Source organism: Schistocerca serialis, chromosome 3 (genome assembly GCF_023864345.2).
Source record: "Schistocerca serialis cubense isolate TAMUIC-IGC-003099 chromosome 3, iqSchSeri2.2, whole genome shotgun sequence".
Taxonomy (NCBI): Eukaryota; Metazoa; Arthropoda; class Insecta; order Orthoptera; family Acrididae; genus Schistocerca; species Schistocerca serialis.
In genome coordinates, this window is record NC_064640.1 from 763,678,715 (window position 1) to 763,739,662 (window position 60,948).

Sequence of the window (60,948 nt, forward strand, 5' to 3'; positions counted from 1 at the left end):
TTCATTCACAAGACTCCTTTGTGCTGGGACATAAGACTCTCTACATGGCAGCGAGAACGTTTACCATTTCTGAGTTGTATGTTGAAAGCATTGTTTCCAGGAAGAGTAACACGTGATGGGTGGGGTGCCTAATTAGGACCATCAAGAAGAATTCAATAGGTATTATTCTGGGCTATTTTCGTAAACAGCTCCTGTTAGGACAAGTATTTCCATGCAGACAAGCTGAGACATCACAAAAGCTCCTACAAAAGCGACTGTTAACTATTTCTGCAGCACTTTACTATTTCCAAGAGGTAGACTTGGCTTTTATTTACATAGACATGTGACATTAGTATAACATTGAGAACCATTTAGCTGTGCCTGTGCAGGTGAGCCACTATGCAGACATCTCTCGCTTGAAACTGGATTTGCAGATCCATGTCAGTCACAGTAAACACGTGCATGTCTGGAGGCATCTCACATGTCCTGTTAGGGTTGCTAGAAACAATGCACCCTGTGCTATTCTGGGAAGCATTGCATCAGATTTCTATACTGTGACCTGTGATGTCAGTATAACATTGCCAACCTTTTAGCTGTGTCTAGAAGGGTGAGTCACTCGGCAGTTAGGTCTTCACTTGACCACAGGTAGAGAGGATTCGCGCCAGCAACAGTAAATACCTGTGCGTCGAGAGTGTGACTTGACTCTTATTTACATAGACATGTGATGTCAGTAACACACTCGAAGAATTCTAACTCTATACCCGAAAATAGACATGACTTTCACCTATTGGCTGTATGTAGTAGCTGCCTGAGAGCAATAGATCGCACTCCTGCATTCGTCTGTCTGGCGGTGGCTCGCTGTGGCATCGTCGCGTGCACGCATTGTAGCCTCTGATACATTGCAGTTGACGATAGTTCAAAAGCGTTTTTTTCGTGCAATGAGTGTTTGTACACTCCATCACTTTCGGTTGTTTAAGCGTTGTGAGCATGTTTGCAGAGCCTTTTACATGCATTATTTTTGATAATTTTCGAGTTGTTTTCGTGTCTGTAGACTTTGCAATGCATTATTTCGACAATGAGCGTGTCTGCAGAGCGTTTCACACGCACTATTTCGGTGATCTACGAGTAGTTTGCAGCTCTGTAGGGTGTTCAATGCATTATTTCGGTAGTTTACGAGTTGTTTGCTTGTCTGTATATCAGTGAACTGCATTATTTCGATAATTTACGAGTATTTTGCAGGTCTGTAGGCTATGTAGCATGATTCCAAGCACATCAAGGCGAGTGTTTTGAATCAGTGTAATAAGTAAACTATGTGAAATCCGTCCCAAAATAAATTGTTCGAAAATAAATAAAGTACACTCCATCCTCTCTCCACCAGCCCAGCACAGGCTGAGTGCTTTCCCCACCATTTCCCCGCCTCCCCCCCCCCAGACCGCCATAGGACAACAGTGCCCTCTGGTGGCGGTACTGTGTACTAGGTCAGTTGGATTCCGGACCTCGTAGTGAACACAGCGGATGGAGCTACTGCCTCAAACTGTTTAAATAAAGACTGCCTGGAAAAGAAAGACTTATGTCCATCCTATCCAGCAGCCCAGCGCAGGTTGAGTCCTTTCCCTGCCAATTCCAAGGAAGAGGTGGCGGTTGGATCACTTAGGTTAGTAAAGGTAGCCCAAGTGACCTTTTTTCCACCAAAATTTGAGCTTCTCGCCATTTTCTGGGTGAGGGGAGGAGGAGTGGGTTAGATTAGTGGAGGTAACCCAATTGACCTATTTTCCAGCCAAAATATGAACTTCTCACCTTGACGTCATTGCGATATTCCCATATCTATCGCCGCCATCTTGGATCCGCCGTCTTGAATAAATTTGGCAACAATTCAGAGTGGGGTGACATGCAGGTTGTCCCACTTCTGACGTTCTGTGTGTCTGTTTTGTTAAAGTCCTATTGCCCATCCTGTTTGTACTCTATAGCAGGTTCAGTTGAACCCTTGCATTGGCGTATTGTGCAGGTGTTTACAAAATGAATCTATCACCCCTTACGGTCGCATGTACTCGTCAATGCGTTGAAATCACAGTCTCCTACATCAAATCTATCCTCCCATTTACGACTAGACATACGTGATTTTTTTAAATGAACAGTTGTCTGATCGCTTCCAACAGACGTCTGCTGGTATGTCGGAACACAAGCCACAGTAGCTTTATGTTGAACCAGCATAACATTTCTGACTATCATTTATGGGTGTATGGCGTCTGAAGTTCCGTACATTCTTTCACAATAGTCGGAGTTTGCCAGAGCAGGAAGAAGTGATACGCCAAGCCAAGTCACAAACTCCTGCTACTTCTCGCGAAATACCGTCACGTTGAAGGTGCCCAGTGATCGAAGTCGCTTCTGTAAAGTTCGTTGCCTGTACTGCAGGAAGACTATATCCTACAGACTATTAATCACAAGGAGAGGTTTCTTGTGTCTGATACATTGTGTTTTGCTGTGACACACCGAAGTAGCATATGACTACAGCTGTGTACCCAGCCATACATTTTGTTTTTCTGCCATGACTTCGAGATCTGTGACAGTAACATGTTTCCACCCGTAGGTTCTCACAGAAAGCCGCATGGTTAAATGCTGCTCTCACAGCACACAGGATGGTTGAAATAAATCACAGAGGCGGTGTTTCTTATTGACAAAAATGTGGAAGACATCGCACATATGGAAACTGGAAGAGTTTGCGGCATTGTGGAGCGTTTCCAAATAGCTGTCCTCCACACTTAACCTCATCTTCCACAGTGACGGGTTAGCAGCTCTCTCGGTGTTCCGTTTTTCGAAGAGACGCAGAGCACTGATTCCTCACACTGGTGATGCATATAGCGCCCAGGAATGTATGTGGTATGCAAAAAAATAGTTAATTCACATGATAAAATTAAAACCATATGGTCAGTTGTGAAGGAAGTGTCTGCTCAGCAGCACAAGATCGACGATATAAAGTCAGTTCGCAGTAAAAATATTTCTGTTACTGATAAATCAGATATATGTAAAGTATTTAACAATCATTTTATGAGCATTGCTGGTGAATTAAATAAAAAATTAGTTTCTACAGGAAATCGTATAACTTTCTTGGCAAATGCCTTTCCGAGATTGATGTCTGAAATACTCCTCTGTGATACAGACAATAGGGAGACTGAGTCAATAATTAAATCACTGAAGACTAAGGACTCTCATGGTTATGATGTTGTGTCTAGCAGAATGTTAAAGTACTGTGCTGCACATGTTAGCCCTGTAGTTAGCCATATTTTTAATTTTTCCTTTAGGAATGGTCAGTTTCCTGAGTGATTAAAGTATTCAGTAGTAAAGCTCCTTCATAAAAAGGGAGAAAGGGATAATGTAGATAATTTTAGACCTATTTCTATGCCATCAGTGTTTGCAAAAGTTATTGAAAAGGCTATGTATGTAAGAATAATTGATCATTTTATATCACACAATTTGCTATCAAATGTACAGTTCGGCTTTAGAAATTGTTTAAACTGAAAATGCTATATTCTCTTTTCTCTGTGAGATACTGGATGGGCTAAACAAAAGGTTTTGAACGCTTGGCATATTTTTGGACTTAACTAAGGCATATGGTTGTGTTGATCACAATATATAGCTCCAGAAGTTGGACCATTACTGAATACGGGGAAAATTAATCTACTTTGCTTATTTTCATTCGCTTATGTCATATGGTATTATATTTTGGGGTAACTCTTCCCTTTCTGAAAGGATGTTTTTGGCTCATAAACGGGTTGTTCGGGCAATAAGTGGTGTAAGTTTATGAACCTCTTGTCGACCCCTGTTCACTAGTCTCGGTATTTTGACATTGCCCTCTCAATGTATATATATTCCTTACTGTCATTTCTTGTTAACAATATTAGCTTATTCCAAAGAATAAGCAGCTTTCGCTCAGTTAATACTCGGCAGAAATCAATCCTGAATTTGGATCGGACTTCCTTAACTCTTGCGCAGAAAGGTGTGCAGTATACTGCTGCATCCATTTTCAATAAGGTGCCACTCGAATTCAAAAATCTTAGCAGTAATCCACGCACTTTCAAATCGAAACTGAAGAGTTTCCTCATGGGTCACTCCTTCTATTCTGTCCATGAGTTCCTTAAAATGTTGACTGCATTTACTTAAACTTATGGATTGACTTTTTCGGGTTGATAAACATTTTATTTTTATCTGTTATTACTTTTATGTTGTAATTTCATGTACTGATACGTTCCATGACCTTGGAGATTTGCTCCTCAATTTGGTCCTACGGAACTTGCGTAAATAAAAAAAAAAGATTTACCCCAAAAAGGACAACACAGTACTGGTAACCTTCCCCAGCAAACAAAAATGTGGCGTGCTTACGTGACTCCTTAGCTAATGGTATTTAGCAGTAACCTTCCTTTAGGTAAAGATTTGTCTTAAATTTAACACCGTCAAACCCTTGTACTATATCTTCTATTTCTATACTCTCCGGTTTATCACATTCTCTCCACACTATGCCATTCAGTTTCCTAGTGTCTATTACTACCCGTTCACTTCCATTCTTCATATCCACATTCAATAAGGAATTATTATATCCACCGTTGCTCCTTTCAGTAATACCCCACACTTCTACGTGAGTCAGTTATTCTTCTACAGCTTTCCTTCTAGCCGAAGGTATGTGGTAACATTTTGCAAAAAATAGAGTATTTGGTTTTATATTCAGGTGATATTCAAAATTCTTCACTCTACTTGGTTCATCAGAAGTAATTTTGTTATTGTTAACCACCGTATTACGTAACTCAACTCTTTGACCTTTACTAATAAATTGAATTTCGTCTAACTTCCTCTTGATCTATTCCATTCCGTCAATATTTGATTCAGTATAGTCTTCATAAGCTCTAATATATTATTATCATAACAGATATCCAGTGGTGTCATAGTCATCCTTATACACCCTGTTTGACCATCCTTATCCATCACTTTTTCACTGAATCCTACCAGTACCTCAACACCATTGCACAAAAATTTAATCATCTCCTTTTCACAATCAATTTTGACATTCACCTATTCATAAAGTCCAATCCAATGATCCAAATGAAATATAAAACAGCTAACACTAAAATTCGTTTTATTATTATCGTTATTTTTTTTTTATCAACCTACCTGTGGAACCTGCCACACTCACACCAGATACAGCCATCCCTAAAGCTTTAATATTTGTTCCCATAATGCTCCTGACAAATACGTGATTTCACTCCTGTTGCTCAACAAAACCCTTTCCTTTAAGCTATAAATGTTAATAATTATCATGGTATACTACTTTTTATACAGTTCACCTTCATTTTCTTCTGTCAATAAATTTTGTTCAATAGCCTCTGCTGTCCAATCGGGTTTCATTAAAATATTAGTTTGCACAGTATTGTTTACAGTTTCCTGTGAGATATGGTCGGTTTCCCTTGTCTTGGTTCATCTCCCACTTCCTACTTTTCCATAGATTCTATACACTGACAATCTTTAGTGCCCAACTCATCTGTTCTCTTCATAACATATAATAGATTGCTCTCTTTTTCCTGTCTCTCATTTGCAACTTGAACTACTTTTGTATTTGCTGTAATCTGTCTTTCACTATTTCCACCAGTGCCACTTAACACCCAACGTTACTGTCCTTCCCACCTTCTTCTTCAACATCATCTTCTGATTCTTCTCAGTTGCCACTTGACTGACTATCATGACCACTATACTATACCTTATTCTCTATACTCCCTTCACGATTGTCCACTACACATCTTTCAAACCTCCCTTTTGTCACTACTCCCATTTCTTCCAAATATTCCTTAAGACCACTACTTTTCATCTCTTCCAGAAACTGATCACATACCATCTGATAAGAGGAAATATTTACACTGGTGTTGCAAACATTTGTATCATAATCATTATTTATTTAATCTAGATTGCAAATCATTATACCTTCATCCTCATTTTCTGTATTGCTGTAGACCAATCTATTCTCCCTACTTCTATCTTCCTGCCGATTAACTCTCTCATCAACTTGGCAGCATTCTTCCATAATACAGAATCTGTTTGTTTTCCTACTTTTAATCTTCTCTTACTGGAGACTGAATCTTTTTCAAATTATAATTCCTTTGTCTGCTACTGCCACTTTTGATGTTATTATCCCGCACTGAAAACTTCCACCTTTATTCCCACTGTTCCCTTCATATCTAGTATTTATTTAAAACCTTTTACTATCATCAGTTAATTGCCTGTACCTGTAACCACTGGAACTCTGCTTATTACCTGCACCAGCTAAGCCACTCACTGTTCTGGGCCAGAGTTTTCTCATGACCTCAATCATGAAATTGTCTATCTGTGCCCCTCCAAGGCCTCATACCTATTCCTCCTCTTCTCCCTCTATCTATCCTTGTCATTTGTGCACTATATTAGTGGTGCTGGTTCCCACACTAATATACCTTCTCCCACGGCAATATTCTACACAATTCCATTTGCCTACTCTGTGGCTAAAATTTTTCTAAAAAATTTTCCAAAAATTCTTCCTAAGTATTATACCCTACAACAGTTTTAATCACCCAACTTCGCATATCTCCTGTAAGCCTCGGCTTTGCAATTCTGATTTTGTCAACTTCAGTAGATGCTTATGGAATCATCTTTCTATATGATGATGGGTTCCCTTCGAACAAAATTTTTCATCATCAATTCCTATACTCGCATAACATGCCTCTGTAAACCGAGAAATACTCTTCCCTTGATGACATTTCTTTAAGATATCTACTTTCACTGAAATTTTTGAAGTAACGGTTTTTCATTTTTCTGTCTCTTGTACCTTCAGTTCGGATAGTTGCTTCTTGATGGAAGCCTCCAATGATTTATTTCTCCCATTAACGTCTGTTCTAACTTCAGATACCTTTTTGTCTATCTTTTCGTTAATTCGCATTTGTAAATTCTGTTTGCTTTCATTAGTACTACTTTTAGCCAGCTCAGTCTGTCTCTGGAATTTGTTTGCTGGCTGAACAAGCACTGTAAGAACTTCGATTCTTATCTTTTTTCAATCGTTCAACGGCAGCTTTTATTTCGCGATCGACTCTCTCTCCCAATGTGTCCACCCGTTCGTCCATATTATTCACACTTCCATTTAATGTAGCTCTCTCCCCATGTAAAACTTCCGTGTTTTTGTTTAACAAAGATAGTAAATTGCTGTTCACTGATTGCATTTAAGATCTGTGTGTGTATATTTTCTTACTTATCTCAGATCTTACTGCTAACATTACTTTCACCAGATCACCGATTTCATTGTTTTGGCTCGATTCAAATTCCGGCTTCACGTTAATTTCACGTTTTTGATCCGTCAATGAAAACTTTACCTCTCCTTGATCAAAATAGTGATTCTCCTGTTCCCTTTTTACGTCTGCAAGCATACCTGTTTCGTAATCTATCTGCCGGCCGCTGGTGGCCGAGCAGTTCTGGCGTTTCACTCTGGAACCGCGCGACTGCTACGGTCACAGGTTCGAATCCTGCCTCGGGCATGGATGTGCGTGTTGTCCTTAGGTCAGTTAGGTTTAAGTAGTTCTAAGTTCTAGGGGACTTATGACCTCAGCAGTTGAGTCCCATAGTGCTCAGAGCCATTTTTCGTAATCTATCCCATTATGCTTTTCTGTTTCATCGACAACTTCTGTTTAAATTCAGTATTTATTAGTATGTAGTTCCCATCTAGCTGTTCAGTTCCTTCTATGCCGTTCTTCCGCAGAGACACCATTGTCAACACGCTAGACACATTTGTCATCACTGGTTCAAAAGATGTTCAAATCTGTGTGGATTCCTAAGGAACCAAACTGCTGAGGTCATAGGTCCCTAGACTTAAACACTACTTAAACTAACTTATACTTTTTTTATAAGAACAACACCCATGCACGAGGGAGGATTCGAACTTCCAGCGGGAGGGGTCGCGCAATCCGTGACAGGGCGCCTCGAAACCCGCGGCCAGTTCAAATTTTCTGCCTCCCGTCAACACTTGTCCCTGACAAAGTTAAGTATTGTCCCGTGCCCTATGATCGTCACGTATACCGTGGCAGTCGGGATTTACTATTTAATTGTGTTGATCTATTAAAATTATTACGTGAATGCATCTGACTACCAAACGTCCTATTATAGCAAAATCTCAAGTAAACGCTCTAATAATACTTCACTTTTATGTGCACATACTGATAATTTAAAAATCAGAAATAAATAAAACATTTACGACAATAGGGGCGTAGACGTAGGGTTGGCATTGACCTAATATACTATATCAGTGAATCACATAATAACGTGGCGTTACTTGTTACATTTACAGAACATTGGCGCACACCTTAAAATACTCAAACTACATTATCAATTAAAATCAATAAATGCACGAATCAAAATTACACTTTTCCTTTATATTCTGAAAGTGAGTATCTTTAAACTTACATTCACGTCTTGACTTAATTGTGTCGTTACATGACCTATCGTCGAATATTGCTCAAAAGTGTGCGACCCATGCCGAATTAACTACTTGAGAATACTAAATGTGTACAAAGAATAGACTCACAAATGATCACAGGTTACGAAGGTCCTCACAGAGCGTCACGTATAGTTTCAGGAGGCAGTATTAAAAGGGGAATGTAGGGATATACTACCGCCCCCTATGCATTGCATGCATTGCTCCCGTAAAGACCATGAAGACAAAATTACATCAATTACAGCTTCCGCAGTACCATTTATAAGTAGTTCTTCCTAGATGTAGAAGAAATATGTGTGACCTGCGTGGCGTTGTGCCCGTTTTATCATATCTACTCATAGACGAGAGTGCGGTAGTTTGCTTCTGCTACGACCGCTGATCACATTCGTCACCTTACTTAGCTTCTCTCATATCCTGATCAGCCAGAACATTATGACCGCCGATCTATTATCCATATAAACCTGTACAGGCGACAGCGGCGTCAGCTGGCGAGAATTGACTACTTGCCAGACATACGCACGGCCGATGTAGTATATCAGTGGGCGTGCTGTCTGTGTGTAGAACGGGGAAGGCGCACGATCTACCTGAGTTTGACCGAGGACAGATTGTGGTGTCTCCGAGGCTCGGCACCAACATTTCAGAAACTGCACGACTTGTCGAGTGTTCGAGGAGTGCTGTTGTGAGTGTATTCAACACGTGACGAAATCAAGGTGAAACTACGTCCAAGCATCGTGGGGTTGGGTAGGCACCCCACATTACAGATGTCGGACGTCATAGACTGGGTAGACTGGTAAAGCAGGACTAGCGGCGCACTGTAGCGGAACTAACATTAGACTTTAATGTTGGGCAGAGTACAAGTGTTTCTGAACACACAGTGCGTCGAACACACCTAACGATGGGCTTCTGCAATCGACGACCCATGCATGTGCACGTGTCAGCACCACGACTTCGGCAACAACGACTGAAATGGGCCCATGATCATCGGCACTGGACGTAGGCGCAGTGGCAGAGCGTTGCATAGTCTGATGAATCCCGATACGTTATTCATCAAACCGATGGGAGTGCACGAATCCGTAATCGTCCAGGGGAACAGCTCCTCGTCATATGCACTGCGGGACGGCGACAAGACGGCAGTGACTCCATCATGCTCTGGGGAACATTCACGTCGGTATCCATGGGTCCAGTGGAGCTCGAGCAAGGGACCATGATGGCCAAGGAGTATAGTATAATGCTTGCAGACCACGTATGCCTCTCATGACCCTCATGACGATCATGCTCCTTTCAGCAATATAATGTGCCACGTCACAGGGTCAGAAGTGTGACGGAGTGGTTCGAGAAACACAATGGCGAGTTCCAATTGGTGTGCTGGCCTTCCAACTCGCCAGATCTGAACCCAATCGAACACATCTGGGATGCGATTGAACGTGGCATCAGAGTTCATCGCCTTCTCCTCGGATTTTACAGTAATTAGGTGACTTGTGTATGCAGATGTGGTGCCAGTTCCCTCCAGCGACCACCCAAGGTCTCATTGCTTCCATGCCACGACGAGTCGCCGCTGTTATCCGTGCAAAGATGCACGTACCGGCTATTGGGAAGGTGGTTATAGCATTCTGGCTGATCTGTGTATAAGATATGTGGGGTCGCGTGACGAAATTTCCAACTTATGGTTCAGAGCTGCAGTGGGGTGGCGCCTATGTTATCCTCTAAGACACTTAGGACACTCTACAGAAACTAAAATAAATAGATAAAATCAACAACGTGGCAGTAACTTTTACAATTTGACATCAACATTATGAAATTTCTGTGTGTCGTTTTACAGCGGCAAGTGAATGGCAGTTTTTCTCCCATGTCATCTATTGACAAAACTAGATGTTTACAACCTGACGTCAACATTATAAAACATCTGCAGATGACTTTATAGTATGAAGTGCGTTGCAGGTTCCCTCTCTTGTCATCTGTTGAGACCTAAACCTTATACTGCTCGATGAACGGGAAGAAACTTCCTTTGTAAGCAACTGAAAATCTGCATCTGTTCATCAATACAGAGTCATAACTGTGCGACATGTTGATAGTAATCGAAGCAGATTAAACTATTTTGGTCGAGGCTTCGTATTACTTTGCTAACGATCCCAGTGTTTCATACGTGTTAGCTGCAGAAGGATCTCAGAATATGAGGAGAGGATTTACATTTTCCCTGAACTGGAAATGAATCGCTAGAAGCATCGACAGTAGGTTGCGTCATGACCTTGGAACACAGACGTCCCGTCCTGGCACGAGCAGTAAATGTCAGCAACGAGGATAACCGAGATTGCTGTGGCCCGGTACTGTGACTATAGAAACGTAAGCTGTAAAAGTCGAAAGAAATCTATAAAATGACGAAAAGAACAGGGATTGACAGCCGACAAGAATGCATTAGAAACACTTCCACGCCTGTGGCATCTTCGTGATAAGTATGTGTGCCAGACTTCCGTGAATTGTTCACATGCATATCGTGAATATTTTCCCATTGGCATCAATATATTGGCATGAATACTAATACGGAAGTTTTAATTCTGTGCATGTAAATCCTTTGACCTTCAGACCAGTTCTACTCAAAGTGGAAGAAATAGTTTTAATTGACAACTAAGGCGTTGGGAATCTCTTTTAGTGCTTTCTATCCAAGACAATAGATTTGTCAGCGCTGTGGTGTCGCATGGGCTCGAGGGTCATCCCAACTTTCATCTCTAGATTACTGGTATAGTTCGGGAGGTTCACTAAGGTCCGACGTGTATTGGCAACCGGTGCAAACGAGGGATGAATTCCTCGTTCATCCTGTACACGCTGAAATACAAAACTAACATATGCGGGTGAATAGATAGATCCAGTCTTCCTAGATTTTCCAAAGACGTTCGACGTGGTGCCACATCTTCGACTAGTTATAGGCTACTGGTATATTTCACAATCTCTCAAAAGCATTTGATTGTGTTCTTTTAAGTAAATTAGAATATAAGGGTGTGCAAGGAAATGCTACATGGTTCACATCGTATCTCTGTGACAAAAAACAAAGGATGTCAATAGGAAGGAGTCCTGTATTAAGTTATCAGTCATCATCCAAATGGGAACTAACTTCATCTGGTGTCCTAGAAGGCTACATCTCAGGTCCCTCACTTTTTCTTGCATATATCGATAAACTTTCATCAGCGACACTACCAGATACCTAATTTGTTTTCTTTGAAGATAGTACAAACATTGCAATAAATAGAAAACTAATTATAGTTTTAGAAAGATCGACTAATGAAATTTTCACGGGCATTAATAAATTGGCCATAGCCAATTCTTTGTCACGAAGCTTTGAAAAGACACGCTATACACTGTTCAGAACTTGTAAGAGTCCCTCCTGCCCCCCCCCCCCCTCCCGTATACGATGAAAATATGAGGACAAACATATAGAAGAGGGTTGACAGTGATAAATTCTTGAGATTACAAAATGGTCAGGTCCTGCAGAAAGTCTCATCACTTATGTCTCTGTGCTGGTCGTTTTTGGAACACAACGTACGACCAGCTTAGAGACAGAAGTGATAACACTTCCTGCAGGACCTGACCATCATTTTGTAGGACAATGCTCAAGCACGTACAGTGCAAGCTCTCACTGATTTGTTTGACTGGTGGGGCTGCTAAGTGCTATTCCACCTACTGCACTCCCCTGACTTAAGCCCTCGTAAGTTCAACTCGATTTCTAAATTGAAGGAAACACTTCACGGCATTCGCTTCGACGCTGGCAACAGACCGCGCCGCTCGAACTGCCAACTCATCTGCCACTGCTAAGAGTATCTTACGACTTCCACATCGCTGGCAACGGGTTTTACACACTGCTGGTGACTACTTTGAAGGTCAGTAAAACTTTGAAACACGTATCTATTTTGTACGAGCTGTAAATAAATAGTTGCCACTATTAAAGTTCCAACTCTCGTATTCGAATATTCATAGCAAGCATGCAATCGATAACTGATAAGCTCCTTCAAACAAAGTGCTCTCTGGCTTTTTAACATAAATTTACTCGTAACAGAAGTTGGTTCTGATGTAACATAACATACTCTGTAAACTACAACAAAAGATTTTTTTGTAATCTACTGTTTATTTCAATACCAATAATTTTTAATGTTAACTGCGCAAAAGAAAGTGCCCCAGAACCTGCTAATGTGCGAAAGTATGTAGGATTAGATTCAAGAGGAGCTGGAAATGAAATAACAGGCTTTATGAAACAGTAAAAGAGAACTTCGTTATGAAATAAAAACAAAACAATAGCCAAAGTAGCCAACCCTCCTTGAACTACAGACAACGGCGAGGTGAGATGGCTCGCATACCTCAGCGATACGGGTGGCCGTACCGTAGGTGCAATCACAGCGGAGAGGTATATGCGAAGAGGCCAGATTAACCTGTGGTTCCTGAAGTGGGCAGCAGCCTTTTCAGTAGTTACAAGGGTAACGCAAGGTTAACTACAGACCTTATGTTTCCTGAGGGTATTCAGCTCTACTGTGTGGCTTAATGGTCATGGCATCCTCTTGCAAAACATTTTCCAGAGGTAAAATAGTCCCTTATTCGGATTTCCGAGGGGGAACTACTCAGGAGGATGCTGTCATCAGGATAAATAAAACTGGCGCTTTGCACGTCAGAGCGTGAATTAATAGTTTCCGTCATGAGACAGACAGATTAGAGAACTTAAAAAGGAAAATGGATAGGCTGAAGTTGTGTATAGTGAGAATAATGAAAGTGTAGTGGCAAGAGGAACAGCATTTCTGATGAGGTAATTTCGTATGGCTCAGTTGCCGTTTGCAAGTCTTTCAATTGGACACCACTTCGGCGACTTGCGTCTCCCTAATCTACCCCAGTTATCCAGCCGAGGTAATTGGACCTGCAAATTAACGTGGAATCCAAACCACGTGTAAGTTTTAGCGGCTGCTCACACCGTTGAGAGAAGAAGGATAATTTAAAGGTGGACTGAAAATTTCCGTCGTCCGACCGGGATTTGATCTCGCTACCTCTGGGTTTCCAGGCACGCGCTTTTCTACTGGACCACTAAGTTCAGCTTCTGCTGAGTAAAATGATTATAAATGCACAATCAGATAGGGGTAACGCAGGATAATGAATAAGAACAGAATGAATTCCGGTCAAAAGCTACTATAAAAAGCGTAGTGAAAGTGTTATCGTAGTCGAGGAGGACACGAAGTCAATACTCTCCACAGTGCAAGTTTATATGTCAATTAGCTCGATAAATGATGAAGAGGTTGACAGAATGCATGATGAGATAAAACAAATTATTCTGATAGTGAAAGGAGACGAAACGTTGTGATGAGAGACTGTAATATGATATTAGGAGAAGAAAGAGAAGGAAATGTAGTATGACAAGTTGGGGAAAGGAATGAAAGAGGTGTCTACCAAGTAAAATTTTTCACAGAGCATAATTTCATCGTCGGAAACACCTTAAGACACGGGAAGGTTTCACATTGTTTATATAATGATGAGACTAAGATTTCGAAATGAGATTGTACATTGCGAAATACTTCCAGGGCAGATGTGGATTGTGACCAAAATTTATTGCTTATGGACTGCAGTTTAAAACAGCTGAATTGCACAAAGTTAGGAAATTAATGAGCTGGGACCTGGATAAGTTGAAAGAAACAGCGTTTGTTCAGAGTTTCAAAGGGAGCATTAGGCAACGATTGTCTGAAACAGGGGAAATGAATACAACTGAAGACTAGTAGGTAGTTTTAAGAAATGAAAACGTGAAGGCACGATTGAATAAAATAGACAAAAAGACCAGGCCCAGTACAATTTCTTGGATGACACATGAGATACTGAATTCATTTGATGTAAGAAGAAACTTTAAAAATGCAACAAATGAAGCAAACAGAAGGCTATATGTACACCTAAAAAATGAGGTTGACATAAAATGCTAAATATGAGATAGGAGATATGATATTGTGAGAAGAATTTGCCGAATCACTGAAAGACATAAGACGAAACAAGGCCATTGAAGTAGACGACATTCCCTTGAATCATTGAAAACCTTGGGAGCCCCAACTACGACAAAATTATCCCAGCTGGCGTGAAAGATATATGAGACAGGCCAAATACCCACAGACTTCAGGCGAAATTTAATCTTCGCAATAAGCGTGAAGGCAAGTGCTTGTAGGTGTAATTATTATAGAGGCATAAGTAATAGTTGGTAATTTACGATACGAAATATTTGCAGAGGACTGGAAAGACTGGCGGAAGCTGGCGTCGGGAAGATCGGTTTGGGTTCCAGAGAAATGTTGGAACATGTGAGGCAATACTAATCCTGCGACTTATCACAGAAGATAGGTTGAAGAAAGGCAGTCAACATTTGTAGATTTAGAAAAAGCTTTTGAAATTTTTGACTATAATACATACTCTGAAATTATGGAGCTACCAGGGATAAAATACAGGGACGGAGAGGTTGCCTACAACTTGTACAGTAGAAAGAATGCAGTTATAGAACTGGAAGTCATGAAAGACAAGCAGTGATTGAGAAGGGAGTAAAGGAAGAGTTGTAGTCCTTCCCTGATGTTATTCAATTTGTACATAAAGCAAGCAGTAAAGGAGACCAAGGCGAAATTTGGAAAGACAATTAAAGTTTAGGGAAAAGAAATAGCCACTTTGAGGTTTGCGGGTGACATTGCAATTTTATCCTTTTATAGGACGCGAAAGAGCAGTTGAACGGAATGAATAGAGTGTTAAATGAGGTTATAAGAGGAACATAAAAAAATAAAACAATGGTAGTGGAATGTATAGGAATTAAATCTGGCGATGCTGAGGATATTAGATTAGGAAATGAGACAGTAAAAGCAGTCGATGAGTTTTATCATTTAGGCAGCAAAGTGACAGATGTTGGCCGAACTAGGGAGATTGGAAATAGTAAGAAAAAAGAGAAATTTGTTAACATTGACCACAAATCTAAATTTTAGGAAATCTTTTCTGAAGGTATTTGTCTGGAGTGTAGTGTTGTACGGACGTGGAACATGGGCGACTAACAGCGTAGGCAAAGAGAGAATAGGAATTTTTGAATTGTGTTTGCTACAGATGAATGCTGAAGATTAGGTATTTAGATCGAACAACTAATGAGGAGGTACTGAATCGAATTGGGGAGAAAAAATGTTATGGTACAACGTAACAGAAAAAGGGGATAGATTGATAGAACACATCCCAAAGCGTCGGGAATAGTCAGTTCGGTAATGGTAGGATGAGGGAGGGATGGGGGGGAGGTAAAATTTGCAGAAGGAGACAAAGGATCGAATATAGTTATCAAGTTCAAACTGATGTAGGTTGTAGTAGTTATGCACAGATGAACAGGCTTGTGCAGAATAGATTAGTCTAGTGAGCTGCATCAAACTAGTCTTTAGACTGAAGACCACAAGAGTAACAAAAATCAAACAAAGATAGTTTATTCGGAAGTACTCATCTTTGTACATCTGGGAAATCAAATTTGCTATCTGGTAAGATTCAAAGTGTTGTTGCTCCATTCCGTGCATTTTGAGATGCTTCGATCCACCTTGCCGTGGTTTCCATACTGTGGTAGAGACGTTGCTGCACAAGCCGGACTCACTCGTTGACAGTGGTCCTCCTGAGGCCACTCATTGTTTGAGGACAGTTCTGTGACGACACACTACAACTGGTCCCAAGCACAGTGAAATGTGTTCATGTCAGCTGATACTGGAGGCCATTCCATCCAGTTGACCATTGCTTGCTGTATTATTGCCGGTGTATTATCGTCTTGAAGGACGAACCTATCGCCGAAATGTTGACTGTAGGGGTCGAGAATAGGTTGAAAGACCCTGTCCTCCACATCTCGCAAATTATCCTCGATAGCGATGAGAGGCGCCCGACATAAGTATATGATGGCAGCACGAAACAGTACTGACCCACTGACCCACTTCCCATCTTAACACGTGGTACTGTACATCTGAGACGTGCAGTGATACAGTGATAGCTGGTCGACTCCATACCTTTATACGAGGAGTCAGACAAATCCTGCAGTCGTCGGTGAAGAAAGCCAGACGCCGTTAATCCAGGTTTGATTCCAGATGTTCCCTTGGCTATCTTCTCGGTGTAGCTCCGTGCCATGGGGGGATGTATTATCATTCGCAATGGATGCCTAGAGGCCAAACTGGTCGTGTTTCCACAGTTGCGTACTGTCTGTGTCGACACAACGCCCTCTCCCTCCCCCCCCCCCCCCCTAGGTATCAAGCAGTTGTGTTGCATTCTCCTCGAGGAACAGGGAGACATAATTTTTACGTAGAGGATGTCAACTGGTGTTGTCCACCGCGGTCGAACACAGCGCGACAGTTGTTCGTTGTTTTGTGGCTCAACAGAGTAGCCGAGTGTTCGAATGACATCGATGTGGTGTGCTCTGAACCGGGAGGCAACTTTTCATGCTGACATTCGTTCATGCCCCTAAACGATAGGCTTGATATGCATCTTCACGGTACGTGACAGACTGAATAGTGGACACAAACTACAGTGTCCCGTTTACGGTTAGAGATACAGTACGCTCTACTACACTACACTGAGAATCCAGGAGGTTGTATGTAACGATTTCCTGTGGTCAAAGAAGTACTGAGAAAGAGGTTTAAGATAAGAAAAAAAAAGACAGTGCAAGGTATGAGGGTGGTGGAAAATGTCTTTTGAGCAGTTTGTGTTTGTCTTCACTCAAACATATTTCACTATAGTTGTGACGTTGTCAGTGATCTTTTATTTATTTATGAGAGTTTGGAATATTTGGACTCTAGGTTATTACTGTTTTTAGGCCTATTGAATCTTATCTTACAGCTGTTTTTCCTTTTGCTGTCATTCAGTCACTGATCTCTGATAAGTACAGCGTGCCAGCTAAGACACATGCGTGCTAACATGATACACCTATAAGAATAGTACTTTGTAAGATCAGGAAAATGTATACTGAGGCAACAAATGTTGGTATCTATTATCATTGACATCTTATTTTGCCGTTATTGACCTGCTCTGAGCTAAGCACATATAATTGTGTTGCTAGAAAGGACACGTTATTAATCATGTTTTGTGCAAGACCGGGCAGAGATCTTAAACATCTACAACGATCGTGACAGTGGTACATTTTGTTACCTTTTCGTACAGCTGCTGAAGTGCTCTTGGATAACCAGTAAAGTCCTCCGTTATAGATGTGGTGTATAGTGTGAGCCTTAATATTTATCCATTGCGACTTGTGAGCATACCTCACTCAAGAGTCATCACTTCTGTCTCTAAGCTGGTCGCAGGTTGTGTTCCAAAAATGAACAGCATAGAGACATACGTATGACACTTTTTACAGGACCTGACCATCATTCTGCAGGACAATGTTCAAGCACGTACAGCGCCAACTGTTACTGATTTGTTTGACTGATGGGGCTGCTAAGTGCTGTACCATCTACTGCACTCCCCTGACTTAAGTCCTCGTAGGTTCAACTCGGTTTGTAAATTGAAGGAAACACTTCACGGCATTCGCTTCGGAGTTGGCAACAGATCGCGCCGCTCGAAATTTCAACACAACTGGCACTGCTAAGAGTATCCTTCGACCTCCAGGTGACTACTCTGAAGATCAGTAAAACTTTGAAACACGTATCTATTTTGTACGAGCTGTAAATAAATAGTTGCCACTATTAAAGTTCCAACCTTCGCATTAAGGGTGATGGCTTCATGAGAATTATGACGCTTGAAACAATATAAATGCGATTTGCAAGAAGGCAAAACCTGTCAATGACTACAATGTTCGCTCAGGATCAAGAAGGGCTAAATCGCCCCATACCTAACTAGTACTTCTCAGGAAGTTTGGACCACGAGGAAGTGAGCCTCGTTGCTGTGATTAGAGTACAGCACATAGTGACATTTCAGACAACGAAATGGCAGACTCTTTGGCGAAAGCGGCAGTTCGTGATGAGATAAAGATCCACGGTGGTATTACTAGGAACTCTACAATCGAAAAAGTGTGACGCCTTGGCCAAGGAGCGGTTAAGTATCTGCGCCTAGCCGACGATGTGCGTATGTAGCAATACACGTTCGGTATATCACCCGCTTGCGATGCGTTGTTAGTATATTGACATGTCACAGTCATTAAATTTTACAGAGACGACTAAAAATTTTAGCTTCAGTCACGTGCAATTAAGAAAGGACCTTCGTCGCGTTAGTTTAGCTACTTCCTCGTTGTGTGGGCATCAAGAACAGGAAAATATCAAGCATCTCTTTCCCGCCTGTCGAATTCTTTTTTATCATTGCTGAGGAAACAGTGGCATCTAAAGGGCATATTCTCAAATACACAACTCCTGTGGATATACTACATTTCGTGGTCATTGGTCGTCCAGGGTTGCAGGTCCACGGTTCCATTTTATGTCTAACGTGATCTTACCTCTGTAAATAACAAAAAAAAACTTTGAGTAATATTTGTTTATTATTGATCAGTATAACAACACGAGTACGACGCACTGACAGAGCTCGCTGCCTCAGTGTTGCCAGCTTCACAGCACCATCTCGGCAACATGAACTCTGCAGCTGTCAAAGCTTCTGCCAGCCATCGTGTCAAGATAGTCATCACAACTGTCCATCTGCCCCACCCCCCTCTTCAGCAGAGGCTGTTGTTTTTATTTTAATGACTAGAAACATAGAAAAACACCAATAACTAGAAAAATACAAAATAAATACCAAACAGAATGTTATCGCGATGTATGTCAAACTATTCCACTTTATCAGAAGAGTACGAAACTGATATTAGACATTGACTAGCCAAAGTATTACGAAAGTTATTGATAGATATTTATCGACATTTTAGGTAGTTAATAGTAATTAAAACTTCATCTTTTCAGCAAAAAACGTCGTTGGAATCGAGGTGTTTTGATGTCGTGCTTCGACTGAAACACTTTAATTGCTTCAAAAGGCTTTGTTCTTGCTTTACGTTTTTGTAGAGATGTCAAACTGAATCACTGTCGAGAGCCTTGCAATACATCGAGCAGAGTTTATACACTAAAGAGCCAAAGAAACTGTTACACCTGCCTAATATCGTGTAGGGCCCCCGCGATCACGGAGAAGAGCCGCAACACGACGTGGCATAGACTCCACATGTCTGACGTAGTGCTGGAGGGAATTGACACCATGAATTCTGCAGGGCTGTCCATAAATCCGTAAGAGTACGAGGGTGTGGAGATCTCTTCTGAACAGCACGTTGCAAGGCATCGCAGATATGCTCAATAATGTTCATGTCTGGGGCGTTTGGTGGACAGCGGAAGTGTTTAAACTCAGAAGAGTGTTCCTGAAGCCACTCTGTAGCAATTATGGAAGTGTGGGGTGTCGCATTGTCCTTCTGGAATTGCCCAAGTCCGTCGGAATGCACAATGGACATGTATGGGTGCAGGTGATCAGACAGGAAGCTTACGAACGTGTCACCTGTCAGAGTCGCATCTTGACGTATCAGTGGTCCCGTATCACTCCAACTGCACAAGCATCATGCCATTACAGAGACTCCACCAGCTTGAACAGTCTTCTGCTGACACACAGGGTCCATGGATTCATGAGGTTGTCTTCATACCCGTACACGTCTATACGCTCGATACAATTTGAAATGAGACTTGTCCGACCAGGCAACATGTTTCCAGTCATCAACAGACCAATGTCGGTGTTGAAGGGCCCAGGCGAGGCGTAAAGCTTTGTGTCGTGCAGTCATCAAGGATACACGGTGGATCTTCGGCTCCGAAAGCCCATATCGATGATTTTTCGTTGAATGGTTTGCACGCTGACACTTGTTTATGATCTAGCATTGAAATCTGCAGCAATTTGTAGAGGGGTTGCACTCCTGTCACGCTGAACGATTCTCTTCAGTCGTCGTTGGTCCCGCTCTTGCAGGATCTTTTTCCTGCCGCAGCTATCTCGGAGGTTTGATGTTTTACCAGATTCCTGATATTCACGTTACACTCGTGAAATGATCGTACAGGAAAATCCCCACTTCATCGCCACCTCGGAGATACTGTGTCCTATAGCTAGTGCGCTGACTATAGCACCACGTCCAAACTCACTTAAATCTTGACAGCCTGCTATTGTAGCAGCAATCACCGATTTAACAACTGCGCCAGACGCAGCACCATATTCTGCCTGTTTACATAGCTCTGTATTTAAATGTTCAAATGTGTGTGAATTCCTAAGGGAAGAAACTGCTTAGGTCATCGACCCTTAGACTTACACACTGCTTAAACTAACTTAAACTTACTTATGGCAAGAACAACACACACCTCCATGCCCGAGGGAGGACTCGAACCTCCGGCGGGAGGGGCCTCACAGTCCGTGCATGACGCCTCAAACCACGCGGCCATTACGCGCGACTGCATTTACATACGCTTGCCTATACCAGTTTCTTTGGCGTTTCAGTGTATATAAAAATTAAATGTAATATATGTCTGTCTGAAAGTTTATTAGGGTTTCGTTTACAAATTTGATGAAAACTGGCCATGCGGGTTTTGAGATCTCTGCTAATAACGTTTCCGTGTTACATGATATCTTTCTTGCGCCACATTCTAGGAAAATGTGGCTTCTCCCTGCAGTAGTTCTTACAAGGGATGCGCCTTGATACAGAAGTCCTTCATGAATAGTAGTAGTACGAGCCCATTCCGACAAAACTTCTTACATTCTGAACGTGCTGAGGAGCCAGAAGATTTGTGACTGCTCATATTTTCTCCGGACCAGCATGGAATCCATCGTCACTCACTAGGTGCCCGAAGATTTTTGTTTCTCGGGTGATGCGGGATCAAATTTTCGGATTCAGGTAGAGACCTGTAGTCCTAATACACTTCAACACAGTTATTAGGAAGTTTAAATGTTGTTAAAATCTCTTTAAGAAAAGGACAATGTCATCCAGATGGCAAAGGTACGTTGTGCATTTAAGGTGTCTAAGCCAGTTGTCCATCATATGTTCTAAGGTGGCTGGAGCAGTATATGGTCCAAATGGCTTAACTTTGAGCTCATAGGTGCCATCAGGAGTTGTGCAAGTAGTTTGTTCCCCGTCATTGTCGACAGCCTCAGTTTGCCAGTAACCTGTCTGCATGCCCATAATTGAGAAATACTTTTCCTATTTGCAGAAAGTCTAGAGTGTCATCAGTGCACAGCAATGGATAGACATCTTTCTTCGCTACATTTTAGTCGTCAGTAGTCGATGCAGAAACTCCATGTGCCGTCCTTATTCTTCCCCAGGATCATAGGGGAGAACCAACAAACTTCTTCAATGACGTTATTTCGCAACATCTTCTCCATGTCCTCCTCGATTATCCATCTTTCAGCTGTCGACACTCTTTATGAGCGCTAACTAATTGGTGGAGGTTCCTCAGTGCTGACATGCGTTTTACCGTGGGCCGCTTGGTGTGTATTTTCTCCACTTTGGATTTAAAAACATCCTAAAATTAACTCAGAATTGCTATCGGTCACCGACGTTGTTGCTCAGTAGGGCCAGATCCTATTGGCAGTTCGAAAGTAGCTTCCTCCCCTGCATTGTCTGTAGTGGTAAGAGAGCATGATTCTTCGTCGATGCCATTACTCTGCCCTTCGTCGACTGGTTCGGCTGTCCCTGTGCACATTCTCTCAGAAATTAATTGTGGCTTCAATGTTAACTGACCATCTCAATTGACGGCTGACACTCGTCTCGTATATGATAGCGGAATACCAACGACTTCAACGGCAAACAACCGACTAGGGCACTGTTGGTCATGTGTGCTCGTTGGAATAATTTCGTCAGTCAGGATCTCTGATCTTCCACCGTCAATGACTGTTTGTGATGCCTGTAAGAAGTTCCATTCGACAATAACAGCACGAATACTTTCTGATAAACAACAAACTCGAAAGCTATCTTCAGCACAACCGTTTTCTTATCACGAAACACGGTATCTTTTAGCTGGCCGTGATAAGCACTCGACATTACAGGAAAAGAAACCTCTGAGTCTACTAATACCTGAATTAGTTGTCCGCCGATGACGACGTAGATGAGATTCCCTGTCATCTTGGTAACTATCATCCATGGAGGATTTTCATCGGTAGCGGCTTCACTTTCTTAGATTGTCGCCTCGCTTATTTTTCCTGAATTAGGTGGCTAAGCGAGCGGCTGGTAGCTCCTTACGGCGACGTGAATGGTTACGGCATCTTGGGGAGTGACTTCGACCAGGGTATGAGCTTCGACACACAGGTCAGCTATAATCGTTTGCAGTTGTCTGCCGTGAATGAGTTTGCTGTGATGGTTGACGTCTTGCAGCGTAATAGTCGTCGAACATTATGCTTCTTTTTCTGCTGTAGCGAGCAACTTGTCCAGAGCGTTCACAGTGAAAACAGACTGGTGTGTTGTTCTCCTTCCTTCAAATATCTATTCTTCTGCGGAGCTTCATGGCGCGTTTGGCTGGTGGAGATTGGTGCCGAAGATTGACACACCTCTTCTTCGACGTTCTCTATTACCTTCAGACGTATGAGGTTGACGTTCATGGCTGGTCTCTCTTCTGTACTAGGCCCAACAATTCTGGCTGCCATGAAATGCTGTATGTCTTCTCTTACAGCCTGGAGTATGAGAGAATCGAGGTCATGGTAGTCCTCCACAACTGTTCGTATTCCGGTAGGTGACGGCTTTTACATTGCCCAGTTGGAGACACGGGGATGTACATGTTTTGAAGTACCAGGTGCCTCCACCAAATAATGTCACTGTGTAATCACACTCAAGTCCATATCCGAAAGCCGGGTCATTAAAGAGATATAACACTTAGGACTGAAAGCAAGTTTATTACGAGCGCCAACATATAGCCAGAACAGAACTAACTTCCTCGACGGAGAGTACAGCTATTTATACAAGCATCACGTATTCCAGATTGCTGGTATTCATGCAAACATCTAATATTAAAAAGTATTCAAACAGTAGAAACATGAAATATTTCGAGCACCAACCAGAAACGATAAATACTAAATAACAGATAGTTTGAACTGGCAGCCCGCAGCACACCAGTCAGCGACCCTAACCAGTGCAACACACTGCAAGAACAACAGCTCGCTGCAATATCTGTAAAGTCATACAACACATTTATTATATCCAAACAACAAACACGCCTTCGGTGCAGATGGTCTAGCGGGAAAGCGCGAACCTGGCAAATTAGAGCTCGCGTGATCGAATTCCAGTTGGACCACGGATTTTTCAGTTTACGGTTTAGCCTAGCCTTCCCCTCTCAAAGATGTGAAATGTTGCCAGAAACGACGAGTGGTTCGGATTCCAAGTTAAACTGTACGTCCCATTTCCCTCGGGGATATCCTTATGTAATGCGGAATTGACAACTAGATTGTCACGAGAGGAAAACCTGCAATATAAAAGTAGGCAGAGAGTACCGTCTTCTCAGCACAGAAGCAGTAACAGCAGAATTGGTTGACCAGGGCAACTCAGTTGCTTCGAATGTCACCTGAGTACTAAATCCATCAGCGACATTTCAGCCTGAGCAAGCACACCACATGCTTTCCTTTCCAGTCTTGCTCTTGAGTATTCTGCAACCACAGCCAGCATCTCATCAGTGTAGGCTAATATTTCTGACACCTGATTCCGAGATGTTAGCAATGGCTCAAGGGTAAGGTCCCAGAAAATTTGTCTCTGTGGACAGCCCTTAATGATTCGCCTCTTTACTTTACTGGATGTTGCCCCCCACGCTACACTGCGCCCTACCCAATAATCTAGGAAGGTCTATCACAAACATTGCCTGTCACCACAGACTATCAATTGCACCCACAATGTCAACCACGATCTCTACGATATACTTGATACTATCAGATGAATTTGCAAATGCGAATAATGACTACCATCAGCTGTAGAATGGAATGACGACAATGAAAAATTTGTGCCGGACCGTAGACGTATGGCTGACGACATATGGAAGTTTGGGTCTGGCCGTGAGCTGTGCACGGATAGCCAAATGCTAAGGCGACTGCTCGCGATAAGCGGGAAATCCTGATTCGTGTCCGGGTCCGGCACAAATTTTCATTGTCGTCATTCCATTCTAGAGCTGATAGTAGTCATTATTCGCAATTGCGAATTCATCTTATGTGTTTCGTAACGGCTGTGGTCACCGCAGCATATCGTCATCAGAATAACGCAGGCACTGCAGTATCGTACTTGCTATCACAGTTGTCCACAATGCTGAGAGCACAGTTAATTGCCACGTCGTTGGATCTGCCCTTTCTGAAGCCGAAATGGCTCTGGCTGAGGTCACTTAGCTCCCTGTGATCTGCTGCACAGCAAGTGCTCTTGAACTTTACCCAAGGTGCTAAGAAGACAGATTGGTTTGTAGCTCTTTGTAAACACTAGATCCTTCTGAATTGTCACAACTTGTCCAGAATCTCAGACTAGAGGAATTCTTCCTGGTATTAGTGAGGTTCAGCGTTTCATTACCAATGTAACCTGGAGGTGGTCCATAGCTACAACAGACAGGAAATCTTTCACCTCTTTGTTATTTCAGATTATGTTGTATGCTACTCCTGTAACATCAGTGGCGGACCTTATTACATTAATTCACGCTGCAACCGAAATACTGAAAGCCCAGCCGTATTTATTTCAGTTTGTGCGTCGGTCTCGACATACCTGTTGTATACTCTACAATTAAGTTGTAGGTCAAAATTTTGAACCTCTTTTGTAGTATACAGACACCCTTGTCGGATTTCTTAACAAAATGTGGAAATCGGTCCATCACAATATCGGAAAGTTCCTCTAAATTTGACATCCCACAGGGCACTAACTATCTGTTCCCTCTTCAAAACTGGTCTGTTCACCGTACTGTTCCTCATACAAGTGTCGAGTGTCTGAGGACGCTAAACTGCGAGGTAATTTGCGGCCTGCTCCACATAATAAGCGTCCCACAGGCACAGTCCGTGTATTCACATTGCACGGACGGATAGCAGGTTGTATAATTACCTAGGATAATTAACACAGTCTATCTGGTAGAGTAGGGATTTCCAAACTTTTCCTCTGATGGAATACTTTGAGAATACTGATACTTTGATGGAACGCTTTGTTTAATCTGAGGCTTACTAAAATCTTAAAAATTGAGAAAAATTTGTTTTATTCAGTTATCACTTCAATTTTAAATTACAACTAATGACACAGAAATCACAATAAAATTTAAAAAAGAAGCAATTAGTACGTCAAAATGTCGAAAAAACGTCATATTGTTAACAGTTTTTAGGGGAGTACTTAATCACCTCCTGCGGAACATCAGTTTTGGAAACTTTAGTCTAAAGAGGATTTGACCCCAACCTGGTAACAATTTGTGTTGACCTGTCCTTTGATGTCTTACGAAATCGTTCGCCCCTGGGGAAATTCAGAAGCGCTAGTGGAAAATTAAAACGAAACCCCTGAGACATTGGGCTCGAATGAAGCAGTTTCAGCCACATATTACATTCGCTGGGCACTGGACCATCTCAGCACAGAACGTTTCGAGACTGGATTAATAACAAAAGATAAAGAAAAGATGAGATGATGGTTCAATGCTTCAAGTGTTCTACATAACTACCGTCAACTTGAGTGAAAGATAGAAGGTTCACACAACGCTGTAAAACTGTCAGAAAAGTCCTTCTTTGGGATGTTGTGCAAATCATGCGTCACATTGGCGTGAATGTCGGTTACGTTGTCAAAGCGTTGAGCCTTCAGGTATTGATAACATCAAGTATCGTCATCTGCGATGAATTTTTTCAGAAAAGAGTTTTCTACGTCTTGCATTTCAATCAAGTCGTGGCAGGCGTCCATATGTCGTTTTTGTTCGGGAGTCAAGGTATGCAGGACGAACTTGACGCATATTTTTCTCTTCGTCAAAACATTTTGGAAATTGTCTTGAACACTTAATTTAAAGATGTTGTTCCATTGCGATTTGTCAAACAACGAAATTGACACACTATAGCCGCATGTAGACTACTTAACACTGCCTGCTCACTACTTACTGGTCGAATGCACATAAACTGTTTACAGTTGTTAGTTGAAGCTGCCATCATAGTTACTGCGCTGACGTAGCTTATACGCTAAGAATAAAACCGGTCTCAGATCTTTTTGGAAGGGCGGTGTATATCATTCTAATAGCACGGTCATACACCTGGAGACAAAAGTTACTCAAGCCTTTTCTTCCTACAAATTGCAGACCTACAATCATGGATAGAGAAAATCAGTGTCAGATATCATCTTGGGAGATATTATACCACTCTACTTCCAACTGTTGTTCCAGTCGATCAAAGCGTGTTGCCAGTAATGCAGAGCGAAGTAGACACTGTGGCTTAAGTGATCATACCAGACAAAAAAATTTGTCAGCCCCAGGAGACATGACGCTAATACCGCTTAACAACTCCTCTAGCCTTGACAGTGGCCTCAACTCAGCGAGAAAGTCCACATGATTTACCAGTTCTACCTTATCCAACTGAAGAAACTCATTAATGATTAGATCCCATCGCGCTTTCCTGAAAGCGCTTAACACAGTACCCCGCTGCAGACTATTAACGAAGGTACAGGCATACGGAACAGGTTCCCGTATATGTGAGTGGCTCGAAGACTTTTTTAAGTAACAGAACGCAATACGTTGTCCTCGACGGCGAGTGTTCATTGGAAACAAGGGTATCGTCAGGAGTGCCTCAGGGGCTGCTCTTATTCTCTATGTACATAAATGATCTGATCGACAGGATGAGCAGCTATCTCTGCCTGTCTGCGATGACGCTGTGGTATACGGGAATGTGTGGACCTTGAGCGGCTGGAATAGGATACAAGAGGACTTAGACACCATTTGTAGTTGGTCTGATGAATAGCAGCTTGCTCTTAATGCAGAAAAATGTAAGTGCTTGCAGATGAGTAGGAAGAACAATCCCGTAATGTTCGAAAACTGCTGCTAGACACAGTCACGTTGATTAAATATCTAGGCAGCGGTATGAAATGGAACGAGCACGTAAGTACGGTAGTAGAGAAGGCGAATGGTCGACTTCCGTTTATTGATAAAGTTTTAGGAAACTGTGGTTCACCTGTAAAGGTAACCACGCATAGGACAGTAATGCGACCCATTCTTGAATACTAATCTAGTGTTTGGGATTCCTTCAGGTCGGATTAAATGAAGACATCGTAGCAATTGAGAGGCGGAATGCTAGACTTGTTACTGATACATTCAATCAACACGCGATTATTATGGAGATGCTTCGTGAACTCAAATGGGAATCCCTGGAGGGAAGACGACTTTCTTTTCGCGAGGGTCTAAGGCGCTGCAGTCATAGACTGTGCGGCTGGTCCTGGCGGAGGTTCGAGTCCTCCCTCGGGCATGGGTGTGTGTGTTTGTCCTTAGGATAATTTAGGTTAAGTAGTGTGTAAGCTTAGTGACTGATGACCTTAGCAGTTAAGCCCCATAAAATTTCACACACATTTCAACATTTTTCGCGAGACACTGTTGAGAAAATTTAGAGAAATGGCCTTTGAAGTTGACTTGAGACCGGTTCTATTGCCGCCAACATACCTTTCGCGTAAGTACCACGAAGATAAGAGAATGTCGAGCTATCACAGAAGCATAAAGACAGTTGTTTTTCCCTCGCTCTATTTGTGAACGGAACAGTAAAGGAAATGACAAATGGTGGTATAAAGTACCTTTCGACATGCACCATATGGTGGCTTGCGGCGTATGTATGCAACTGGTAAATAGATGGAAATGGAAATGAGCGTTTGGCGTCATTGGCTGGGAGGTCCCTTACGGGCAAGTCTGGCCGCCTTGGTGCAGGTCTTATTACATTCGATGCCACACTGGGCGACCTGCACGCCGGATGAGGATGAAATGATGATGAAGACAACACAACACTCAGTCCCTGAGCGGAGAAAATCCCCGACCCAGCGGGAATCGAACCCGGGTCCCTTAGGACAGCAGTCCGTCACGCTGACCTTTTTTTTTTTGTTGTTTGTTTAAAAAATCTCATTTTGTTCGTTGCACCTACTCTTGGCGGACGTCGTAAGACATCCGTTTAAGTTCGTTGTTAATCGATTAACTCAGTTTTTTTATTACAGAGGGCAGCTAACCCTCTGACCGAACACGCTGAGCTACCGTCCCGGTGCCATTCAGCTATCGGGGTGGACGTTAGATAGATGGAAGATGTTGACAGCTACACTTCATACTCTGTTCCAAATTATACCAGACATTTCCCAAGAGATTAAGATCGGTTGGTTTAGCCCACAAGTCGAGGTGGCATATGGTGACTGACTGTCGGTTGAGCCAAGAATGTATGTGTGGAGCCCTGTGAACACGGTTGTTGTCATCTTGGAAGGCGGGAGTGTCCACAACATAATCATCATGAGGATGCAGAAGAGAGGACAGCAGTTAGTGACCGAAATTTTTGAGACAAATATCCGAGTTCATGAAAACCTAAATAAGTCGCCCCAAGTCATCCTACGAAAATGACCCCCAAAATAACACAGAACAGCCTGCAGCCTGAACTACTATTTCCACACTCAGCGCGTTAAACGGCAGCACTTAGTCACTTAAAATGTTGTTATAATTGTCGTGGTTCGTAATCTCGGTAAGTCGAATGAATGGGATCGAAATCATGGGAGGACAAAAAAACCAAAAACATCCCAGAACCACCTTTAGCCTGAACTACGCCCTTCAAACACTGTGGGTTAAACAATTCGTTGTGCCGTCGGTGCACATGCCACCTTGATTCATTTTTTCAAATGAAAAATCGCTACTATTTGGACCACAGTATACGGGCCAAGTCAACTACCGTCCAGTTTCTGGGTTGTTTGGCCCACTGAAGACGTTCAGACTATGTACCACTGTGATTAATGAACTGTTGCGACATATCCAGCTGAAAATGTCTATTGTACGCAGCTTCCTTCGTAATGTTCACTCGGAGACTGTTTGAAATGGATCTGCACTCACTGAGAGCAGCAATTCCTGTCGGGGTTGAAACAGATTGCCACTGACGAGGTGTGGCACATGTCTGCAGACCCTATCCGTTAAGATCTTATTACGACCACTTTTCTTACACCCTGTTACAATGCTGCGAGTGGTGCACCATTCTGTGTAGATGCGTTGATACACTAAAAATCGGGAAAATTCATTCACGGTGTGGTCATGGGCACTCCATACACGACTGCTACACCTACATAAATACACTCAAGCCACCGTATTGCACGTAGCGGTGGGGTACTCCGTACCACTACTAGTCATTTCCACTGGCAATTAGAACTGCTGACTATATGCCACTGTATGAGTCCTAATCTCTGATATCTCATCTTCGTGGTCTTTATGCGGAATGTATGTTGGCGGCAGACAGCTTCAGTTGCCGGTTCTCTAAATTTTCTCAAGAGTGTTCCTCGAAAAGAAAGTCGCCTTCGCTCCAGGGATTCCAGTTTTAGTTCCCGAAGCATCTCCGCAATACTTACGTGTTGTTCAAACCTACCGGTAACAAATGTAACAGACCGCCTCTGAATTGCTTCGATGTATTCCTTCAATCCGACCTGGTACGGATCCCAAACACTCGAGGAGTAGTCAAGAATATGTCGCACCAGAGTCCTATATGCGGTCTCCTTTACTGGTGAACCACTCCTTCCTAATATTCTCCCAATAAACCGAAGTCGATCATTCACCTTCCCTACCACAATACTGGCATGCTCCTTCTATTTCATATCGCTTTACAACGTTACGCCCATATATTTAAACGAGATGTCTATGCCAAGCAGGACGCTACTAATGCTGTACCCGAACATTACTAGTTTTTTTTTCCTGCTCATCCGCATTAACTTACATTTTTGTACATTTAGAGGTAGCTGCCTCTAATCACAGCAACATTTTGTCTAAGTCATCTTGGCTCCTCCTACAGTCACCTAATTTCGACACCTTCCCGTACATCACACAGTCATTAGCAAACAATCGAGGATTGCTACCCAGATCATTTATATATATAGAATAACGATTATATCCCACTTCCCTGGGCCATTCCTTACGATATCCTTGTTTCTGATGAACAATCGTCGTCTAGGACAATATATTGAGTTCCATTGCTTAAGAAATCTTCGAGCCACTCGCATATCTGGGCACCTATTCCATATGCTCGTACCTTCATTAAAAGTCTACTGTGAGGCACCGTGCCAAACTCGGGTTGCCCTTGCTCAGGCAGATTCCATATTTATAGATTTATAAAACCGTGCTGATTCGTGGGCAGAGGCTTTTCCGTCTCAAGGCAGTATATTACAGTATATTCGAACTGAGAATATGTTCAAGGATTCTGTAGCAAACCGATGTTAGGGATATTGCTCTGTAATTCTGCGGGTACATCCCTTTAAGCTTCTTATAGGGTGACATTTATTAAACTATACGAAATAAAACCGTCATAACTTCTGAACGGTTTGCGTTACGCCGTTGAAACTGCACATTTGGCAGCGGGGCTTTATGGGAATTAATATGCGGATTGTTCTTTGGTTTAGCAACGAAGCCCACTTTCATTTGGATGGGTTCGTCAACAAGCAAAACTGGTGCATTTGGGGGACTGAGAATCCGCGAGAAGTCTCTTCACCATCAACGGGTGACTGTGTGGTGTGCAATTTCCAGTCACGGAATAATCGGTGTAATATTCCTTGATGGCACGGGACTAGCGAACGGTACGTGAAGTTTTGGAAAATGATTTCATCCTCATTATCAAAAGTGACCCTGATTTCGACAAGATGTGGTTCATGAAAGACGGAGCTCGACCCTATCGAAGCAGGAGAGTGTTTGATGTTATGGAGGAGCACTTTGGGGACTGGCGTAGGCCTCGATTGGCCGCCATATTCTCCGGATCTGAACACATGCAACTCCTTTTTGTGGGGCTATATTAAAGAAAAGGTGTAGAGCAATAACCCCAAAACTATTGCTGAGCTGAAAACAGCTATTCAGGAGGTCATCGACAGCATCGATGTTCCGACACTTCAGCGGGTCATGCAGAATTTCGCTATTCGTCTGCGCCACATCATCGCCAATGATGGCAGGCATATCGAACATGTCATAACCTAAATCCAAGTATCTGTAGTGACGTTTACATGTTGAATAAAGTGCGTGCACGCCGTAGTTTGTACTAATTTACGCTTTTTTCATATAGTTCAATAATTGTCGCCCTGTATATACAGGAGTCACCTGCGCTTTTTTGCAGTCGCATGGGAGTTAGCGCTGGGTGAGAGATTCGCGATAAGTGCAAGTTAGGTAATTGGTCAAAGCCGTAGAGTACTCCTTGTAAAACTGAAATGAGATTCCATTCGGTCCTGGCAACTTATTTGTCCTTATTTATCCATGACAAGGTTTATCTCTGCTATTACGTGAAATCCAGACCACGCCCACTTTCCACGGTATTTAGGCCGTTCTTCGACGTCCGGCTCGTCAGTCGGCAAGACTCAGCACAACCAGGAGCACTCCGAAGACGTCAAATGTAGCTTTGGAGGAAACCAGGGACAGAAGAGTTCTATGGACCACGACCATACGACCCGGAAGAATTCTCGGCAGGCCGGCCGTAGTGGCCGAGCGGTTCTAGGCGCTACAGTCTGGAACCGCGCGACCGCTACGGTCGCAGGTTCGAATCCTGCCTCGGGCATGGATGTGTGTGATGTCCTTAGGTTAGTTAGGTTGAAGTAGTTCTAAGTTCTAGGGGACTGATGACCCCAGATGTTAAGTCCCATAGTGCTCAGAGTCATTTGAACCAATTCTCGGCAGCTCAGCTCATTTGTTTTCAACTCTCGTAGTTGTTGCTCTACGCCAGGGATGCTTATTACTATGTCATCCATACGAGAGTACGTTCGTTGGTCAAACGATCGTATGTTGTATGAACGTCTTTAGTTTTGCTGTCTTCAACTGCAACATCAGACTGGTCAATGAGCAACTGGATGAAGGCGTTAGACACACTTAGCGGTTTTACATATGAATATTCTCGGTTTCCCTGCCAGATCTTTTTCTACGGTATGACGGTGGCAGCTGTTGTATGTTTTACGTTTAAATCTTTTCACAGACGCCCAAAATTCTACTATCCTTCACCAACCGCCATTTGCGCGTTCTCTTTTGAACTGAGAGTGCAACAGCCTCTGTTTCCTCAACATTTTCCGAATTTCGTTATTAAACAATGGTGGGTCTTTTCCAGCCTTAATCCACTTACTAGGCAGATAACTCTCCAGATCGCAGTTTACAATCTGCTTTAACTTCGCCCATCTTACTGAAACTTAGTGACCTCAATTTACTGTCTGAGTGAAATGCTAACAACTGCTTATGTGCTCTATCTATCAGAAAAACTTTCTCTAGCCTTCTTGACGATTTATTAACTTTCGTAGCCATATTTGCTATAATGAAATCATGATCGCTAATCCCCGTTTCTATACTGATGTTGTCAACAAGTTCCGGCCTATTTGCAGCTACAACAAAACTCTTTGAAATGGATCTACACTTACTGACGGCAGCAATTACTGTCACGTTTGAAACCGATTGTCACTGACGAGGCGTGACACATATCTGCAGTCACTGTCCGTTAGTATCTTATTACGACCACTTTTCTCACACTGTGTTACATTGCTGCGAGTGGTACACCATTCATTGTATGTATATACGTTGGTCAGTCCGCGTTGATAAGCCAAAAACTCGGCCAACTTCATTCACGGTGTGCTCAGGGGCATCCCCAAACACGAGCCGGCCGGAGTGGCCGTGCGGTTCTAGGCGCTACAGTCTGGAACCGCGAGACCGCTGCGGTAGCAGGTTCGAATCCTCCCTCGAGCATGGCTGTGTGTGATGTCCTTAGGTTAGTTAGGTTTAAGTAGTTCTAAGTTCTAGGGGACTGATGACCTCAGTAGTTAAGTCCCATAGTGCTCAGAGCCATTTGAACCATTTTTTGAACCCAAACACGATAACTCCTTTCTTCCACTCCGTCACGTCTCCACGTGTTACTGCGCTAATCCATAAAAGCGACTAGAATGTGCACAACACTTCAGTAAAATGACTTAGCGTCAAGCGGCCCGTTGCTCATGTAAGCTTGTTTCTAATATTTTGCCCGGTTAGCTACGTGTGAGATATTAATAATCGTAATCTTTACCTATACCTGAGATAACGGGTCACGAGCATCGAAGATCTGACCTGGCTATGGTAGGATCCAAGTGTACCCGCAATCACAGCGCCTTCTTGCTCTGTCTGAAAATAATTGTGTGGCGGTAAAAAAGGCGGCGCCGAGCTGTGAGCAGCGCGGGAAAACACTAGGCTCAAGGGTATAAGTGCAGGTAACGAAGCGGGCGTGCTTCTTTTTTCTGCGAACGCCGTGACGTCAGGTCGGAAGCTGAAGGCTGCGCATCCGGGTGTGTTGTGGGTATATAGCGGCGGCGCGGGGCGCTGCCTCACAGTCCCAGCCATGGCCGCCACACCTGCAGTGTTCGCCGGCGCCGTTGCGTTGCTCGCTGCTTCCGCCAGTGCTTTCAACGCACAGGGGCCGGTTATGGCCTCAGAGTTCACCACCAGGCACGTATTCGCTGCGGCTCCTCATACTCGCGACCTTCATGTGGCCTGCTGAACACCGTATTTAGTAAACTGACTGTCCAATATCACTTTTGGTTGCTCGTCCAAACGCTTCAGTACCGTACGGTCTGTTGGCTTTCGCTTCGGTATGTTCGGCCGACGTTTGTTAAATGCTTTTCTGACTCTCGTATTGGAATTTTCAGCTCCTCCCGTGCTTTCAGAAAACAATAATGAAATTAGGTATAGGTCCGCCATTTTGCAAGTACACAATTATTAAACTTCCCGGCAGATTAAAACTGTGTGCCGGACCGAGACTCGAACTCGGGACCTTTGCCTTTCGCGAGCAAGTGCTCTACCAACTGAGCTACCCAAGCACGACTCACGCCCCCTCCTCACAGCTTTAATTCCGCCAGTACCTCGTCTCCTACCTTCCAAACCTTCTGTAAAGTGTGGAAGGTAGGAGACGAGATACTGGCAGAAGTAAAAATCTGTGAGGAGGGGGCGTGAGTCGTGCTTGGGTAGCTCAGTTGGTAGAGCACTTGCCCGCGAAAGGCAAAGGTCCAGAGTTCGAGTCTCGGTCCGGCACACAGTTTTAATCTGCCAGGAAGTTTCATATCAGCGCACACTCCGCTGCAGAGTGAAAATCTCGTTCTACACAATTATTCTTTTGCGTTTATAGCCAAGCATGGCTCATCACAGTTGTGGCACCCTCAGTGGGGTTTACATTTTACATTGTGTGTATCCTGTGACTGCGAACTGAAATCAGCCACAGGTCTCAATTAAGGGTCCATTCTCCTCTATCAGCCTTTAAAATAAGCGATTTTACGACTATTTTGGAAAAACTAAGGAGGCAATCAACGTAAATCTTTTTGCACATTATTTATTGATTCTTGCACAACATATGATTTTTTAAAAGAAATTCGGTAATCAATAAGCCCTCCATCCCAGGAGCTAAGGTTGCTCTGTCCAAAATGAGGTGTGACCATGACCGAAGTGCTGCAGTCTGGAAATCTTATCTGTAATCAAAAAACAATTTCTTTAATACATAGAATATTGCGCACATAGCAATAACATAGTTTCTTTGAAATTTGAAAAAAATATCAAACTGCACAGGTTTGAGACAAAGATATAGTTTTGACTTTTTTTGGTCACGCTATTTCCAATAACTGATGAATAAATTAAAATAAAAAATAGCCTACTACTCCCCGCGGACATGCCCGAGGAGTAATTTTGCCAAATTTCAGAAAGATATCTTTCTTAGTGCGCCCGTAATCCATTCCGTCAGCTTAAGATGAAGTGTGTTTCAAGTTGCCGTAATGGATTGCGTGCACACTAATGTCGACTTCTTTTTGAAATTTGGCTGAATTACTCCTCGGACGTGTCTGCAAAGAGTAATAGTCTAATTTTTTATTTTAATTTATTCGTTAGTGATTGCAAAAAGAGTGGCCAAAAACACACGACAAAACTACATCTTTGACAGGACACACTTCATTTTGGACAGAGCAACTTTAACTGCTGGGATGGGGGGCTTAATGTTGACTGAATTTATTTAAATAAATCGGAAGATGATATCCAATAATCAATGAATAATGTTCAAAAATATTTACGTTGCTTGCTTCATTGTTTTTCCCCAAACAAATCGTAAAAACGTTAATTTTATAGATTGACTGATGGGAATGGACCTTTAATACAGTGGTTTATATCTGCGTAAAAAACGTATTTTTTGTTTCTATGTAGTTGGAATGACATTTTCTCCTACTCATTCGTGAATCCTGCGTCTTGTTACGCTGCTGTCGCTTGGATACACAAAGGTAAATTGAGCAATGAAACGTATCTGCAACCCATTGTAACAAAACAAGACGCAAGATTCACAAATGGGCTGGAGGAAACGTCACTGCATCTATACAAAAACAGTTTTGACAAATAAATATAAACCAGCCGAAGCTCAGGACAAGCCAAATACAGCAATGATGGCGTGGTGTATTAATGACCTGTGGCTGATTTCGGTTGGTAGCCACAGGACATACACAATACAGGGTGTTACAAAAGGTACGGTCAAACTTTCAGGAAACATTCCTCACACGCAAATAAAGAAAAGATGTTATGTGGACATGTGTCCTGAAACGCTTAATTTCCATGTTAGAGCTCATTTTAGTTTCGTCAGTATGTACTGTACTTCCTCGATTCACCGCCAGTTGGCCCAATTGAAGGAAGGTAATGTTGACTTCGGTGCTTGTGTTGATATGCGACTCATTGCTCTACAGTACTAGCATCAAGCACATTAGTACGTAGCATCAACAGCTTAGTGTTCGTCACGAACGTGGTTTTGCAGTCAGTGCAACGTTTACAAATGCGCAGATGGCAGATGCCCATTTGATGTATGGATTAGCACGGGGCAATAGCCGTGGCGCGGTACGTTTGTATCGAGACAGATTTCCAGAACGAAGGTGTCCCGACAGGAAGACGTTCGAAGCAATTGATCGGCGTCTTAGGGAGCACGGAACATTCCAGCCTATGACTCGCGACTGAGGAAGACCTAGAACGACGAGGACACCTGCAATGGACGAGGCAATTCTTCGTGCAGTTTACGATAACCCTAATGTCAGCGTCAGAGAAGTTGCTGCCGTACAAGGTAACGTTGACCACGTCACTGTATGGAGAGTGCTACGGGAGGACCAGTTGTTTCCGTACCATGTACAGCGTGTGCAGGCACTATCAGCAGCTGATTGGCCTCCACGGTTACACTTCTGCGAATGGTTCATCCAACAACGTGTCAATCCTCATTTCAGTGCAAATGTTCTCTTTACGGATGAGGCTTCATTCCAACGTGATCAAATTGTAAATTTTCACAATCAACATGTGTGGGCTGACGAGAATCCGCACGCGATTGTGCAATCACGTCATCAACACAGATTTTCTGTGAACATTTGGGCAGGCATTGTTGGTGATGTCTTGATTTGGCCCCATGCTCTTCCACCTACGCTCAATGGAGCACGTTATCATGATTTCATACGGTATACTCTACCTGTGCTGCTAGAAAATATGCCTTTACAAGTACGACACAACATGTGGTTCATGAACGATGGAGCTCCTGCACATTTCAGTCGAAGTGTTCGTACGCTTCTCAACAACAGATTCGGTGACCGATGGATTGGTAGAGGCGGACCAATTCCATGGCCTCCACGCTCTCCTGACCTCAACCCTCTTGACTTTCATTTATGGGGGCATTTGAAAGATCTTGTCTACGCAACGCCGGTACCAAATGTAGAGACTCTTCGTGCTCGTATTGTGGACGGCTGTGATACAATACGCCATTCTCCAGGGCTGCATCAGTGCATCAGGGATTCCATGCGACGGAGGGTGGATGCACGTATCCTCGCTAACGGAGGACATTTTGAACATTGCCTGTAACAAAGTGTTTGAAGTCACGGTGGCACGTTCTGTTGCTGTGTGTTTCCATTCTATGATTAATGTGATTTGAAGAGAAGTAATAAAATGAGCTCTAACATGGAAAGTAAGCTTTTCCGGAGACATGTCCATATAACATATTTTCTTTCTTTGTGTGTGAGGAATGTTTCCTGAAAGTTTGGCCGTGCCTTTTTGTAACACCCTGTATACAATAAAAGAGAAAAGCCCACTGATGATGCCACAACTGTGGTGGAACATGTTTGTGTATTAAAGCAAAACAATAATTGTGTACTAGCAGAAAGGCGGACCCGATTTAATTTCATTACGATCTTTCTGAAGGTTCATCAGCACGACTGACAGACATTGCTGGTGGCGAGCAAGTGTGTGAATCTCTGACAATGCCAGCGACTTGTGCTGGCCAAACGTCAGATAAATTATTAAACAAAATTCGAGCCAAATCCGGATGGTTCTTTTGAAAATGGCACAGCCGACTTCCTTCGCCATCTTTTCCTAATCCGAGATTGTGTTCTTCTCGTTGACGACGGAACGTTAAACGCTAATCTTCTTTCCTTCTTTTACAGAAACTTTAACAATTTTGCACTCCAATAGCGATTCTAGAAATGCGATTTTGGCTGCCAGATTTTATCTTCCGCAAACAGCGTTCGGCTCCATATAAACGTTCTACTGCATTTAAGTAGTGGTTATGACGTCAGGCTGTGACTCGATTTTTAAAATGTTGCTTTAAATATTGGACTGACGAGAAAATTATTCATCTTCTATATTTGATTTGCCTTGAGTTTTGCTGTTCGGCGAGCAGGATAACTGACAGTGACCGAAGCAGAAAGGATATAAAATGCATACTGTCAATAGCAAAGGAAAAGTTTCTAAAAGAGAGAAAATTGTTGACAGTGAATGTAAATTAAATATTATGAGATATTTGCTGGAGGTATTTTTCGGGAGTGTGTAGCCTTGTATGGAACCAAACATGGACGGTAAAGAGTTCAGACAAGAAGAAGGTAGAAGCTTTTGAAATTTGGTGCCACAGAAGTGGCCGAAGATTAGATGAAGAGATACTACATCGAAATGGAGGTAAAAGAAATTTATAGTACGATCGAACTAAAAGATGAGACTAATTGATAACACTCATCTTGTGACGTTAAGGAATCGTCAATATGGTAAAGGAAAGAAGCGTGTCGGGTTCAAATTGAAGAGGGGAATTTGGAAAAAAATACATTCCCAGAGTAATTTTTGTAATTTCGGAAAAAGACTGAATTACACAAAAAGTGAATCCTATTATTTAAAAATAGAATAAAAATATTACAACTCTATTATTGGCCTCGAAAAGAGGCAAAAGTCAGAAAAGTATTTGGAGATACAACTCTCTCCCCTACAGCTGATATTTCTTGCTCCAGTTTGTCATCTGCAACAAATCAGGATTTATCCATGGTACATTACGTACGCAGGGTGTCCTAGGAGGAATGGTCATTATTCAAGGATATGATAGGAAAACGTATTCTAAGTAAAAATCTAGTAAACATGGGCTCTAAAGTGCATACCTTAAGACCTATGAGCATTTCGATTTCGATACTGTAAAACACATCTCTTCTACTGAACAATATTATAAAAAGGAAAGTTGCTACTCACCATATAGTGGAGATGCTGAGTTGCAGATAGGCACAACAAAAAGACTGTCACAAATAAAGCTTTCAGCCAGTAAGGCATTCTTCAAAAATAGACGACAAAGACACACACGCACACACACACACACACAGAGAGAGAGAGAGAGAGAGAGAGTCTCGCAAACGCAAATCACACTTACGACTGCAGTCTCAGGCAACTGAAACTAGACTTATCTGATATGCAAAAACAGAAATTCACATGGAAGATCAACGCCTTGACAACATAACCGCTATTGAAGCCAATATGACATGCGAGTTGAACAATATGTCAAAGAAATACTTTTCTGACACTGTTACATGTTTGTTCCTTGTGTACACCACCTGAAGCACTAAAACCACCATCTTAACGTTTCTCTGTCTTCTGTTAATCCACTCTCAAAACTTATTGCAAAAAATTGACTTCTGAACAGGTGTGTGTGTGTGTGTGTGTGTGTGTGTGTGTGTGTCGTGTATTGTTGCCGAAGGCCTTAGTGGCCGAAAGCTTTAATTGTGAGAGTCTTTTTGTTGTGTCTATCTGCGACTCAGCATCTCCGCTATATGGTGAGTAGCAACTTCCCTTTTCATACAATTGTTATATTGCATCCTGGATATTCCACTGTTTAATCTTCTACTGAACAAGTGTTCATAGCTCTTAAGGTATGCATTTTAGAGACTACGTTTACTATACAATTTTATTCTTGTTTGGTACCGTACTCCTAAAATATGGAAAGCGAAGAGCTTGCAGTAGAAGAGATCTGTTTCACAGTATCGAAGAACCGAAGTTTTCTAGACTTCTTTGTTTCGAATGCTCGTTCCTGTCATATCGCTGCATGTTGACCTTTCTTCCTGGGACGCCCTGTATGTTTACATTATCAGGCTCTAGGCCTAAAATGAAACCATTCCTTTTTTCCCTGTTTTGTTGATGTTGGGCTATGTACGTACTGCCATTATCTTACTTTCTGCTGTCAATAGTGATTTGTTAATAATCTTTTAACTATCATTCGCTAGGTTAATGTAATAGATTTTGAAACTACTGTAAGGACATATGTTACTTGTGATGGGCTTTGTAAATTGGTGAGCGACGAGAGGGGGTTTTGTATGTACATACTTTTTTTTTTTTTTAATAAGGCAACTGAAATTATACCTCATGGTCTCCCTGACTATAGTATGTACGACTGGCAGTGTTTTTTGTGTTGTTTCTATTATTAGCGTCTATTTTCATCAGTGGTTATTACTGTGTAAGAAGACTGCTTCATTTTGATATAAGCTCACCAGAAAAAAACGTTAGTCACACCATTAGCAGAACACACTAGTCGCTTTGGAGAGCTGTATATGACGTTCAGTTGGCACCAGGCTGTCATGTACTCGTCAAACGCTGGCGTAAGTCAGGACAGTGAGGTATATTCGTGCCAGTCGGTTGTATGGAAGTAAGTGCAGTAAGATGTGTCGAAGTGGAGGCATGACAGAAGGGCAGAACGGAGCTGTTGTGTTTAGGTGTTCCCATGAACACCAATGATTGAAACTGGCCGATATGTTTGTGCATCAATGCGGGCTGTCTAACATGTCTACAGGGAATGGTGTACTACTGGCAGTCATTTAACTTGGCGTGTGAACAGTGACCATAAAAAGAGTCTATTGTGTTTATTTCAACATTTTCGATTTTGCCCTTTCTTCTATATCTTCATGATGAGTTTTCTGAAAACACTCCCATCTTCCAAGACGCTAGCAGCTGTGTTCATAGGGCTGCACGTGTACATTCTTGGGCTGTCTAACACTCAAGATCCCTACTACACCTCATCTGGCTCGCCAGATCACCTGATCTTAATCCCATGTAAAATGTCTAGAACAATTGGGAATGGAGGGTGAAATGTAGCAATCAACATCTCCACAGTTTGGCAGCTCTATGTGATCTGATCATCAATGAGCAGCTTCAGCTGGATATGTAGTACATGAAGAAACTTTTGGATTCTCCTCTTTGTCATAATGAGGCTGATATCAAGGCTACAGGCGGTGTTACAATGTATTAGCGTGATGTCTCCAGGGGTTGGCAAGATTTTTCGTGCGCATGAGCATATATTTTAATTCTGAATACACTCTATCACCTGATGTAAAAAACTGGTCTCAGAGTGCCAAGTGTAGTGTGCTACACTGGTTGCCTGAAACGGTCTATTGTTGACAGTGGCTCTGGACTGTCCCTTTCTTGCCATACATTAAATTAAGTATAGCTTAAGGCGCTGTCACATATGAGACTGAGTGCTCATTGAAAGTCGAGTAGCTGCTGACCTAGCACCCAAGTTAGTAAAGGATGAAGGTGATTTCCAGGACAGTTCAGGGCCACCCAACAACAAGTGTCATGAGGATCTGACCCCTCCCTGCCCCCTCCCCCCACCCACAATGTCGCCTTCTCCACCTTCCCTCTTCAAGGTCACCCCCTCCTCTCCTACCACCTCCCCCTCTCTCTTCTCACATGCAGCATTGCCATATTTCTTCCAAAATGGGGGATTTAGCCAACAAGTGTTGCTTAAAAAATTCAAGGTGGTAGAAAGAGGTCAGTTAAAATGGCTGAATCAACATTTTATATCTTGTAGTATGTTGAACGTAATGTACTTGTAATACTTAAGAATGATGACCTTCTGTCTGCATCAACTTTCCACAAATGTGTCTCAGTTATTGAGTAGAGTAATCGATTCAAACGGTAGGTAATGCATCAGTATTTGTGTTGATGTTTCATGTCTTTCTCTTATTAGTACAGTACTGGGTCAGGTACACTTTGTGGAAGTTTAGCCAGTTGCCTCATGTCTCAAGCAGCTGTTAGTGGAAATCTCTCTATGACACGTCATGTCTTCAAGTCTTTTTGTTATATGAAAAGTGCTGTTTCATCCGAATCAGTCTCCATTAGCAAAGGACTCTACTTACTCTACTTTCTGTACTGAATATACATGTATCTACAGTACAGCAGTAGTGTAGTTGGATGTAAAATTTTGCAGTCTATCTCACTGCATCTGGGTTTTGTAGATACAAGCCTTGCACTCAGATGTGCCAAGAAGGCTGCACCTGCTATCCTTTCCAGAGAAACTTCACAGGCAGTCCTCCACAAGGGAACGGAGTCAGCATGCATCCTACATACTGGCAGCATCACAGCATTAATGCCTGTGTTACAAAATATTTTGTCTCTGACCTCTTCTGCTGCATGCACACACACACACACACACAAACACACTGTCTTCTTTTGCCTTCCAACCAGGCCTTTAAAGCATGTAATATTTACTGCGCTCTTTACAGTCTCAGTCTCTTGAAGTGAAACAAAACTCCAAAGTAAAGTGGCCAGTTTTGCTTTATCTCACTACAGTATGACTCTTATCCTTATAATTAGGCATCAATGCGACACTGATTTTATGCTTCTCTATTCCTTCACCTCTTTTTACCACATATGGAATCGAAAATGATCTGTGATAAGTATTTTAATCTGCACCGGGGCCCTAGAATTGTTCTGGAAACTGCCTTCATCCTCTACTCATGTTGGGTGCTTCCCATTCTCCCATTGTGTTGGTCTTTGGTGCCATATCAAACTGGACGAATAATAGTTTATACATGTTCGTGAATCTCGTCCACCCATCGCCCCTGCTCACAAGCATTCCGGGTGAGCAATCATTCATTAACCTAACTATTCGTTATTGTATTCACTCTTGTGAGAGCGTAATCAAAACATTTATGTAACAAATTATGCCTTCAAATTTATGTTAATTTGTGTTTCAGGGCTGTTATTTTCTTCCATTGGTAAATTCTTTGATTTTGAACTTATCATTCATAATCTTCTGATTTGAATGATTCATTTTATCACTTACATGTTTCTACGTTGGGATACGTATACTGCACAATCCACTGTACAGTGTGTGGTGGGCGGTTCTCCCTGTCAGACATGGATCGAGGAAAAAGTACTGTTGGCACCTCTCCTTACTATTATTCAATCTAAATAATTTCCAAAAAAGTTAAAAAACAGTCTATTCTGTAGTAAACGAGAACAGGATTTTCATGGTCCTTGTACAGTTTCACTAACTGCAATGATTTCTGTGATATTGAGTGCATCGAATTTCTTACGAAAAGGTCTACATTTTCTACAGTTTTATCCTGCCTACGAAGATTTTATGGCTGCTGTGGACACCTAGTGTTTATGACCAGTGACTTCAATAAAATACCATTTTATTTACCATATTTTTTATTGCCAAAGCCCTATTACGCTTCGTCAAAGCTTGTAATAGGTACCATAGCTTGTAACAGCTACCTATCTTCTCGACTTCGTATTTTTCTTATTGGTCATTGATTGGAATTCAGAAAGCAGGTGATAAAATCTTCATTAGACATTCTCCAGAAATCTGGCGAGTACTCATCGACACCTCGGTAAATACCTCGCCTATTCAGAATTTGGTGGGCACTTGCTCTGCGATCGCCGAATGCCGCATGTAAATTTTTACTACGGCCTAAAAGATTATTCTTTTAATTATGACTTTGAAGGTTATTAGTTTCATTGTTTTGAATTTTCTTTTATTGGTTATTTGTGTTTGAATTAGTGTGGCTTTTTTAACTTTATTAGAGCGAAAGGTTTTCGGTTCTGGCGCCGGCTTTACATAGACCGGCAGATTACAGTAACGTAATTTTTTGTAGGTATTTTCGCTACGTTCATCTGTACTTATGTATTGTTTATATAGAAGATTGTTTCCGAATTGAAGTGCCATATATAACCTGCTTTACCGTCTTGATGATAGTGAATGATTAGTAAAATAATTTTCCCTAGTTTGTGGATACTAGTGTAGCTTCACCTCTACAGGCCTGTCACGTGTGGGAATTCGCACTGTTTTTATTGCACTCGTAAGGAAGTGGCTAACAAAGTGACGCTTTGCTTGTGTGTTGGCAGCCTGCTGTTCGACGACCTAGTGCAGCCGCTGTGCACAGAATCCACGACCAATGACGCGTGCTACGGCTGCTTCGCGCGCTACGCCAGGATGAGGCAGGTAGTGTATACAGCTTGACAGACACGAAAAATGTGACATCTTTCTAACAAAAAAATAACATTCTGCCTTCTACGAGATAATATTACAAACTATAAATAGTATTCTCTGCTTTGTGTGTTAACGAACATTTATTTACATAGTTTTTATTTATTTGTGATCATACGCAAGTGTTGCTCTTCTAGTGGCTGTGGAAAAGTGTGTTTTCTACGACACAAAAAAGAGAGGTATACTAGTTTATTGTATTTCTAGAATATGCTATATAAATTATGAAATTGCTGCGTGATATATCACAAACGTTTATATGAAATAAATTTAATCTGCATGTAATATCTAATTATTCATTGCGCTTTCTACTTCTAATGCGTCCTGGTATCAGCAGACTCAAATAAGTATGTTCAGGGCACGAATGGATGAATTGGTCCAGTTAGCTGCCTCGTGTGTCACTGGTTCCCTATTGTGCAAATGTTCCTAAATTACATGATCTACTAATATGTAATATCTAATAACCTAATAATCACCATGAAATTTGTCTCATCTCATCTTTCTTTCTCAATCTCATGTATAAATATGGTACTGAAACGGTGCATCACTTTTGTATCCTGACAGTGAAGACAAAAAACTCCGTGTTAATGAACACAGTGGGCAGAGAACAGTCCATCCGTTACAGCAGTTGTCTCCATGACAGTTGGGGGTCAACATAAAAAGATGTATCAACAGAAAAGTTCTTCTTCCAGTTCCCCTGATGTCCCCACAGGTTAAAATTGCGGACGAAGCGTACCTTCCGGTATTGGTTTCATTTGCCATAGGACGACACTGACCTCCTAATAGGCGAACATTCAACCAGCAGACTCAAGTTACATACATTGATCTAGCAGAAAAACCATTTCTACTGACTTTTATTAAACTTCCTTCCAGCTACTCCGTTCAGTGCTCGCGACATCCTTTGCTGTAGCTGAATCAAACTTCTTCTTCTACTGCTCGTCTTCCCTTTCACGGAAATTTGAGGCCATATGAATTTTTTGGAAATTTGTGGTAAGTTCCTATGGAATCAAACTGCTGAGGTCATCGGTCCCTAGGCTTACACATTACTTAATCTAATTTAAACTAACTTACTCCAAGAACAACACACACACCGATGCCCGAGGGATTACTCAAACCTCCTACGGGGGGAGCCGCGGCTACCCAGCGCGGTCGAGGCCATATGATCCACTCCGGTTTCAAATATATGTTTCAGAAATTTATCATTTTGTTTCGCTTTCTTTTACTTCAGGCGAAATAGACAAATCATATTTCCTTACAAATAAGATAAATAGTTATGTTTTCCCATGTTTTTCGGAGAAGAACTACAGCTGTATTTTAATTACTTTTTAATTACAGGTACCAGATGCATACGATGAACTCAAAAAGTGCGCCAGGGACTACTTGAATGGTACATCCTATGCAGAATGTCAGGCAGTGGTGAGTCAATAAATTATTTTCATAATGATAACAATATATAAAGTTCACCGAGTCTAAACTGCCCTTTAAGGTAATGTTTATGCACAACATACCCGTAATGAGGCAGTTCCGAATCGCTGTTTAGCCCGTGCATCTACTATAGCTCTGTAGCTCTATATAACTGTCACGTCGATAGTCAACTTAGCTTCAATATGCTTGAATTATTCACGAACAGTAGTGTTAGGTTTATTCTTGCGAGAGTCTTGTACGTAGTTTCTCGCAGTAAAAGGAGAAATTAAATCCAAACGTCTCTTTCACGCTTCAGCAGTCCCAATTTGTAAACGAGTGGCAAGACAACAGTCGTTTTTAATCACTCCACAAATATTAATTTGCCTTGGACATTATAATTAGGTGACGATCTAGGGTGTGCTGCTGTTGAAAACTTTCCCGTGAGTTGAAACACGACGTGAGAGACCAACGCGCTTTAACATTACCCTACCTTGATGCTCTGTGAGAATGTAAAAGTGACTGCTTCATCCCATTTTTTCTTTCATTTTCAGATCGGAGATGCTACAGGCAGTCAAAGCGGACAGTCGAATGTATTCTGCGATTTTGAAAAATGCGTAAGGAAGCGGGACATGTTGCATCTGGTAAGTGTGACGAACAATAACTTATGTACATGTGCGCCTTGTTTGAGAAATTGTGAAAATTTCTGAAACAACTTTCTTTATCTTTCATCATTTGTTTGCTTTTTTTAGGTCGATGAATGTGGCAGACAGAGTGACAATTCCAAATCTGAAGTGGAGAAGTACGTACAAACAACATCCTGCGTTCTTGAAGAAATGCACCGACGCAAATTTGTGAGTGCTTAGCTAACTAAAAAACAAAAAAAGGGTGATGCTTATCGAAAAGCAAACTATGTACAGATAATGCTGAATGCATTCGAAGAGTTATGGACCGTTTTTCACGTAAACCATTATTTATGGAGCTATTGATAATTTTCTGTATCTCACAAACAACAATTTGGAAAAATGTAATACTAACTCACTCGTTCGGAAAATGATATGTAGGTATAGATGGTTCGGTAGTATTCAAACCTGTCATGACCTGCCTGCCATTTTTGGAATTTAGGTTGTATTGAACTGGGGACCTAGAAACGCCGGAGAGGTTTCGTTACCGCCGTAGCCCTCAGTTGTACACAACCCCACAACAGGCTACAGCAGTCCACTCACCCCACCACCGCCCCACACCGAACCCAGGGTTATTGTGCATTTCGGCCCCCAATGGACCCACCGGGAACGTCTCATACGAGTTGCGTTGTAGAGCCTGCGTGGTATAGTAATTATGGTGTACGCGTACATGGAGACAGTATTTGTGCAGCAATCGCTGACAGAGTAACTGAGGCAGAATAAGAGGAACCACCCCGCATTCGTCGATGCAGATGGAAAACCGCCTTAAAAACCATCCACAGACTGGCCGGCACACCGAACCTAGACACTAATCCGCCGGGCGGAATCGTGCCGGGGGCTGGCACGCCTTCGCGCTCAGAAAGCACTGCGTTAGACCGAACGGATAACCGGGCGGGCCTGGAATTTAGGTTACTATGTTATTCTTAAAGTCTATGCGTAATTCGTCTATCTTAATGCATCTTGCACACCAGGTGGAATAGTTTTGCATAGTTTGCTCTTCCAAGGCTGTGAGACTCTTCAACACGTGGCGAAGCAACGTCCAGACGTTGTGAGGTTGGGCGGCCACCGCTCATGTACAGATGTCGGACGTCGTAGGTTGGGCAGACTGGTAAAACAGGACAGGCGACGAACTGTGGCAGACCTAACATTACACTTTAGTACCGGGTAGAGTACAAGTGTATCTGAACACACAGTGAACCAAACACTCCTAACAATGGGCCTCCGCAGCCGATGATCCATTTATATGCATTGTTAACACCATGTCATCGGCAACTGCGATTGAAATGGGCACGTTAGCATCAGCACTGGACGTTGGCGCAGTGGCAGATTTTTGCATGGTTTGATGAATCCCTATACCTCCTCCATTATGCCAATGAGAGGGCGAAAATCCGTCGTCTTCCAGGGGAACAGCTCCTCGACAAGTGTACTGCAGGACGGAGACAATCTGGCGGTGGCTCCATTATGCTTTGGGGAACATTCGCGTGGGTATCCATGGGCCGAGTGGAGCTCGTGAAAGGCACCCAAGGAGTATCGTACACTGGTTGCAAAAATGGTTCAAATGGCTCTGAGCACTATGGGACTTAACTTCTAAGGTCCTAAGTCCCCTAGAACTTAGAACTACTTAAACCTAACTAACCTAAGGACATCACACACATCCATGCCCGAGGCAGGATTCGAACCTGCGGCCCTAGCGGTAGCGCGGTTCCAGACTGTAGCGTCTAGAATCGCTCGGCCACCTCGGCCGGCCACTGGTTGCAGATGACGTACATCTCTTCATGACGATCGTGTTTCCCAACGGCAGTGGTATTTTTCAACAAGATTTCACAAGGCCAGAAGTATGATGAAGTGGTTCTAGTAACACAGTGGCGAGTTCCAATTGATGTGCTGGCCCTCCAACTCGCCAGATCTGAACCCGATCGAGCACATCTGGGATGTGGTTGAACGTAGCGTCAGAACTCATCGCCCCCCTCCCCAGAATTTACAGGAATTGGGTTACTTGTATGTAGATGTGGTACCAACTCCCTCCAGCGACCCACCAAGGCGTCATTGCTTCCGTGCCATGACGCGTCACCGCCGTTATCCGTGCCAAGGATGGACATACCGGCTATTACGTAGGTGGTCGCAATGTTCTGGCTGATCACTGTACGTAGACGGCACAATCTCAGTTCGGAACCATACAGAGGGGTGTAGACAGTCTAACTCTGCGAATGGAAAAGGCTAGGGGAAAGGGGTGGGGGAGGCTGATGCTGTATGTAGACTGATGTAGACCGTACGGTAACTTGCGGAGTTCAGACGTGCTTGTAACACAGGTTGTCTGCTTACAGCTGTCGGGACCTCGATACCCAGGCGGCTTCTCGAGTCCGAAGGCGTACGCGCTGTACGTGACGGAGGCCGGCGAGCTGCGTGTGATGTCGACGTACGTGGGCGCCAACGATCAGTTCAGCTGCGAGCCCTCACCTTCCCCATTCGGGCCGATTCCTGCTTCGGCCGACGGGCCCGAGGGAAAATAACACCTCGCAACAAATTTCCTTTAATGTAAAACAAAATTATCCTTCAACTATTAAAAGGCTTAACCATATTCTGTGTATATTTCATTTCTATCATCGAAATCGTAACCTTTGCTTTCAGAACAATTAATGGCAGCTCCAGATATTTGTGGTCGTTTAAATCTGCATGCTGGACTGGGGCTCAAAACTGAAACCTGTGTTTCGCAGGTGGCGCTCTTACCTACTTAGTTAAGCTCCATTAAATGCAGGAGTAGTATTTGTCATAGCAGACTGTAGAAAGAGAATATTAATATAGTATTACTTAATTGCAGAAGCGACAGTGGAAAGATCCCAGAACTATACCCGGATCAGAGCAAGAAAGAGATTGACAGTTCATTGCTTACACGAGAGCTACCATAGCAATCATCAACCACAGAAAGTGTTGGTCGCGCCTTCTGTTTTGTTCCCCGTTGACATATCGCTCTGTGGACGACAATTACGGCGGCTAACATTACTGTAGTGTTTCCTTTTCGCCATGTGCATTGTTATTTGGCGCTTATAATACCTAAAAATGGATCAAATGGCTCTGAGCACTATGGGACTTAACATCTGAGGTCATCAGTCCCCTAGACTTAGAACTGCTTAAACCTAACTAACCTAAGGACATCACACACATCCATGCCCGAGGCAGGATTCGAACCTGCGACCGTAGCAGCAGCGCGGTTCCAGACTGAAACGCCTGAACCTCTCGGCCACAACGGCCGGCTATAACACCCAAAAGAATGTCTGCAGCCACCACTGATAGTAAGTAGTAAAGTTAGAAGACTGTTACCAGCTTGCAAGACGGCCTGAGTCCTGCATTTTAACGAGAAACGTATGAAGAAATTCAGAACTGAATGGTACAACTATTGCGCACGCGACCATATTGTCTCTGTAAAACTTATTTACGGTTTTTTCTGAACCAGGAGTAGTATTATGTAATAAACATCTTCACTATTAGTTCTAAAGTAGATAAATACAGTAGAGCACAACTAATTCGTTAATGTGCTTCGTGTTAGCAGTAACTTTATTGCACAGCTTAACAATAACGTATTTATAAACTTCTGATATTCCAGATCAGTTCATAATGCAGCATATATTGTTGAAAATACGTCACCACCTTACACACAAATAACATGAACATATTGTAAGCCACCTGTTGTTCCAAATTCCACATCTATGCCAATGATGAATATTTATACGAGGGACATTCAGTAATTAGACGCATTGATGTAGAAAAACTGTATATTTTTGCAAGATGAGGCTTTACTAATTCTCAACATAATCCCCACCAATATTAATACACTTGTCCCAACGATGAACTAATTTTTATACCTGATGCAAAGAAGTATTTTTCCTGTAGTTTGAGCCACTTTCCCATAAATTCTTTGACCTCCTCGTTGCTATTTTTTTTCCACGTTATGCCTCCTTGAGTGAACCAATAAAATGAAAATCCAAGGACGTCAAACCTGGAATGAATGGAGGATGAGTAAGTACCTCCCTACCCATTTTCTCAATGGTTCTTGAGTCAACTGTGCTGTGTGAGGGCGAACACTCACGTGTAGCGATATCACGCCTTTTCTTGTTCTCTCATTGCTGGCTTAACGTTGTTCATCAACATGTCTGGGTAGTTTGCAGTGTTTGTTGTAAACTAATCTTCTAAGTAATCACAAAAGACGCCATCTTGGGCATCCCAAAAACGGTCAATATGACTTTTCCGCTGATGCTTGCGTTCTGAATTTCTTTCGAACAGGTGAATTGGTGTGCTTCCGTTCCATGCTTTCTCTTTCGAACTCTGGTCCAAAATCGTTAACCCAAGTTTCATCACACGTTTCCTTGTGTTGTTGCGTAAACCCTTTCGGGGGTACAACTTGCACTTGTTTTGCTGTACTTGAGCTTGTTACTGATAACGTTGTGAACTGTGGCAACACTTACTGCAACTATTTTTGCTATGTGTTCAACTGTAACATGTCGTTCTTCACCAATAACGTCATCAATGCGGGTTTCAAGCGATGGAGTTGACACTTCTGGCCGGCCAGAAAGTTGCTCGTCAGTCACTGAGGCTCGGCAGTTTTTGAACTCTTCTATCCACTTTTAAAAATGTTCGCCGTTCATTCAACTTTCACCATAATGTAAAATTATTCGAGGAAACATTTCATCTTCGGAAAGCAAAATACGGATCAGTGAACGTTGTTCAACTAATGTGCAAATTTCAAGCGGACACTCAGCCGTTAAGTGCAGTACTGACTTTATAAACAAAAACATTTTTATCCGTCAGCTGGCATAGTATCACATGAGACACTCCGGACAGGTCTCTGAATTTAATGCAAGCCACTGGCACAAAGTCTGATGATCAGGATCTTTACGCCACTCCTTCCTCCCCTTTGCCGTAAAGGCCAATAGTACTATATACCAGCTCTAATTTCTCTTATTTTATTATGGTGAGCATTCCTCCCTATGTAGGTAAAGTATTTTCACACTCTGAGGAGAAAGCTGGAGACTGCAATTTCATGAGAAGATCCTTCCACAATGAAAGACGCCTTTATTTTGATGACAGCCACCGCAATTCGCGCATCATATCAGCGGCAGTCTCTCCCCTATTTCGCGATAGTACAAAACGAGCTGCCCTTCTTTGAACTTTTTCGATCCTTCGCAAAGAGTGAGAGTTGTGTGTTTAAGTGTATCCGAGAAGTGTAGGTGACTGTAACCGGTGTGTGTAGTGTGGTATCATGTTTATTTTGGATAATGATGAAGAAGGGAGAGGGTGAAACCCGATTCTGGCACTGATTGTGATCCGTCTGTCGCATGAGGACGTTAAGTTCGGTATCGACTAGCCGTGAGGGGTAGGCTATATGCCAATAGTAGTTGGTGTACCCATGCAGTTACCCAACCACATGCTGGCCACGACAGATTTTGCTTAACTTCTGTGATCTGACAAGAACCGGTGTGTCCAACGAGACAAGGACATTGGCATTTCTTTCGTACAACCTAGATTACAGAACATTCTAGCAACAAGTACATTTTATCACCGGTGCACAGAGAAACGATCTGATGAAAGTTAAGGAATTTGTGGGAGTAATGCAGAGCAACCAGATTGGAAAAAGTGACATAACTCATGTAGCATTGTAAAACTGCGTTACCTTGGCCTAGATCGGTCCGCGCCATCAACCACGAACGTACGACAGAACTACAGTTTACAGTGTTATTTCTCTGCACTAGTAACTTACTTAAAATAGTCAAGTCTAGAGAACCGCTTCTACTTACCGCATGAAGAAGTGCTCTCTACCCATTACCATCTCGAAAGTTTCTTGGTCTATTTCGGTAAGACAACACTAAGAACTGGGCACATTTTTCTCTTCCTCATTATGTTTCTTCAGTCACAATTAAGTTGTAATTGCTTCCTGTTCACAGGCATCGGGATTCACAACCGACACAGGTGGCCTATTGCGTGATTTATTTCGTAGACACAAACCTTCTTTGAGGTTCGAAATTACATTTTTTTTTTTTTTTTTTTTTTTTTTTTTGTCGGCGAAAGTGGTGCAAAAGTCGACGAGGATTTCAGGGTCCGAATCTTCGGTAATAGGGGTCTTTCTGCTTTGTTAATAATTTCAAGTTCTTCGTCAGATTCAGCTTCATTCGCAAGCTGAAGAAAATATCAAACCAATCTTTCTCGTTTAGCTCCCTTGCTTGGAGATGCTTTCGCCGTATTTGTATTTTGTAGCTGTTTCATTATTATGCTTTGGTGTTCAGAACGGCCCGATTAATTTATAACCAAACTGCTGTTCGAACATTCGGCATCACTGTCATTTTAGGTAGCTGTGACTCATCAAATAAGATGGGCGTGTTTACAAATTTTCATCTTTATTGTCGAATCGATACAACTGTGTGCGAAAACATGAATACAGGTTTGACAGTCATGGCACCTTAGCTCGCATTTGCAGGAAATATTAATTATTTTCTTTTTGCGTACAGACCGAGAACATATGAAAAGATAAATTGGTTTTCTCTCGCTCTACTTGCGAGTGGGACAGCAAGCAAAATGACTATAGCCCATGTCACGTAGAATGTCGCTTCCGCGCATAGAGATGGAACGAGAGGGAAGCGTGGAGGGGATAAGGTTTGCGCATGGCTGACGGCAGAGAGCGGGCAAACAAAAGTCCCTGTTGCCAAACTGTGTTACTGCGGACAACAGGCAGGTCCATTTGCCTTTGGTACATCGTATTATACGTTCAAATCTACGAGGAAATAGTACATTTTAAAGCCGGTTTCGATCAGACGTTTACATGAAATAAATATTACTTTACGTCTTGAGGTTGTGTCCACTGCTTCATAGTAATCGTCTGTGTTACGTCGGAAGGTGAGAACAGCTGACGCAGCTTTTTGAAGACGTCAAGTACAATTTTTCTCCAAACGAGTACTGTCTAACGACAAGGTCATCGAAAATGGTTGCAATAACTGCCATTTATTGCGATTTGGACTATATTAATCTTCAGACTGAAACCGAAATCATTGTATTTGTTGGACAACTGCTTCTACTAAATATAATTTTTTTTCCAGTGTGTATAACGCGCGTATGTAGATGTGTTTCACTGCAGCACAATGTAAATGTACGTGGAAAAAAGAATTACTGTTAGCAAAGACTAGTGCAAAAGACTATCGTAAAAATTGTCAGTATGTTATCATATTTTTCTGTGTCAATGGGCATTAACAGTTTAAACTAATTTGTTCGACATTACAGTGGGAGAAAGCATTTATGATCCATTGAACAAGCTAACAGTTAACCACCTTTTGTAAATAACTCGACGGAACGCTGACCGGTAACGCAGAAAACCACCGATATCTCAACAGGTATCCCTCCCTTTCATTTTAAGGCGTTTTACAATTCGTGCCTTGAAAATGACTGGAGTTTACGTGTCGAAATATTGGAGTTTATGACGAATGTATCCGGCTGCATTCTCTCGAGTAATTAAAGAAAAGCTTAATGTCTCCTTGAGCAATGTGTTGAACATTGTAGTCTGAATACATCATAGGACAAGTATTCCTAATCAATAAAAGTTAGGAAGTTCTCATGTAGTATGTATATGCAATTGATATGCTGACATAAACATTTTCAAACCATGGGCCTTTAAAACCAAGAAAGATCATTACACTACTTTGTTTCGAAGTCTACGTCGTAATACCATTTACCAATCGAGCCCATGTCCGAACCATGTGACCGTAAATTTAGGATGATAGGTTCAAGGCTTCACCTCCCTGTCAAAGTCTTATTTCGGAAACTTTTCAGCGTGCCCACGCTGAAGGGGCACAAGCGTTTCAGTGTCTGTTATCTTGATTGTTTTTTTTTCCACATAGCTTGTTACCTGTGCACAAATTAATTCTATCGGATTATATTGACAGTGATTTGTGGATAATCGCAAAACTCTGTGACCACATTCACATGCAAGAAAGTCAAGTTTGTACATTCTGTTGCGTGACTTTTACAAATTAATGAGATGCAGGAGTTCAGCACTAGTCTGGCTTATATTGTCTGGAGTATTTTTATTTTTCAGCCAGAGCACAATGACCCCTTTCCTGGTGCTCGTACTTGGTCATTTCTCTGTACCATAACTGGCTTGGTAGTTACAACGACCTACTTGGAAGCAAGGTATGGCAAGAATTGTTCAGTGAACCACTTCTTGAAAGTGACAGCGTTCATATCCGAATGGTAGTCACTACAGTTTTTACTACACCTAAATACGAGTTTACTCTCAGAAACCAAATCAGAAGAAGAACCAGCATGCAGAATAACTAGGCGAGAACGTTTCCCTATGTGTACTTCAAAACCGACAGTACCATAACTCAATTTCCAGAGGGTCTTCATGGACCCATGTTTCATCAAGATAACATTATGGAACTACCACGTCATCTTGTGTAGAGCATCTTTATAAGGGACATGATTCGTGCAGCTTCTATGTCACTTCATTCAAATAAAAACTATTTTTTTAACGCATTTGAAACCAATGTCTTTCAAAATTCTTTGCATTGACGAAGTGCTACCTTTGAGGCCAGTTTGCTCAGGCATAATTGTAAGAAGTTTTCGTGATGTTAGGTATTTCCTCCTTGTATACATTTCAGACACGGAGAGCATTACAAAACCGTTGTCAAAACCAACTACTTGTGTTACAGCCTTATCGCGATTTCGCTGCTGTCCGGCGACACGAAAAAGAATTTTCCTGAGGTTTCTATAGTTCCGACACTTTCGTTTACTACTCTCGGTACAGTTCATTTCCCGATAGGTGCTTCTGTAGTTCCTTCTTGAGTCTTCAGAATGTCAAAAATAGATGTACCGGTCTCAGGTTCACATTTCAAACAGTTATAAACGCGGGACACAGATCTCCTCGACTTCTTGTGAAGCATCTACATCTGCATCTACATGACTACTCCGCAATTCACAGATAAATGCCTGGGAGAGCGTTTATAGAACCACCTTTCGAACTTTCTATTGTTCCACTCTCGAATGTTGCGCGGGTGACACGTACACTTTAATATTTCCGTGTGAGCTCTAATTTCTCTTATTTTATTATTGTGAGCATTCTTTCTATGTAGGTAAAGTATTTTCACACTCTGAGGAGAAAGCTGGAGACTGCAATGTCATGAGAAGATCCTGCCACAATGAAAGACGCCTTTGTTTTGATGACAGCCACACCAATTAGTGTATCATATTCGCGGCAGTCTCTCCCCTATTCCGCGATAGTACAAAACGAGCTGCCCTTCTTTGAACTTTTTGGATCAATCCTACCTGCCGTGGATCGCACACCGGACAGCAATACTCCAGAAAAGGGCAGAAAAGCGTGGTGTAAGTGGTCTCTTTAATAGAGCCGTTGCATTTTGTAAATGTTCTACCAATAAATCGCAGTCTTTGGTTTGATTTCCAAACAACGTTATCCATGTGATAGTTGCAATTTAAGTTATTCGTAATTGTAATCCCTAACAATTTATTTGAATTTACAGCCTTTAGATTTGTGTGTTTTATCTCGTAAACCGAAATTTTGTTGATTCCTTTTAGTACTCATGGGGATAACTTCAGACTTTTCATTATTTAGACTCAATTGCCACTTTTCTCACCACACAGCCGTCTTGTGTAAGTCGTTTTGTAATTTATTTCAATTATCTGATGACTTTATAAGACGGTAAGTCACAACATCATCTGCAAACAGTCTAAGAGGCTGCTTAGATTATCTCCTAAATCGTTTATTAGATCAGGAACAGAGGAGAGCATATAACACTTCCTTGCAAAAGCCAGATATCACTTCTGTTTTACGCGATCATTTTCCGTGGATTACTACATACTGTGATCTTTCTGACAGGAAATCACGAATCCAGTCGCTCAGCTAAGACTTCATAGGCACACTTGTGAGGAACTTCACGTTTATTGCCGTCACCTGACATATTCATTTGGAAATCATACTAAAACATTTACAGATACACGTTCACAACTATTCCACTACACCAATGTCACATCGACGTCTCAGTGAATAATTCGGTCGCTCTGTGAATGAAACTCCATTGTCGCTAAATATGGCAACAGCGCAGCACGATGGAGAGAGTCTCGCAGTCTACTTTGTAACTTGCGACTAGCCGCTCAAAAAGGGGAAAAGTCTTATTAGCTGCTAGCAGTTAATTTCGGGGGATGCGCAGAACGGCTGAAAATAGGGCCGCTGTCCTACATGACACGAACTATAGTAGTGGTACAACGTACCCTTCGCCATGCACCATATGGAGGCTTGCAGAGTATGTACGTAGAGGCAGACAATCATACAATCATACTGATACACTCAGTCATCGTCTCCGAACTGTTCCTTTTCTGTATGTAGTACATAATGCTATAAAATGTGTTCATATTCTATCGCAGTTAGCGTTTTCTTGACCTTAGATTGTCAAATCCTCGTAAAATTTACGATTGCAGCTGGCATCCCTTCCCTCTTCCCGCTAACCTGAACACATGAGCGACACGTGCTCTTTAGTACCTTCATAGCACGCATTGCTATTAGCAATGGTTGAATTATTTATTGACCGACTCTGGTGGTTTGCTGACACTGATGCTCTTGTCGTAAATATTAACAATGTTTAGTCATGGTGTGGCAGTTTTCTATAGTCAGCATTTTTGTTATATAGCTTAGAATTTATCTTAGTGTGGCATCTTTGGTGAAATATCAAGCAATCACAGTTAGAATAGTGTTAGTTTATATCACACTGCCCCAATTCAGTGTTGATCACGTCTTTTGCTACTGAAACTAGCATAATATGGATGGTGCTCAGTTTGATTTTGATACTAACATACTTTGTGGTTTGCTCGAAGAAGCTGACAAAGTCACAGACAATGGAAAATTTAGTGGAAAGGAAGATAGTGATCTGTAAATAGATGACAGTGATGTAGACCCAGGCTTTGAAGCAGCAAATGAGGAGAATAAGGCATCAGAAAAATAGTCCTTGGGTGACAGTGGAAGACCGAGCTAGGTCATGCTTAGAGAGTAATAATAGCTTCTACAGCTGAAGATTCTCTGCTCATTTCGTGTACCTGTGGAGTTATAGTAATTGGTAACTAACATATAACACTAATTGTAACTTCTTTTCCTGTAACATTTCAAGCAGTGAAGTTGTCATTATAGTTCATAAAACAGGACATTTTCTACTTATTTTGTATATAACATACCACTGGAGCTCTAATAATTGCAATTAACTGGTGCATAGCCTATAAATTATGATTTCCTTTGAATAAAATTTGGAGTCGTAGAATTTACGATGTTTTAGTAGCAATGCAACATTTTCCCCCCTTTAGTGCTGTCAGGTTAAGCTCAACAAGGGGGTAACACTAACTACGAAAAATATTCCCATACAGTAATACCACCTCTTCTCCAATTCACTGTTGACACTACACATGACGGCTGGTAATGTTCCCCATGCACGTGCCAAATTCAAATCCTCCTCCACTTTTGTAGTCCTGTGTTCCTCAGTTTCATGTAATATTACGGTCCATAAGTAAAAATTATCAATATACCGTCAAATCCTCCTATCGGTTTGCCACAGTGCATATGGTGATTCACCACACGAAGTCATTCGTTTCCAGTCATCCACTGTCCAGTGACGTGGCTTATTGGGAGCTGCTCGACCATTCTACCCCATTCTTTTCAACTCCCTACGCACTGTCAGTATGCTAGATGGACTGATAGTAGCATTTTGGAACTCACGAGTGATTCCTTCCGCTGATTTCATGCCATTTTTTACAACCGCCCTTCGCAGTTCCTGTCTGTCAGTACTTGAGGTCTCCTAGTTTTGGTTTAGATGCGGCTGCTCCTTCGCGTTTCCACTTCACAGTCACATTAAGTTCGCGTTTTCTGATTGTAAAGGAATATAGGTCAGAATAGGCAGCACGAAACCTGAGAGTACTAAACCGTTAGTCACATATAGTATATTAACTGAGGGCAGTTTTGAGCAATTGAAACATGAACTGAAGGTAGAAGATTGGCCGAATATAATAAAAAATCTTGATGAATGATTCTCTACGTTTTATCTATAATAAAAAATACAATAGATGGGCATCGTCCGTTTGTCACAAAAATAGGCATCCCTAACAACAGACAGAAACTTCAGCACTCTAACAAGTGGTACTCTCAAATGCTCGAACAAATAAGGATACTACTACTTATGCACAAAAATAAGACTACTAAAAGTGTGGAAGCCAGGGAACACTATATGACCCATATGAAGCTGTTCAAATATGAAACAGAATCAGCTAAATGTAAAGTAAATGATGAATATATCACAAGCTCAAAAAACAATTGTCAATCAACTTGGAATATTATAAAATCAATATGGGCAAAGGGAAAACCACAGCCCCAATAGATTGCAGTGCCCTTAACAAATGCTTTACAAGCTATACCAGTTCCCATTCTTCATTTACCACAAATAATTCCAATAATTGTTCAGCTGCTGTTTCTCAACTTCAGCAACGAACACCAGCAACCAAAAAATTCTCTTGGTCAAAACTCACCTCAAGTAACATCATCAAATCTATCAATAAACTTAAATCTCAAAAACAGAGGATTACTATAGGGTTAGTGGCAATATTGCCTTTGAAATCATGATGCCACTAACATATCTGGCGAATCGTATTCTCAATGAAGGTGTGTCCCTGAATGTCTGAAAATGATGGTTACACACCCAATTTACAGGGTGAATCACTAACTATTGCCACCAAGAATAGCATGATAGAAACTGAAAAGCTTGTGGGACAAAAGTTGCATGGGACAATGGGGGCCGGAATATGACGTTGGTTTTTTGTTGCTAGGTGGGGTCGCGTCAGAGATATGAAGGTCAACTTTGCTTTTTTAAATGGGATGCTATACTTTGGTACTTATTTTCTGATAGCGGCTATCCAGATGAATCCAATGATGTGTAACAGTAAGGTCTTTGAAGGTCAACGAAGGTCACAAAGGTGGCATGAACGTCCCTTTACAGAAGGTGTTCGAAGAGATGAGCAGTGATATCAATGCAGTGCTGGAATCTTCTTATCATGGATAGAGTGGTATTCCCTATCACACCGGCACTTATCGAAGCATATTTAAATGTAGGACGTGTAGGGTGAGTACGTTGAGGATATCTTTCAGTGTATAAGGCTCTAGCTCTCACTGGATTTCGTGGGTATTCTCCGTAAATGAGAAGCATATCGACTTGTTCTTCGAAGGAATACATCACTCACATTCGCTTGATTCGACGATACTAGTCTTACCGTCCCTATTAGTGTTGTATTGCGAAACCGTCCAAATAGTGTTTCATGTCAATGGCACGTTAGATGGATACCACGTATTTGGCGAATATTTACTATTTGCACGATATGCGAGAGAGCGTTGTCAGAGTATGTGCGTCGATAAGTGCCGATGTCATAAGGAATACCACTCAATCCATGACAAGAAGATTGCAGCATCACGTCGAACACCTTCTGTAAACGGACGTTCCTGCCACCTTTTTGACCTTCGTTGACTATCAAAGACCTTACTGTGACACATCATTGGATTCGTCTCGATAGCCTCTATCAGAAAATAAGTACCAAATTATAGCATCCCATTTAAAAAAACAAAGTTGACCTTCATATCTCTGACGCGACCCCACCTAGCAACAAAAAACCAACGTCATATTCTGACCCCCGTTGTCCCATGCAACATTTGTCCCACAAACTTTTCAGCTACTATCATACTTTCGGAGTTATTCTACGTGGCAATAGTTAGTTACTCACCCTGTATGAGAAAGGTGAAAAAAAGTCAGACAATTATAAATCCATATCAATAATTCCTATTACATCAAAAGTTATAGAGAACAGTATACGTATGCAAAATTACTATTATTCTGAAAGTAATAAACTACTGAGTAACAGACAGTTTGGCTTTCGATCTCAGCTACCAACAACAAAAGCAGTAGAGTGTCTCCTCAGTAACATATACGAAGGATTTGAGACCAAGAAACACTAAATGCGAACATTTTAGGTTATTTACTTGTTTTGAAAATCAAACTGCCTTTTCTAGCTGCTAGGTTATTCTTTACCATGACTGTTATTGGTATCAAATACTAGTGTAAGTCAATTATTATCCGCAATTTAGCTATATGTTTGTTTATTTTGGTAGTACTGTCGTTTTACGTTGATGAGGCATGCTTTGTTTATTTGTTGTTATATCTTTGCAATTTTCAAGCTGCTAGATTAGTTTCATTATCGCTGCCGTGCTGTCAATCATGGCTGCTCCACTGTCTATTTGCACCAAAGAAGAGCTACGTTCAGTGATTCGTTTTTTGTGGTCGGAAGGCGTATCAGGGGCAGAAATTCATCGAAGAATTTCGGTACAGTACGTGAACAGTGATTTGCCACAACGGAGTGTCTACGAATGGATTAAAAAATTCCGAAATGGTCGCACAAGTGTTCCTTCCGCACTATGAAGGAGTCGGACGACCATTCACCGTCACAAATGAAGAAACCATTGAGCGTTCACTTGAAATGATTCTCTTAGACAGACGATTAACTATTGACGAAGTGGCACATCGTTTGCAAATTAGTCACGGTTCCGCCTACGAAATCATCCACAACAGACTTGGGTTCCATAAACTTTGTGCAAGATGCGTCCCAAAACAACTCACACAGTTGCATAACAAACGTTCTTGGACATCTGCAAAAAACTTTTGGGTCACTATGGTAACGAAGGGACAACTTCATAGA

General features: G+C 42.1%; 1 protein-coding gene across 1 annotated transcript; it reads left to right on the forward strand.

Moving 5' to 3' along the window:
• Nucleotides 1-33,850: 33,850 nt before the first annotated feature.
• Nucleotides 33,851-48,760, forward strand: LOC126469579 (uncharacterized). Its single transcript, XM_050096695.1, has 6 exons — nt 33,851-33,984; nt 43,960-44,056; nt 45,434-45,514; nt 46,054-46,143; nt 46,252-46,353; nt 48,507-48,760. Exons 1-6 carry the CDS (start codon nt 33,878-33,880, stop codon nt 48,690-48,692), a joined length of 663 nt encoding a protein of 220 aa, XP_049952652.1. The 5' UTR covers nt 33,851-33,877; the 3' UTR covers nt 48,693-48,760.
• Nucleotides 48,761-60,948: the final 12,188 nt, after the last annotated feature.

Coding starts and splice junctions, on each gene's coding strand:
- LOC126469579 (XM_050096695.1), top strand. CDS start 33,878: ATGGCCGCCACACCTGCAGTGTTCGCCGGCGCCGTTGCGTTGCTCGCT. Junction 44,057..45,433: donor GCTACGCCAGGATGAGGCAG/GTAGTGTATACA, acceptor TTTTAATTACAG/GTACCAGATGCATACGATGA. Junction 45,515..46,053: donor ATGCAGAATGTCAGGCAGTG/GTGAGTCAATAA, acceptor TTTCATTTTCAG/ATCGGAGATGCTACAGGCAG.